Source organism: Nyctibius grandis, chromosome 13, assembly GCF_013368605.1.
Source record: "Nyctibius grandis isolate bNycGra1 chromosome 13, bNycGra1.pri, whole genome shotgun sequence".
Taxonomy (NCBI): Eukaryota; Metazoa; Chordata; class Aves; order Nyctibiiformes; family Nyctibiidae; genus Nyctibius; species Nyctibius grandis.
The window spans coordinates 12633576-12705664 of record NC_090670.1 but is presented as its reverse complement, the minus strand read 5'-3'; the positions used below and the strand labels follow the sequence as shown (position 1 = coordinate 12705664).

Below are 72089 nucleotides of genomic sequence, written 5' to 3'. Positions count from 1 at the left end.
TTGTGGCCTGATGGATGAGGAAGAAAGGCAAGCTTGCTGGAAATATTAATAAGTAACTAAATGGCAGAGCTGTTGATTCCCCTGCACAGCCACTGGTCATTCAAATTTGAAGGAACTTAGTATCTTTGAGACCTTTCCTCTTTCTGCCAATTTTCTTGAAATTAGCCACATTGGTGGAAGTTATCACCGACAGAAAGACAGACACAAAATAATACAATTGCATAAACCTCATTTTATTAGAAAAACAGCCTCATGATCTGAGTTTTTAGAAGGGACAGGTGCTTGATTCTTTTATAAAAAAACTTTTCTTTCATAGATTTTGTGCCTTCTGACTAGATAAAGCACATCAGAAAACTGATACTTATTTTAAAAAAACTGTTCTGGAGTGTTCAGGGCTAACCATTCCTAGTGGCTGTGAGCAGGTTATATAATCCAGGATATGTTAAGAAATGTAGATTGCTGACTCTAAACTCTGCTCTCCCACCGTAGACTTTTCATATGGTGTGTGGTTACTTTTTTCCAATTCTGTTGAATGTAGGCACTTGGAAACCCCAATTTTCTGTAGTGTTCTGTGCTGAAGCTCATTACTGGCACTGAGGTTAATGGAAGTTTGATGATACTGGTTTCTAATGGCTCTTGGATCAGGTCTGTGGCTGGGCCTTTAAAGACTGAAGTAGTGAAATGAAAGCTATTATTGGCTTTCTTGGGTCACAAAGAAGATATCTTTAGGTCCTCATCACAGCTCTGAGAAGGTTTTCTTTTTCTTTTAACTATTGAAATTTTATTGTGCCTACCTTTTGATATTGTGTTTTAGAAAACCATCTTTAGTATCTAAACCTGTAAACACACTAGTAAAGAAATGCAATTGTGAAGCAATCACAAAAACATTGAGAGTAAATTTGGTGGTACTTTGAGGAAGATTAGTTTCCTTGGTACATCCTCTGAATGTCAAATTCTTACTTCCAGGAAAAGTACTGACAGAGAAAGTGTAAAGACAATTTTTTTTCAGTGATACATCAACAACACAAAAATGCAGAAAGGAGGAGAAAATTCTAAGTTACAGTTATCGGTGGATTTCTCTCTTACCTGACAAACACCAGTTCTTTTTTTACTAGAAAAATATATAATGAAAAAATAGAAAATGAGCTATGGTTTGAAAAGTTCCTTATATTATTAAAAAGAAAGGACAATGATATTTATATGATCTTTAAAAACTAAGCAATAATGACACATGAAAGAGTCGAATGAATGGAGCAAGTGGTGATTTGCTGAAGTGTTTCATAGAAAGCTCTTCCCCTAGAAGCATCACTAAATAGATTAGCTTATTAGGCAAGCGTATATTTTCACTGAAGAAGAAGGCTTTTTATCCTTATTTCTGTCGTCTATGTGTTCTGGTTGATTTCAACATTTTTTAATCAAAAGAAATTGTTTAATAGCTTGACTACATAGAATAAAACATCTTGTTAAACTCCAGGTCAACTAAGAAATACAAATTGTGCTGGCCATCTTTAATTAGAATGTTGTGGGTTTTTTTTAATTTCTCCTGTCAGGCTCCAAGGAATCTGTCCTTATAATCAAAATGCTCTCAGGGAAAAAAAAGAGAAACCTGAACCACTGAAATTCAAATGAAAATGCAAGACGTGAAATGGAGTGAGCATTACCATTTGAGATAAAATGCTAATAAAACACTCAGGTTTTAGCTTCTGCAGGAGATTTTTATTTTCAGATGGTTAGAAATCCCTTGCAGCACTGGAAAGACTGGTATAATATTGTAATTGGCATCCCTGACCTGTTTTATGTATACTGCAAGAAGTTTTTTTCCTACTCCTTTGGGAATGTTAATTTATATCTTGTAGAAAGCTGTCTCTTGCTTGCAAAGTTCATGATAAAACAGAGCTCCCAGAATTCCCTGGTCTTTCACTTTGAAGGTCTAAAGTTATTAAAAATACTTATTTAGCCTTTTTATTAAAGTATCTGTGGAGATACTGTGGTGCTTACAGGGTTTTTTTTCATTATAACAGAGAAAAATGAACCGGTTTACCTGTGATACAGAGAGCATAATCATCAGGTCTTCTTCCCTGCACACTCTTAGATAATATTTTTTGCGATAGCTTTGAAGAGGATTCCACTTAGCAGACTGCAAAAGCATGACCTTCAAAGTTATGATATGTTATAATCATGTGTACAGTGCCCTGTAACCAAATTTAAAGCTCATGCATTGTGTGTTTGGGTGTCATTTTTCAAAACACTTTTATTGCTCATCTAGGCCTGGAAACTGTGTTAAAACCAAATCAAGCATTCATTCCTGCAAAAGAGGCAAAAGTACAGCCTTATTAGCTGTGACAAAATCAGCATCAGCTCTGGCATGAGGGGGTTACCAAAGGCAAAACAAATGAAGAAAAGTATTCAGGAGCTGCAATATTTGATTGAGATGTTGAAGGTGCATTACAAGTATGAGCAATTTTTTACAGGCAGGTATAATGCATCCTTCTCACATATACTAGTGTAATTACAGTGATGAGAAAAAGATTTGCAAATCAGTTCCTTAATATAGATAATTCCGCCTTAATATTCAAGGATAATGAACCAAAAGATTAACATTCTGAGTGCTGAAAAGATTTTTGTGCCTTGCAACATTTCACTGCAGCCAGCTTTGGTGTGAACATGTTTAATATCTAGTTTTATAAGATGGACTATGCACTGGGTAAAATCTGGCTGGATGGCCAGGCCCAAAGAGTTGTGGTGAATCAAGTTAAATCCAGTTGGCGAACAGTCACAAGTGGTGTTCCCCAGGGCTCGGTATTGGGTCCACTTCTCTTTAATATCTTTGTCAATGATCCCGACCAGGGGATCAAGTGCACCCTCAGTAAGTTTGCAGATGACACCAAGTTGGGTGAGAGCATTGATCTGCTTGAGGGTAGGAGGCTCTGCAGAGGGATCTGGACAGGCCAGATCGATGGGCCAAGGCCAACTGTATGAGGTTCAACAAGGCCAAGTGTCGGGTCCTGCACTTGGGTCACAACAACCCCATTCAATGCTACAGGCTTGGGGAAAAGTGGCTAGAAAGCTGCCTGGCGGAAAAGGACCTGGTGGTCAATGGCAGGCTGAATATGAGCCAGCAGTGTGCCCGGGTGGCCAAGAAGGTCAACAGCATCCTGGCTTGTATCAGAAATAGTGGGGCCAGCAGGACAAGGGAAGCGATTGTCCCCCTGTACTTGGCACTGGTGAGCCCGCACCTCGAATCGTGTGTTCAGTTTTGGGTCCCTCAATACAAGAAAGACATTGAGGTGCTGGAGCAAGTCCAAAGGACAACGAAGCTGGTGAAGGGTCTAGAGCACAAGTCTTATGAGGAGCGGCTGAGGGAAGTGGGGTTGTGTAGTCTAGACAGACTACATCCACAGCCCTACCCTCATCTACTAAGCGGGTCACTGTCATAGAAGGAGATCAGGTTGGTCAAGCAGGACCTGCCTTTCATGAATCCATGTTGGCTGGCCCCGATGCCCCGATTGTCCTTCATATGCTTTGTAATGGCACTCAGGATGATCTGTTCCATCACCTTGCCTGGCACCGAGGTCAGGCTGACAGGCCTATAGTTCCCTGGATCATCCTTCCGACCCTTCTTGTAGATGGGCATTACATTTGCTAATTTCCAGTCAGCTGGAACTTCTCCAGTTAACCAGGACTGCTGGTAGATAATCCAGAGTGGTTTAGCAAGTTCATTTGCCAGTTCCTTCATTACTCTGGGGTGAATCCCATCCGGGCCCATAGCCTTGTGGGTGTCCAATTGGCACAGCAGGCCACTAACCGTCTCCTCCTGGATTACGGGGGCTTCACAGAGCCCCCTGTCCCTAACTTCAGGCTCTGGGGGCTGAGTCTCCTGAGGACAAACAGTCCTGACATTAAAGACCGAGGCAAAGAAGGCATTGAGCAGCTCTGCCTTTTCCTCATCCCCTGACACTACACTGCCCTCCTCATTCAGCAAGTGGTGGAGGCTCTCCTTGACCCTCCTTTTGCTGTTAATGTATTTGTAGAAACTTTTTTTGTTATCTTTGACCGTAGCAGCCAAATCAAGCTCTAATTGAGCTTTGGCCCTTCTAATCTTCTCCCTACATGACCTGGCAACATCCCTATAGACGTTCCAAGTTACCTGACCCTTCTTCCAGAGCAAGTAGGCGCTCTTTTTTTCCTTAAGTTCTAGCCTAAGTTCTCTGTTTAACCAGGCTGGTCTTTTTCCCCGACGGCTTGTCTTCCTACACACCGGGACAGCCTGCTCCTGAATATTTAGCAGTTCCTTTTTAAAGCATGTCCAGCCTTCCTGGACTCCTTTGCCCTTCAGTCTCAAGGTGACAGCCTTTGTCAGCTGCAAAATCATTATTTCAGCACCCTATAGCGATGGGAGCTCACCAAAGGAGAGCAACAGTATGGGCACAGTGTTTCAGATATCTGCTTTCTCTGCTATGTAAGTCCTATGGAGCTGTAGCTGTGCACCCACCCATGTGCCACACTTGTATCTGAGGCCACGGTGTTGACATTGCAAGTCTTTCCCATTGCAGCAGAAAATACAATGACCAAAATGGTAACCATTGAGACATTCCCAATCTTAAAATGTACTTTCCTCTGTGTGAAATGTCTGTTATTGAACAGTAAAAGAATAGGCTTTGCTTTGCTTCTATTAATAAAAATCTCTTTTTCCCTTTTCCCAGAAATTTGCTCTGACTTGACAAAATATATGACAAACATAAAGGTTAATAGAATTTGAGCATCTTGAAATGTGATTTAATTTGGAAGACTGTCGTCTGTGAATATTAACTACTTACAAATTAAATTATTCAGTGACAAATCACATCAGGCACCTATGTAATATCAATAGGTATTGTCCTTATAATAGTTCTTCCAAACAGTAGGACATAGGCAAATTCTGCATTAGTATTTTGGCTCAAGGTGTTCATTTGCAAATGAACAATTCATCATGTGAGGAAAAGGGAAATAGCTCCAGGTTTGTGTCAGATTGCCCTGGTGTTAACTGCTGCTCTTTGATGTGACATTGTCTAGACCTAATGCCAGTGGGAGTAATAGAAGGGGAGGCCATTCCATTATTTTGGATTAAACTATTGGCTGCCCCTACCCAAGTATAATGCTTCTAGTGATCCATATCCATAACTTGCACTAATGAAAAATCTGATATGCTAGGTATTTGCTTCCAAACTTTAAAAATATATCCTCTATATGCATACACTGTTATAAAATAAGTACCTAGGCAGTATCTTACAGTTATTTCTTTTCTTCTGTTTAAAAAAAAAAAAAAAAAAAGAAATTACAGCTGGTCTGACCCAGGGCCGGGTGAAATTAACAGGACTCATTCTTTTGTTTTCTATTGACTTATGTTAGCTTTTATAGGAATGCATTACTGAACTGCCATTAGGGACATAATTTATTCTGGCAGCTATAGAAAAAATTAACAATTGGAGGGTTATTGCATAGTGCAGCATAAGGGAAAGAGGTGCATCCTTAGTCACATGTAACAGTATACCTTATTGCCAGGACTTATGCAGCCAGAATCTAGATAGTAACAAGCCACAAGTTTGTGCCCCAGGTCACCAAAAGTGAAGGGAACAGACTTTAAGTTTACTAATTCTGTTGTAAAGAACTAGATTTTAGGATATGTGACTGTTGGTTTGAAATCTTTTGTAATTGATTATTCAATAGAAGAAAACGTCTTATTATAAAATTTAGTTTCTTTATATATGGTAAGAGACTAGAGATATTAGAATTGTAAAGAACATTCTGTTTCTATCACAGAATGCACAGCATATGTAGAATATGATGGATTAACGTCTAACAAAGTCAAAGGTATATTTTGAATGTCTCTGAATTAAATCAATACTTTGGGTTTTTTTAAAGAATCCTGAGCATTTCTTAATATTATTAAATTCATGTCTATTGCAGGGCTACAGGCCAGGAATTAGATATAATTCATTGATCTTATTTTTAAAATAATGCTCTGTACTTTTGAAATAAGACACACAGCTTCTTTCTTTGACCTTTTTTAATAGGCATTCTCTTTTAATTCTCAGTCAGTCCCTTTTGAGATACTCTTTATCCTTTTTACAGATATCAACAGCCTCAATGTAAGAAAACTAAATCCAACCAGAAACCTCTCCAAGGCCCTGAAGGTTTATCTTCTCCATTGGATTTAATAAATTTAGAAATAGTTTGTCTCAGCTGAAAATCAACAATACAACCTCCTCCAATTACGAGGTGTCTTAGAGTAATATCTTCAGTAGTTTAACAGAATATTGATGTTACATGGAGAAGATATGCTAGGTTACCTTGACCTGCCAATATGGGATTACAGCTGTATTAGTATATTTGACTTTTTTGCCTACTCTCAAATGATCAAAGAGACTTTTGTTTCTTCTCCCAAGAGCTATTTGCACAGTACAATAGACTCAGGTTAGGCTTTCTTCCTCATTTATTGCTGAGTCTTTTGAGAATAGCAATTATTTGGTACAAAGAAGTCTTCTCCCTCCATTCATTGCCCTGTGATATGCCTCTCTTCTCTGCTTTGGATGGTTTAAACACATTTAGATGCTTTTCACAGTCTACCCATTCTAACCAGAACAATGTGGAAAGTCAGAGCAAAATTCAGCTCTTGCTTTCTCAGCTTTGTCAGTCTTGCTAGTACTCAGTCTACAACAGAGTTGTGTCAATGAGAAGCACTTCACATCACAACAGCATGACATAAACCTGGAGCTGTTTCCTTTCTATTTCACATGATGAATTGCTCATTTCTAAATGAGCACCTAAAGCCAAAATATAAAAGTCCTGACTTTGACTACATCATAGTGTTCAGAAAACTCTCCTAGTCTCCAATTCACTGCAAACTTGAAAAGTCATACAGTGTTTAGTGGCAGGTTAATAAAACCTTTCTAGTCAACAAGGACACAGTTTACAGAGTTGCACAGAATCACTGGAAAAATCGAAGCTGAGCCTAATGTTGAGACAAAGGCAAATGAAACTCAAGTAGTTCAACTACACTTTGTTTTAAGGTCTGGGATTTGATCTAGCACAAATGTGAGGCCACCTAGATCAAAGCTTTTTTTTTTGAAGTAAAAAGGCCCACTTCCATGATTGCAGAATTCATCTTTCCAGGACGTAAAGTCATTTTATCACTCTTTTTACATTTATATAAAGGACTTAATAACTTTTCAGTGTCCAGAACTGTATGTTGTATTATAGTTACTGAACCCCTGGTTTTAAATACCACCTAATTACTTTGCTAATTACTTTGATTTTCTTTTTAATTTTCAGACTTCTGACTGGTGATATTACATAAAGCATCAAAGCACTGTAGAATATTTTAGTTAATATCAAGCCATGAAAAACAAGAAGATAAGTTGTTTTATGCTAAGCCCTGGAAGTTTAAGACTTCATGTACAGGAGAAGCAGATTTGCTGATAGAACAGCCATGGATCAGTGTACTAATAATTGTTTCTCCTTGTTTTCATAAACAGGCAATATGTCTGTATGTATAAAACCTTCCTTGCTTAGAATTTTGTGAGTAGTATTTTTATGCTTCCAAAGTTACAGCCATTTCAAGATGCTCAACTCAGCTCCCATGGGAAGTCAGCATTGGAAAAACGGTAACAAAATAAATTTACAAAGATACCTAGCTTCTTAAAGATTGAGAGTTTTGTAAATGCAACCCTAATTATCTGTTAGCCTAACTGCCATTGTAACAATGATTAAATAACTAACATGCCTATGCTTAGCAATCCCACTAAGTATGTACTTCCAGATTTAGAATATAAACAGTTTTTTAGGCATCCTTTGTGCTACCATTCACAATCTCACAATTACGTTGGCTATGCTGTTAATTTTAGTACCCTCTATCCAATACCAGAATGGAGAGCTCTTCATGGCATTTGCCATCAAGCTTGCTAAAATTCTACACAACTAGGTTCAAGGTTTTTAAAATATCAGAGAGTTTAAAATAACTGGCAGTGATGATTGTTTCTTTACAACCCTTTCCCATTTCTGTTTCACTATCAAGTCAAAATCCTATCCTCATGAAGTTATTATGACAGAATCCCAAATTTGTCATGTTACGACTGCTTCCTGTACATATGACCATACAAAATAGCACCAAACCCTGTGTGCAGATAGCACAGTATCTGCAGTAGCCATACTTAAGCTAAGTAATTTAAGACAAACTTTCATTCCACTACATGCCTAAAAGACCTCAGCATCCTACATTTTACCCAACTTCAAGCTTTTGTGTTATCATTATTGATATGTTTCTGATATAAAACAGACCAACTCACAAATATTGGTAGGTAAGTAAGGAAAAAAATTTGGAACATGCTCACAAAGAGTATAAATTGTTCTCTCTTAATTAGTGTAGTTTAGTAGTGTCCTTCTGAACCATACTATGGCTGTGATTCTAGGTCAAGATAACTCCCAGCACTCTAAGAGAACTTATTTTCCTCACTTTTCTGAGATTTATCTTTCTCATTAATGAAATGTCAAAGTCATTTAGGAACCATATAAGTCAATGAACTCCTTGTGCATATGAAAACTGGGAAGTTAGTACAAAAAACTGTTTCATTTTTAATTTTTTGTATTAAAAGTTCTTGGGGTTTAGAAGAGAAATGGTTTAAATTATTTGGCTTTTCTGTCAATGGCATTATGAAATATTTTGGAATGTTCTCAATTCTCTTATTTTTACTTACAGCACAAGTAATATCTAGATTTTGTTATAAAAAGGAAAAGGAATCCAAGGTAACCTGGCATGGCTCCCCATAGAAAATCATTAGTTAAGCTGAAGGAGTTGTGTGTCAGTAAAAAATATCAAATTCCATCCCAAGGAATAAAGAAACATTAATGACTTATCTGACACCATACTGTGTACAGCTCTGGCCATCTCACTTCATGAAAGATGAACTCAGAACAGAACAGGCTCAGAGGATGATAACTAGGATGCTTAGAGGAACAAAGTACCTGTCTTAAGGGAAGACACTAGACAAGCCTGGCTTGTTGAGCCTTATAAAAAGAGGGCTGGGAGGAGAAGGGAGAAAAGCTGCAACCTATGAATATCTACAAAGGTAAAGGGAGGAGACGTGAAGAGTCTTATGAAACACCCTGGCAGAGATATAGCCAATTAAACACACATTGTGTCAAGAAAAAGTGGATATAAACTAGCCATTAATAAATTAGAAAAATGTTCTGAACTATAGGAGCAATCATATTCTGGAATAACCTTCCAGGGAAAGTTGTAGGGAAAAACACATAACCATATTCAAAACAGAGCTTGAGAAACTAATAAAAATGATGATATAAAAAAATGTTTGTCATAGCTGGGAATCTGAGTCAATAATCAACATCCCTCTGTCTCTTGTCTCCCCTAATAATATTTTCTGACTTCACTTAAGAGTCAGGGAGAGAAACTGAGGGGCAATCAGGTCCCCATGCCTATTGGGAAAAGAACAATTCTGCATTCAGGGCTTGTATTTGATGGCGTATAGTAAATGAACTGTATTGGCTGCTTGCTGAGTGGTGGGAATATAATGTAATATTGACTAGTTACTTCATCTGGGGAGTGTGATCCACCCCAAGCCTGAATGAGGCTAGAGGCATTTGGAAAAAGTAGTACAGAGTACAAGAGGGCAGAAATATGGTTATAAGGGCATCCTGAATGCTGCTCTTTCATAACTTTCAAGTGCTTGATTTTGCAATATTAATATGAGTCTTCTTTTAAAGATCTTTCAGAACTACAGTATCTAATAGTTCAATGGTCTATAGGGAGTATCAGTCAGGAGTGGATATATAGGGATGAGAGTAACATATGCAGAGTGATGCTTTCCTTCTTCCAGCAGTCAGAAGTTTAGAGTTCAGGAGCAGAAGAGGGCAGACCAGATGATTACAAACCTCTGAGTTTAATTTGTTCTTCAATACTGCTTAGAGACAGCTGTGTTTGTGGCCTCCACAATACTGTGTGGCACTCTGAAATTTTAAATTTATTTTAGATCAGCTGCCTGATCATTTATATGGGTAGGCACTACTTCATGCATCATGTAAACTAGAAAATCCCTGTTTTTCAAGATTTTATTGTGGCCTGTCATATCATCTCTTTTCAAACCTGAACTCATAGGCTCTTTATTCTCTCAAAGTGAAGTTTGTTCCATATTTCTGACCATCTTCCTAATTCTTTTTCTGTATCTTTTCTAATTCTGCTGTGTTCTTCTTTAAGTTGGTGTTATCAGAATTTCATTCAACATTCAAAATAGAGGGAACACCAGCGATGTACTATGTTTTCTTATTTGTTCTTGTTTTTTTTCTCTAGCATTTAACATTAGTTGCCTTTCTGGACCTGTAACAGATATTTTCAGAGAACTATCTGAAATGACTCTAATATTTTTTCTCCTGGTAAAAAACTTTGAATCTCATATTGTAAATGCTGGGGTTATTATTATTGATTGCAATAATCAACACTGCTCTTTTATCCTGAATAATTTATATCATCAGGAAAAGTTTTATCACACTGTTCACTCTCTTTTCCAATTTATTGGAATTGGAAATATGCTGAATAGCATGTGTTTACAAAACAAACCCCACTGGACTTCTGTGGCAACCGTCCTCCATTGCGAATACAGGCTATTTCTTTTTATCCTTAGTTTTTAATGTGTTACTGATCTGCAAGAGAACTGTTCTCTTTTATTCTGTGAAAGCTTTCCTTCTTCAAGAACTCTGTCGAAAGCTCTTTTAAAAATCCAAGGACAATGTATTGACCACACTACACCTATCCACATGCTTGTTGACTCCTTCAAAGAATTATAAGAGGCTTGAAGGACATACGTTCTGCCTACAGAAGCTGCATGATTTCTTCCCTTGTGGTTATCCAAGTATCTGCCAGTTCTAGTTTTCATTCTGATTTTTAGCTACTTGCCGGAAAGTCACAATTACTTATCTATAGTTTCTTCTACACCCAGTGGAGTCCCTCTCAAAGGCTAGTGTTACATTTGCTGCCTTCCATTCCTCAGGTGCTGATAAGGATTTAAGTGACAGATTGTATGACACCACACTTAGTATATATTTTGCTTCCTACTTATGTGTATTCAAGTTCTCTCTAAGGAGGCGAGTGCACAGGAGAGTACAAAACAGTTGTTTAAAAGCTGCATTTTATTCACCTACTTCACTGAGATGAGAGACACTAATTTTTCATTATGGTGTAAATCAAATTATTATTCAGCCAACATGACCTTGCTGGCAGATTCTGAATATCTTCCAGTCCTTGAGATTTTGTTTAGTACAAATGGATCTTATTCAGTATTAGCTGGAAGATCAAATGTAAATGCTGACTTACTGGTTATCAAAAAACATGAATGATTTATTAGGTATCAATAGGACATTTAGCATTTACCTATCACTGTGTTCACAACAGATAACTAAAAGCACACAATAATCAATACAAGGGGGAAGTCATACTTTATTCCTTATTTCCATCTGATGTAATCAAAAAAAGATAAGAGGGCTTTATACTTTCATTAACATATTTTTTTTCAGAGTAAGCAACTATCTACAGGGGCCTTCACTTTTATTTTTAACAGATATCTTGTCAGGAGAAGCAGGTGGCATCAATTTTACTAGAAGCACAATTCTCTTTATCAAAAGCTGCTTCTTTGTCTGGAAATAATTCTCAGTTCATTTTAGCCTGCTCTCACATAACCCATGTTGGCTCAGTGATTTGAAACCCAGAGGGTTTTCAGCCCTTTTTGTTTATTTCTTCTAAGTCACAACTGTCTACATTTTAGTTTTTATGTATATTGGCAATTGTTAGACAGTTTTATTGATGCTCACACTGTGCTAGCCAATCCGCTACAACTGAACTGCAAGAGATTTGTAGAATTCTTTTTTCTTTTTTTTCTTTTTTTCCAGCCAGGCCAAGGTACTGTTGAAATTACTCAACCATTTTCCTGAAGAGAAACATGGCTGTGCCAAGGTGAACTTGCTTTCTTCATTCAAAAAGAAAAATCGTTTATATAGCACATCAGTCTATTTTGCTCACTTTTTTTTCTCTTCCCTGTTGAATGCCCCATGTAGCCGGAACCATAGCATGAGTGGCAGCAGAAGAAATCAGCCTGAGTTTTCCTGCCTCTGTAGCTGGAGACTGACACTGACACTTTTCAGCAAGAACAGTTCCCACCACCAACTTTTTGACATCTTGCATGCTTTCTTTTACCAAGGGACTAGCTAAGCGCTGTACATTCATTTCCACCAAAACTCAGCTAGTCAGGAAACAGAACAAGTCCTTTACTGGTGTGACTAAGCTGTCTGTTGCTGGAAAGAAAATGCTATTTAAATACTATTAAATCACACTTCATTTAAGAGAAATCAGAATAACTTCCCTCTGAAACTGCTTGCTGCCAGGAAATACTTTTTCTTCAGTATTAAATATACACAATAGACAGTATTTTTAGAAAGTGTCTACCGTATTGTTTAGGCTCACAGTGAAGCTGCTAAATAGAAAAAGCTACAAATTGTGCTAGATTATATTCTCAGCTTTTGTAAAATACCTCTGACTTTACAATCCACATATTTCACTCCTTCAATATTCTAGAAATGGCTTTCAGTGCATTCCTGCAGTGCTAATCCACACTTTCTCCCAGTTACACGACCTTTGGTCATCAACAGCTTCAAATTGCATCTGTCTACCCTTTGTCCTTGGAGTCAGCACCCCAATAACCCAAGAGTTTTTCTAGTGTGGCAGCAAAATCCATGAGATTCTGCAAGAAAAGCTTCTTTTTCTTCATTACCTAGAAGATCAGGCTGTGTACCTAATTTCTACTCTTCTCAGCCAACTCCTCATCTCTGCTTATGCTGAAGGGTCCTTGCTAGCTGGAACTGTTGTTCCTCTCTTTATGTCCCAGTTTGCCCTTGTGAGCTTCCCTCCTTGAGCATGATCGGTTGCCCTCTGTAAAGGGACAATATCTCTGATTCTTCATTTAGCCCCCATGCCAGCTCTAGATCTTTCAAGGTAGCACTTATATCTACGAGTGTATTGTTTTAATAGAGTAATTAAAAAAATTCTGACTCTCCTTATCTCTGAATGGTAAGTGGGGTTAGAAGAAGAATGGAATGGATCATGCTTTAAAAACTCAGATCGATTATTAAGCAGCTGCTGTTAAAATGTCATGAAGAAAATGTATTTGCTACTGGATAATGCATTTTATTGTGAGGGATTTAGAAACACTAAATATAAATGGAATGTCATCCATAGAGTGTCTGGTAGCAAAATCCCTGTATTCCCAGAACATCACTGGTGTAAGCAGGAAGACCTGGATTTATAGTCAGCTTCAAATACATGCTCATAGGAAAATTTATTCTACATTCAGGAAAATCTAAGTAAAACCTCACCAGATATGGCAGTGTGACTGTCAGCTGTCTGGGGTAAATGTCTTCCTTAATATCTCTGGGAATGCTTACATGGGATCTCTGGTGTAACTAGGAAGACCTCTTCCTCAAATCTATGCTCTCTCTTTATCTGTTGTTCTTTATCTGACTATAGTTTCCATCCTCTGCAGTGTATCCACAGTCAGGTGAACTTTTTATTTTCTGGTAAGACTTCTGCTTTAAGCACTGGAAAAGTCTAACTGAGCTGTTTAGTGAATAGCCAGCAGAAATCCATGAGGACTAGGGTATAGTGATCCTTTGGAGGAGACCAGGAGAAGACTTCGAAGGAGAGATGTAATACGACAAAACATCTAGAGACTGTAACCAGAAACAATACAAGAATAATCCAGGAGGTCCCCTTTGCCTCACAGTCTATCCCATAGTGCATTTTGAAGTTCCTTTGCTGTTGCTTCCAGAGAAGTCAGTTGTTCTCTGCTGATTTATATTAGACCTATTTAAAAACTGAGTGAGGACAAGATCTTAGGAATGTATATTAAACATTTGACTTCTAGATTCCATAAAAAGTCAGTGTGAAGAGTTAGGAGCTCCCAAATGTTCTTCTTATTTCTGAATGCATAGACACCAGAATGATCCAAGAGGAAAAGCTAAATCTCCGCCTCATTTTGTAGTAAGCACAAATCTCTAGGCTGCAAAATCAAACTGGAGTACATATTCCTAGACTTCAGAACCTCTGTTGCAACAGGTCGGAGACACCTTACAAATGTGTTGCTGTATCATACTATACTGGACAAAACTCATCTAGCTAGAAACCTACCAAGAATTAACTTATATCTGCAACGACACCACTCATTCAAAGGCTAGAACAAAAGGCTGTGTTTCCAAGCAAATTAAAAGAATGAAACAGAACAAGAAAACAGAGCTAAGCTATTACAAAAGCTAACACAGGGATTTTATTTAAAAAGGGGGGGAAAAGGAAGTTCATTACAAGAAGCATCAAAGAAAGATTTATGATGATGAAAATACTGAGCTTTAAAAGCAAATCTAATCCAAAAATAAAATTACTTTTTCCTTTTGGTATGTGCCTCATGGAAATGCTGTTCTGAAATTGTTTTTCTAAGTGTAGAACAAAGACAATGCTTTATTGTTAAGCTTTTGATATTATATTAATAACCCATTTCCTTCCCATTCAAATTATATGTCCCACTGTGGATGATACTTTCTATGTTAATAATATTAAAATGAAAATAGCACAAACTAGTTATAACTCAGTAATGGCTGTTGTCCACTGTTGGAGTCTTCACTTCTACCCATTCCCTATGCCCTGCCTATCAAATCTGTTCACAGCAGCAAACATACTTTGTGCATTGCAGTGGAACTTATTTTTTTCAAACAACATGATTTTTTTAGCAATTTGTAATGTTACAATGTTGATAATATGTAGGCCTGTAGGAATATGGAACAGAAAGGAACTTCTCCAAATAAGAAGCAATCTTATACACTTTATGCATAAACCAGATGGCTCCACACAGACTATGAAAAGCAAGGAAGTAGACACCAGAGGAGCTGGGTATTATAGCTGGTTTCAGCACTGTAACACTTGATAAGTATCCTATAGCGCTTGAAGTATTTGTACTTATATGTAAGCCAAAGTCCAAACTTGAGTAGAAACAGTGAAGAAATTAGCTCTAGTCAATGGGGTGGAGTAGGAGGTTCTTTGGATTTTTCTCCCCTTTTTAGCTAAATTACTTTGCTGTGTAAAATAAAAATCTCAAATGGGTTTATATGCAAATAACAACAATCTGTCTGAATCGACAATCCAAATGCCCTGTAATGGTTTTTTTTTCAAATTTGGTTTGTAAGTAGAATCATACTAAGACTTTAATTCTCCACCTGCTTAGATATTCTACAACAGTGTAGAGAGGAAATGTAAACCTTTCACTTAGAAGCAAATGTAAATAAAGCCATTCCCTGGAAAAGCATCCCTGTGTAAGCACAGGAGAGAAAAGCTGCTACAATTCACTGGTGCAAATGTTCAGACAACACTGAGTCCAGCTGACAGCAACTGGGAGGAGCTGATCCTTGGTTTTAGAGACAATAATGAAACCAGAAATCACGTTCTTTATAGATGGTGTGAAATTGGAAGCTTTGAAAACTGATAGGGTCTTCGATGGATTCTTCTCTCTGACATTTTTGTTTGTTTCTCATGGTCTAAATAATAGAGAAAAACTTAAGGTGTGAAAATGAAAAATTCAGCAATAAGGTATTTTCCTAAAGAAACACATCAATTCAGTGACCGAGCTGGATGCATGACTATTGACAGGTCTTGCTCACATGAACAAAGGTTATAAAGCTGATGGGAAGATGCAGCACCTTTGGCCCTTTGCAGTGGTGTTTGAATACATGTTGGTTTACACACTTTGGACACTGTAATTAGTAGATAAGGTGAGTAGTTATTAATATTTATTTAGTGTAAACTTCATGGGCTTCTGCCCAATGTTAGTCCCCCCAACATATTCAGCCGCTGTTTCCAACCTGACTTATGCCATTTTTGCAGCATTGACACTGATTTTTCTGTTGTGCTTAAATAACATTGCTTGTTAGTCTGTGATTCCCTTTGCTCATCCCTGTTGACCTCAATGTTTCAGTTGGTATTACTGCCTGTAGCATTCTGGCACAACCTATTGGAGTCAGTGATTTTTGTTTCTATTTTCTACAACCGACTCAGTAACATACTTCACTGCCATTACATTTACATTAATGACCCTCTGTTAAATTAATGGGGAGTTTTGCCCTGCATTTCTTATCAGACCTAGTTCTGGAAGTCACCACCTTTCTGCATTTGTGGCTTAGGAAAGCTCTGAGATATAGATTTTTGGAGGCTGAGAAAATATACTGAGGAAGTATTGCAACACTGTTGACTTGTTCGTATAATCCTTTAGACATCTGTTCTTGGCTGTTTGAGAGAAAGGATGCAAGAAAATGGTGATCTTTGTTCTGATAGAAAAGATCTTTTTATATATTCAACCTGTTGTGCTTATTACTTTTAAGCAGATATCCATAGTCTTCAGGCTTACCAATGTTTTTCTCCTCTATGAATCTCTTCAATTCTGCTTAATAAAAGGATTTAGTCTGTAATTGTGCCATCCAGGAGGGACAGAAATATCCTGAGTTCCCCAGATTTGAAATGGTAGGATAGCTAAATCAACTAGCAGTGAGTGTGGTTGAGGTTTGCTGAACTAGTGACAGCTTAAGTGCTTCTTTTTAACTCATTTCTTTTTTTAACAGACCAGCTAGCATAAAAGGAAAATAACTGAATAATGCAGTTATTAACTGGCTGTAAATAGAAGGGAATATGTGTTAACATATGGTGACAGTTAACGGTGGTTTACTTCTTATAAAAGAGTTCTATCATCTGTGTGTCCAAAGGATCTCACCAGAGATGCACGGCAACATTTAGTGGGTGTCCTGGGTTTGTCTGGGATAGAGTTAATTTTCACAAGAAGCTGGGAGGAGACACAGCCAGGATAGCTGACCCAAACTACCCAAGGGGATATTCGATACCATATGATGTCGTGCTCAGTATATAAACTGGAGGATCTGGCTGGGGGAAGGAAGGATCACGGCTTGGGAATGGGCTGGGCATCGGGTTCTGGGTGGTGAGCAATTGCATTGTGCATCACTCGCTTCGTATATTCTTTTATTAGTATTATTGTTATTATTATTTCTTCTCTCCTTGTGTTGTCCTATTAAACTGTCCTTATCTCAACCCACAAGTTTTACCTTTTTCTTCCAATTCTCCCCCCATCCCATCAGTGGGGAGGAGTGAGCAAGCAGCTGCGTGGTGCTTAGTTGCCAGCTCAGCCTAAACCACGACAGTGGGATACATCTTTCTTTCATTTTTTTTTAAGTGATAGCTAGAGTTGAATGTTAACCAACTCTATTTTCTGTGGCTTAGCAGTAAATCTGATTTTTGGTCATATATCTCATTTGCACCACATTTTTTTTCTTTTAGTGATTTAGTGCAGTTTAGTTTAAATATGCAAAATAAACATGGTTTACTGGCTACCAAACCAAAACAAATGTCTTTTTCCCACCTACCAATCTTCACATTTGCAATTAGCATTGTGCATAGCAAAACAGAGGCTGTGGAGCATGTGTGAGGACTCAGCGTTACTGGCAGAAGGAAAGCTTTTTAAATGTGAAGCACACCCACTGGGCAGCTCAGAATCTAGGGCAAAAATTGCTATTTCACTCGCTCATTCCCTATATTTACAAATCTTTCATATAAAACTCAGTAGCACTTATTTGAAAGCAATTCTGTAGCTGGTTGTTTCTAGCAGGTAGGCAGAGCATTTTAAAATTTTAAAAAACAATTGATGCTTGATAATGGATAGTGGCAAACAATTCAGTATGAATAGGGAAAAGAATACACTGTGAATAGTCACTTGCCTCTGAAGGATGGCTTAGTTTACTTACAGGTGGTTTGTTTGCACTGTTCCTATCCATCACTCTGAATTTTGCAGACTGAAGCGAATCTTAACACCTCAACAAAACCAGGTATACACAAGTGGGGTTACCAGCAGTCTTATAGAGTTTAATTCGTCAACAAAGGCATTTCACTTTACAAATGTGCCATAAGTCTGCTTTGTCAACTTATATAAAGCTTATTTGAATTATCCTCTCAGTACAAATTAAGGAAGGTTATAGCCTATATATGGATTCTTTTGTCTGCAAACACCACAATAGTGCATTTTCCTTGGACTGTGTTACAACTACATGGAGGTCAGGGAAGAGTAAGTGCATTTTTAACTGCACACTGTGAAGGGTCATTTTAAAAAAATTCTAAAAAATTCATGTTCAGCTGTAAAATACCTGTCATTCTAGCAAGGCCTGGTGGTGCCCCCACCAATGACTCTGCATAGTACCTCTGTGAGCGGCCTGTTGAGTCCTGGGTGGCTGCTTCTCAAGCATGGCTCTGAACTGCAGGGTGTGAGGAGGCTTCTACTAAAACAACTGGGGCACAGTCTAGCCCTTTGGTCAATGGAAAGTATGGATTAATCATAAAAATGAATATTCCCAGAACTCTGCTAATTATTCACATCTCATGAACTCAAGAAGCTGCAAATAGCAGGCAATCATGCGTTATTTGTGAATGGTCTCCCTGCATTTTAACTTAGTCCTATAATACCAATAATCACAGTTAATACAGAAACCTGTGAATCATTCCCAGGTAAGCATTGTCATGCCCTATATACACCTGGATTAAACATTCCCTTACACATATTTACAGATGTATTCTTTACTTTTTTAATGGAAACCAGATAATAAATCTTCCTATAAATTTTTGATATCTCTGTAAATTAAATCCATTTGATTTCCTGGATTGTCAAGTACGGTAAGGGAAATCTTATCTTTCTTTTGATTAATATTTTACTATAACGTTGTTCTTCCTGTTCCAAATACCATCTCATCTCTGGGAACTGCACACACAAACTGTCTCGTAGTTTCCATATGCTTGTTTAGTGAGATGCTAGAGATTTGAAATATTCTGAAGGTGTTCAGACCTCTCACCAGATTTTAAACTCAATTTACAAAACCTTTTTATTACTGTTCTCATGTTTGATGCAGCCTGGCTGAGATTCCCTCTCCTCATTTGCATGATATATGTTGTCTTCTCCTCATAGCAATGTTGGACAAGGGATCTCGGAAGCTCTAAGGGACAGGAACAACCACTTGATTATCTTCTGCAATGCTGGCAGGGCCTAGAGATGTGTATGGTACGAAGTGTGGATGAGTTGAGTCTCCCTGTTTTCCTCGGCATATGCCAAAGTGCCAGAATCTCTTACAGACACAAGTCAAGTGAACAGGCTTCTAGGAAGGAAAGAAATGGTGAAGAGGTGCTGAAGCAGTACTACTTTTCTGTGGAAGATTCTCTGTTCTGCTCTTCTAGCTTCAGGTTATGATTGCTAAAGGGGCCTAAATTATTAAAGCTCATATCTGAAGATCAGATTCTTTTTTACCTCTAACTACAATTTAGTATTTTTTTTTCCTAAAGATGGAAAAAAGTAAAACCAGTGGAGAGTTAAAACAAATTCAGAGCACAATGAAACAATAAGTTCTCACCATCTTGATACTGCACTATAACCCACTGTTTTCTATTTCTGAAAGTATTTGAATTGTTCCATACCGCGTTTCAGTGCATTTTATAATACCTTAGTCTAAATTTATTCTTTACAGGAACATATTCTCTTACTGGGGAAAAAAAAAAAGAATTCATAAATTCCTCATGATCCTGACTCATATTTTATGAGAATCAAGTAAAAAAAGTATACAAAAATTCTAGAACATATTTTCCTTGACTTTCATAGGATTTATATTTTGATAAGGTGGCTTTCAGATTATGTAAACATTGAGCTTGGGTCTCCATATGCGAAGAGACAGGAAATTAAGAGTTTCTTTCTGACAAGTAAAATATAAAAACAATAATTTAACTTTCTGTATTGGGTGCAACATTGCTCAATATACTTAGTAATTCCTGCAAAAGATGATGAATATAGGAAGACAGCAAAATTTGCAGAGGGTACACGTGTATGGGTTAGCCATCACTGAGGAAGACTGATTTATGGTGTGTGGGAATGGAAAGAAGAAGTTCATACTGGTTTTTGCAGTTTAAACATCAATTATGTGGTGAAGTGCTTCCAGACGTAGTGGCCCCGTGTTCTTACTCAGTACTGTGTGCTGATGGATGAGCTTCACCGGGATCATGACAGCAAATGAGACTCACCATCAATACATGCAAAATATTAAAACATCTATGAAAGTGGAAAGGATTTGGAATTAATTATTCACTTCAGGAAAGAGATTTGGATGTTGTTACAGACAACTTAATGAAGACTTTAGCTATGGCCAGAAGTCCAAAAAGACATTAAGAAGCATAAGGAATAGGATGGAGAATAGCATGTAAAATATTGTAATTAGACCTGACTGGGAAATGTTCCCTCAGCAATGGGTCATTTTGATAACTCTGAACAAAACCTACACCTTCATTTGCAAAATCCCTCCAACCATTCAGACGAAATTCACAAGGAGTCTAGTCAATCAATAACAAGAATAAGAATAAAAGAATGTTCAAAATTATTTTTGAAAGAGGAAATAAAATGGATGTTTCATTTCCTTGCTTATCCCAGTAAGGAAATATTTAATGGGGAGGACAGATTATACCACAAATTGTAAAAAAGGTTGTGCTGGCCACTATTAGAGAAAGATATGATTATATGGCTAAGTGAACCACAGGATCAAGCTAAAGTACTGTTCCTATATTCTTACCCTTTGCCTGGGCTAGGTGAAAATTAAACCATTTATACATGGGGCAGTATTTAGACATGAGCTCTTTTGATGGAACTAGGGTCTGGGCAATGTGCATTAAAAGGCATCTCATGGATCAAAGCAAAATGCTACAAAAATGAAAAAGAAACTGAAGAAGAATATTATTAAACTAAAGGAAATTTGCTGTGTCCTCTTAAATGAAAGAGACAAACGTTTTTGAAATTGGGTGTAAAAAAAAAAAGTACACTGAAGTTAATAATTAGTGCAAAGCAATATAGGTCCTGGTTAATATAACTGCACTCTGTTGGCCTCAGTACAGTACAATATGCTCACTTCAATGAAATGATGTCACTTTTAATTCTAATAGTTTTATTAGGTATCTGCTTTAGGCTCTACTTGAACGGACACAGTTCAACTTCCCCGCTGGTGTAAATTAGTGTAGCTCCAAAGGGACCTTAATAATTTTAGCATTAATGATTTGATCCAGGCTAGCTTGAACACAGAATTTCCCTTTGACCTTCTGACTATTTTTTTTATTAATTTCATTAAAAAAAAAGCAAATACAACTAAGCAGAGAGCAGACCCTACTATGTTTGTAACAGTATTTTCCACAGGATGATGCAGAAACAGAAAGATCACATCCTCCATGAATGAGTAAAGGATACTGTAAAACACTTAGACAGAATGGAAATGATCAGTACTTAGCTCTGAGGCCAAAATAAATTCATTGGTGTTCGTCTTATCCCCTCAGCTAGAGACAATGAAATACTCAGTGTTTTGCCTTCCCTCTGTCAGTCTCAGTAAATTCTCATTTTCTTTTCTTGTTAATCAGGAACATTTGTTTTCCCCTCCCATCTTTTGGCATTACCCCCCCCCCCCTTTTTTTTTTTTAATCCTAGCAGTTCTGTATTCTTTACAGTTCCCATCTCTAGCTTCCTTTTATTTCCTTTGCCTTTCTTTTAGGCTTCTCTTCTCTTTTTTCTCCCTTATCTTTTTCTTCCCTCTGTCTCTGGAAAGTTCAGTGTGCAAGTTAATCTAACAGCGTGAAGCTAACTGATATGATCAAGACTTGTGAAACAGAAACTAAGCTCTCACTGACTTTTAGAGCCTACTGGTGGCAAATCTCACATGAACAAATTGGTTCTTGACATTTGGTCAGGTCTGCTTGCTTCTTACAATATGCTTTAAAAAAAAAACTTGTAAGCCTGATTCTCCTTTTATTCTGGAAATGCTGTAAATTTGTTTCACAAAACTTACTTCTCTGTAGAACAGTTCTTGATGTGATAAGTATAATCCAAATCAGTTGTAGGAAACTTACAGTTAGCTTGCTTCATTATAATCCTATATATTAATGAGAAGTTATAGTCTCCTTCTGTGTGCCTGTAAAGATTCAAGCTTTGTAAGAAAAAATAATAGCTTCCTTACATAGTTAATATATATGGGAAAAGCAGACAAACTTTTGGTCTTAGAAAAACCTGGAGGGCCCTAGGAAAGGAAGCTGGTCTGCTCAGCTCAATCATATTCCCTGGATTACTTTGCTTTTTCTATGTCTTTGAACTAAGACGACCCAACACTGCTGCCATTCTGATGACCCTGAATATACCTGCCAACCTGTTTGGACAGATTAAGTAACTGTTGCCCTTTTAAGGGCATAGAATAGGCCTTAACAAATACATCATAATAATTAGGTTCTTAATTAAAAGAACTAATTAGGTTCAAAATTATCCCATTGGGAAACAAGTATAAAAAGTCAGATCAGCATAAGCTAACCTTTGTAACCCATTGCAGGACACAGGATTGCAGCTTTTACATCCACTCCTGATCCTGACACATTCAGCATCCTGTTTAGTCCTGTGCTAGGCATGAGTGTGACATTAGAGAGTCTTTTCTTAGGCACAGCAACTCGGCTTTGCATTTCTAAGCTCTCTTTTGAGCAAAGAGGTTCAGGGACAGCAGCCAGGTCCAAAGTCCATTCAAATCAGTGTACAGGTGCTCAGGAAAGCCAGATAAGGCCCTAGGAGTATAGATGAGCAGAAACTTTCATATTGCTTCAAGGAGGCAGGAGGCTGGCATTAAGTTTCACGTGTAAGAAGTTCACAGAGTATGTTAAAGTGTGGGTCCAGTCATGCAGCTGTATGTATAATGTTCTGTATGAGGCACCAGGCAGGCACCCGGCACCGACAGTATGAAGGCAAGGTGGTGTGAAGGCTGGGTTTTCGCTGCAGCTGACTGGGATTCTGAATTGTACATCCAGTTTCCAGAGGGTCTCTCACTCCTGATTTTATCTTTAATGAACAAGTGGTTCCTGCTCTTTCCTCTCTTATTCAGAGGATGGTATTGACCATATGTATTTCAAGCAACTGCAGCAGTCCTACTAAATTTACCCACAGTTCCAAATATACATACAGTATCATAACCGTAATGCCCTCATTCTGTCATATTTGCTTGAAATGTGTGTATTTGTGTATTAGGTAGCTTTACTCTGACTAGAAGAATTATAAAAAGCAGAATTAACTGTTTCTCAGTGTTCAGACAGCTTCATTCTGTGAGTAGTATTAAAAAATAAAAATAATTGCATTGAGATCAGAGATAATTATCTCAGAGGCATGTTGATATTGTTTTCCTTATCATTTTGTTAAATGCAAGTTTTGTTGTATTGGCTCAGCAGTACTTTTTAAACCTCCTAGTCTAATGGAAATCTTGTAAGAAGAGCAAAGGCTTTAAAAGAAGACTAAATAAATGGGAAATAACTGAATGGACCTGCTGAATGGCAAGCTTCATATATCTCTCTTGCCACAATAAAGTCAGTCAGTGCCAAAAAGTTTTTGTATATTTCCCACAAGTACAGACACAAGATATTAAATTGGTGCCATAACCACCAAAATGTAGTTGACTGGGCATGGCATAAAATGGGATAGTAACAGCGTCCATTTCAGAGGGAAATTATTCAAGCTTCGTTGTGCAGTACAGTCTCTACTAATACAGATGTAGCTATATGTCATTTGAGCAATTTCCTCTGCAATAAAAGATACAATGGCTTTTATGTTGATCATCTTATGGAATAATCAATGGATATAAGCATTCGATAGCAAAAGGTTATTAAAGAGAGAGTCACTTGTTTTATGTAGCTAAAGCTCTTCTTCTCCCCAAGCCCCTAACAGAAGAGAGAAAGAGTGATTCCTCTGCTTGAAAGATGGCAGAAGGACAGAGGTACTGAGGGCTGTCATTCTGGTCTGTGTAATACGTGCATTAAAGTCCTGTGGAAATCTCTGGGAGCTATGTGTGTGGGGTTGATATCCATCCTGCTGTGTCCAATGGCAAAATTTCCACTTATTACATTGCTGTTAAATTAGGCTCTTATTAAGTAAATATTTTTTTTAAAATGTGTGTATCTCCTGAAACTGTCGTCTATTCACTTAATCTGGCTCTAAGATTTAAGTAGCTTCTTAAAAAGCAGTTGTGAACTCAACTGTCTTTAGGTTCCTGAACTCAACAGCAAAATCAGCAGCAGAGGTTTGCTGAGCAGTAGAGGAAGGTCTGCTGCTCTAAGGTGTCATATCTAGGACACTCATTAAGATTGCTAGATTTTGCAGGTGTGATGTGATCTCACTGTGAAGCTGTTCATAGCAAGAAAGAGAGGAAAGGCAGAGTTATTTCCAGGCTGTGAAATATGGCAGTGCTGAGCAGTCTTCCTCCATGGGAAAGATGCAGGACCAGAATGGTGCATGCTGCGTCGTTTAAAATTCTCTTTTCAGCCACAAACTGAGTGACTCCTTACAAATCACTTTGTTGCTGGGAGGATTTTCAGTTATATGAAAGCTTCCTATAATGCATCACTGCTGTTCCAGTAAAGTATTTAATCCTGCTTCTACTGAATTTACATGGACTTCAGTGATACAGGATTGCGTCAAAAGGGTGCATTGGCTTATAATATCTTTGATGGCTGTATTTCATCCTTTCTCAATAAGAAAGAAAAAAAAAGTAGATAATGGGCTGATATTTTTAGAAGAGTTGTTCCTATAGTCTGAATTTTCTTTTATACTTAGCATGCCTTAGAGTGGAAAGTGAAGGTTATCAAATAATAACAAGCAACAATAACAGTACATATTTTACACTTCAATAGCTCTTTCTACCTGGGACTCTCAGAACTCTAAATACTAACTGATGAATCTAATGAATTGTGAAAAAATGCACACGCTCTCTTTGCAAAGAAGGCAGTAATTCTGTAATTAATATGACTCATCTGTATGACTTTCAAAGAACTGTTTTAAGTTACTTGATTTCTCAGTTTGAGATTCTTGCTATAGAAGGAAATGAATGGTATGCATTTTTGTGCATTTACCAAATTTACATTCTACTTGTGTATAAATTTCCTATGGGGAAATCCTTATCTTCCTTATACTTCTTCCAGATAAGCCCACAATTATGCAGTTATTGCATGGATGAATTGCCCTATTTGATCAGTTGATACCTGAATATGTTATTTTAGTGGAGCCAAAAGTAAATGAATAAGAGAGGTAGTTATTGCTGTTTTATTTATTTTATAAAGGAGAGAAGTGGGGATATGTATAAACTGGGAGACAAGGGCTCACCTAAAGCAAGAGTACAGCCTGCATTGTCTTCCTGTCTCCTTAGTACACAACAGAAGAGTAAAATATGCATCTTTATTATTACAGAGAGCAAGTAATAAAAAAGAATGATTATTTGCTTGCTATAGAAAGTAATATCCATGGCTTTCCAAACAAAGATTAATGGTGTTGAATCTGTGAGTGAGATGCTAAAAAGCGCAGTCAGGAAATCTTTGTTTTATGCATTGCATTACACATTTTGTCAGTATGGCTCACAAGAGGTGGATGGAGGCAAGCCTGTTTGGGGAGGGGGGTGTAGACATCTCCAGCTACTTGATCATTTATCTTTCCTTGACTTCTGCAAAAGGGGTGACTAGAAGTCATACAGTAGAAACTGGGATGGCTGCAGGGGCACCTTTTTCCTTATGTGAGTATCTTGGAAAGGCTGCACCAGCTACTCAGACTTGGGTTTCACCTTGGAAGCTGAGACAGAGGCCTCAGGGAATCATGAGAATTGTGTGTCTTCCCAAACTGAGTGTTCCTTAATTGCCTGAGGCACAGTTTATCTGGACAAATGTGATGGGTGACAAAATACCAAGAAGTGAAAGAAGAGATAAATCACCAAATTTTATAAACTCACATGACTTGTCAGGGTAACAATTGTTCTTCATATTTGCACTGCTAGAGTAAAGTAGGCATTTAAGCATCTAGAACTGCTCAGAGCTTGAGAAACAAATGAGCATTAGCTGCTTAAAAATATTTTGTATTTCTTTTATGTCTGGCTGTTCAATTTATGGTTCGGCTCAACACTTAGACACCAGTAAGCCTTTGAAAATGCTACCTTTTCCTCACAAGCATTTTCATTTACAAAAGGGCAAGTAAAAAAGATGAAATGATTTGTCTCAGTGAGTAATAGCAAAGTGAGGTCACTCTCTATAAGCAGCAACTGTTATGATAGACAGCAGATCATAAAGCCATAGTTGGCTAAGCAGAATAATTTTAAATACTTAAATACTGTGAGTCAGATATTCACAGCAACTGTATATGGCTGGTACTGCCTCAGAGTGATCAACATGAAGATTCGTAGCACTTGATGGAATCTCTTGGTTGCTCAGTATTCAGTACAAAACCACTCCCAGTCCCCTCATGGTAGTAACTCCGACGCATCTTCCAAATGATGCGCTCTCTCTCCTGTACTTCTCTTAAATCTAGTTGAATACATGAGATGCACAAGTATCTTTGCCACTCTTAAGACTGTTGGATCTTTCTCCTTGTGTAAATATATCCAAATATGGCCTTTAATAGCTGGAGAGGATGTAATTTTCCTGCTGTTGTGACATGTCGTGCCACCAAAGGATTTATCTGCTAAGAAACCTCATTTGTGGTTAGGGCACCTGTGTTTTAAAAGGACTACAAATCTCAAGTCACATGTCTGAAAAAGCCCTATGGCCTGTAAGTAGGTAAGGAAGGAGATGAGGACCCATATCTTAGGTATATATGTGGGATTCCAGGATTAGCTACATGTTGCTAAAAAGATGGTTTTCACAGGAGGAATCTGGGCATAGGCAGAGAAAATTTGGTACAGCATTATCTGAGACGAGTATCTTCAAGAAGGGAGGTGGGTGGAAGAGATTGAAGGCTCAGGGAGCACTGAGAATTTGTGTCTGTGGGCATGAAGGAAAGAGGTATAGGGGGCTGCATACCACTAACTGCCCTGTTCAAAAAAATGATTTTATATAAGAGAACATTTCTTTCTTCTTTCCCTTGATTCTTTTTTTCTCTTGACAAGAGTTTCACCTTGCCCTTAAAGCATGGACAATTAATTTGTTTCTACAAGAAGCCTGAAGATTCATATGGATGTGACTTGAAAATAAAAATTCCTTTGGAGGTTTCATCTGTTTCCTATTCAATAAGACTTTCAGCTCTTAATTTAACTTGGGGAGAAGACTAGTCTAACTAACTCACAAAGGCATAAATAGTGTGCAGGCTGACAATTTGCTGAGGTGGGTGAGATGAATCAACTTGTGGTGGGGCTGATTTCTTCTGTTAACTATAAAAAGAACACTGATGATTAAACTAGACACGACACCTCATGCTTAGGTAGCTACTGTTAAATGACATGAATCCCACATGAATGACAAAATCAAACGGCAAAAAAAGCAACATTTATTATAGAGAACCATCTATGGAGGCAATAATGCTTACAGTTCATTTGTCAAAGGACCCTCTCCTATTATCACTGGAGTCTAAATTTCTTGGTGCACTGGATTAGAGAGTACAGTACTGCCCTGTTTGGTATAGAGATCATAATTTCTCTACATTAAAAGGGTAGATCAGTGCACAATTTTTAAGAACAAGTAAAGCACTAATTCCAAGGGAGCAGCTTTGCTTAAAAATTGATGGTGCTATATGACCCCCAAGGGCAGAGAGAGTCCAGTGTTCTTTCTGTCATCCATGCTATGACAAAGCACTTGGAGCCAGGGTCAGTTAATAAAGAAGACAGGACTCATCTTTCTTTCACTTTTGAGGTCATCAGGGAGTCCTGTCTCTCTAAGTCTCCTGTTCAGGATCGTCCTGTTCATATATTTGGAACAGATTAATATTTATCTCAGTCTATAAATGCAAGGCTGGTTCTGTGGCATTCCCCATCTTTTCTACACCACTACCCCTCCCCATTTAAAAACAGGTTGCTTTCTGAACATGATATTGTTCATCATAGAGGAGACAAAATCAATTGGAATACAATACCATGTGTTGGAGTATTAACAGAGGAGGAGAGCTAAATTATTTAAAGTAGTCATCCCCAATGTTTGCCATCCCATAAGAAACAATGCTTAGCTAATAACATGGTATTGGCAAAGTATTTTCCTCCACAGGGCTCGGGGACTGCATTCAGAATAATGTCTGTTCATCCAGTAGAACTTCACCCCATGCCTCCTCCCAGTATCTTCAAATTCAGTGGCAAAGTGGCTAAGTGGGAGTCTTATTTGTTTGGCCAGTCAGGTCCCTTAAAAAGAAGGCAGTGCCAGATTTTGCCTCCCATGTTTGTATGTACCCTATGCAGAGTGTGACTGATTTCAGTGCGTAAATTCGGGAGAACTCCAACTCAGCATGAGTAATGATGAAAAAAAAAAAACCTTTGGGAACTGTGGGAGACCTCTGATCTGTGCTTTCCTGGTGGCAGCAGTATCTGTTGTCACAGATAGAGCAGCAACACGTACATTCAAGGGACTGTACTCTGGGATGCCAGTTTGTATCTCAGCGGCTCCACCATTGGATTCCTGTTTGACCTCCAACACCAAGTCCTTCCTCTTATATAACCATTTTAATATTTATCTTCCTCTGTGCCCTTGTTAAGACATCTTATTTATTTTCTCTTTTCTTTAATAATAGTGACAGCTTATTCAGTGCAATGAGATTAGGCGGGTCAGGGCAGACTCCTAGGACTCTCTCGAGGGGAGTTGTGTGTGCTGTTCATACTTTTCCAGTCAGCTGAAACAGCACTTCCTTAGCCCTGGGATTTCTACCAGCCCATTGGATTTCTTACCAAATTAGCCAAATTTAAGAGAATGTAGATAGCTTTGGATGGGTAGACATCAACCCAGTGCAACTGGCTGAATGTGTATGCCCTGCAAGCAGTTCTTGGGGAAGCAAAAAGGCCAGGTGCCTACTGTCTAGTTTGGTTATGCCAAAGCCAACTAAAGCCTGACTGTGGAATGTAGGATGGCATGTCATGCTGGAGGAGCCTGTCTCTCTGTGTGAGTGAGGGGGTCCCTCCTAGGAGGGCAGTGCTCTCTTTGGTGGCCTCAACCTTCTCTTTGGGGCTGTGCTTTTGTGTCTCTGTTGCAGTTCCACTTCTGTCCTTTACTTCCCCTTTGCAGGAGCAGCCTGGCCCTTACTCAGCCTGACTGCTCAGCCCGGCAGCAGAAATTCAATTTATCAATTCAATTAATAAGCAAAATTCAACAGATCAGAGAACTAGCATTGCAATCAACATTGCAATCCATGTTGCTAAATGGAGTTACTTCAGCTAAGGGTATAGCCCCTGTTATTTCCACATTCATATTTTATTAATTTGGAAGAAACTGTTATGGGTATTATTAAATTGGAATCTCATATTATGGCAAGTGTTCTGGAAAGATGCTGGCAAGGCTTGCAAAGTTTTGTTGATTTTGCTCTAATCTTTCACAGCTTTCAGTGTGGCTTTTTCACAAAGCTAAACCTAGAGGATTAACACCACTCTCCTAGTGGTACTCTGTTTACCAAGGGAATGTTGGTCAAAGGGAGAAAAGTGGACAACTTCAGACTTTTCATGTCAATGCTACTTACAGAACAAATATCCATTGGCAGGGTAAGAGCCTGAAGAAGAAGAAAAGAAGCTTTCTACCTATTGTGCAATAAATCAAAAGGTTCCAGTGAATTTCTTTGAGTGTTAGCAAAACTGCTTAATCTAGGATTTCAAAGGGTGATCAAAACTATTTTCAATTATTCCTGACTTGCACTTGTATCATTCCAGACTGAGCTGAGTCTTTTTCCCTGGTACATTCCTTTATTTAAAGGCAATAGAAAGAAGAGAAAGCAGTGAATTTCAATGATCAGAATCCCAATGTGTGGGAAATATGACTTCAGTTCTTCCTCTGGAAAGTCTGAATAAGATCAAATAATTACAAGTTCTTCACTAATAAAAGCAGAGGAAAAAAGAAACAATAACAGAACATTTTCAGAAATTGGATTTTTGTTATCTGTAATAATACAGGAAGCTTATCTATTGTGAAAAGAGCAAGCCTGATTCTAATGTGGCATAAGTATTTGCATGATAATAAGGTTATGTATTTTAGATGAAGACAATGTATTGCTCACAAAGAAGAAACAGCTGTGGCCATCCTTGGGAAAACATTACTTTCTAAATGTGACTTTGTGCATGTCCCAAGACTCTACAGCTAGTTTTCTTTGAAAGTATATTTACAGTTAAGTGAAGTTGCCATTTATTACAGACTCGCATCCAAACTCTGAGGGTGGCAGAATGGGTATGCAACAGTTGTGAAGTAGCTTTGCTCTTTCAGAATCAGTAAAGAGTCCCAAATGGAGAACACAAAAATATGCCTTTCTGTCTCACTCCTTTGTATTGCTAACTGTAAGACTTAAGAATTAAAAGGGTTTGTAAAGCACCAAATGTATAAATGGATCAACCAAAGAGTTTTACTGCACAAATTATTCATTTGCATCCCAAAATGAACCAGGTGGTGAACTTTCAAAGATCTCTTTTTTTAAATGTGACTAAAAATTCCAAAACAGCTGCAAATTATATTGGATCTAAAGCAGTGAAATTAAAGTGAACAACATACTGCATTACTTATAGTGCTGATCCACTATCAGTATAAATGTTGATTGCTTAGGTTAAGAGGTCTACAAAGCAAAGTGGCTGCATCCTCAGCTACTATAAACCATTACAGGGATGGTTATGGAGCTAAACACTATTTACAGCAGCTGAGGATCTGGATACCCTGACTTAAATAATTAGCTCTGTCATTCTTAGGATAGAAAAGTTAACACTTAAAATCTCTAAGATGAACACATTAAAAGTATCATTGTTTACATTCCTTCATCTACATTTTTCCCAGAACTTACAGAGAACAAGTCTTTTGAAGGAGTATTTGAACTACTGCTTTTGATGTACTTCTGCTGCTCCAGGACAGATGGTTTACACTGCACTGCTAGAAATATTTTGTGGTGTACCATGTATCTTATGTTCTATATAAGTAGCCTCTAAACAACTGCCAATTATCTAGAAGTATAAAATTGTGCATGGGATCAAAGCACTTACCACATCCTAGAAACCAGGAATGATTTTCACATGTCCCATTTTATGAATCAGCAAGGAATGAGGGCATCAGTCTTAACAGTCTCAAAATGTAGATGGGCACAAAATCTAAACCTAAACCAGAATAACATGCCGACCCAGTGAATGAATTTTAGTTGGTTAATCAAAAGCCAATTTAAAAGTGGAGGTGAAATTGTGGCTCTGTTGCATTGAATGGATATGCTGCCACAGATTCTTGTAGCATTTAGTCCTACATTTACAAATCAGCTCTCTGTTGCATGGAAGCATCCTCAGATTGCTAGGCATGACTTGTCCACATACGTTCTGGAAGACTGTGGAAAATGGTGGGCTTTCCAACACAATAGTTGGATTTTACAGTATGTAGCTGGGCTATAATATGGAAAAAATACACCCACAATCTGCATTCAATGGGCAAGAGAATTATTAGAGTATCTATGGAGTAGAAAAAAAGGAGAGGTTACAGAGTACAGGGAAGAGGTAGAAAAGGGAAGTTAAATGAATTTCTTTCTCTCCCCAGTGCCAGGTTCTTATTTCAGCAGCTTTCTGCCACTCAGAGACTCTTTTGTCTCACCATCATAAAAGCTGTCTGCAATAGCCAAACTGACCTCATGCAGAAAAAAAGGTGAATAAAAAAATAACTGGTATGCTAAGAACTATTGCGGAAAGGATTCTATAGGGCAGAAACAGACAAGGTGATTCAAATCAGCCAGAGATGGAAAATTCAGGAGCTGGGATACCGTGCATTTTCAACAGTTTAAAAACAAACGGTAGCTTTTTTTTTTTTTTTTCCTTTTCATTCCATGTATCTCATCTCCTTTTACAAGGAGATAGTAAGTTTTCCCTGTACAAGGTAATCTTCATGGTCTGTTTTTAACTGTAAAAACAGAAAACCAAACTAAATGTGAAATGTACACACCACATTCTTAGTTCGGAGTAACATGCCAGGGAAAGAAGCAGTAGACTATTGCTGTATTTGGATGAGGCTATAAAGCCATAAGCACTGGCTTTGAAAAACAATTATGCTTAACATTTCTCATCAGTAAATCTCACTAGACTAAGGCAGAAAGTATCATCCTCCTCATTTAATGATGCAGAAATTAAAGCGTGGGGACACAGGTATGCCTTGTGCAAGGTCACTGGCAGAACTAAAAAGGGAACTAATTTCACAGTTCCCAGCAAATGAGCTCTTAACTAGGCCCACTGCCTCCCTATCTAGAGCAAATAAATAAATAGATACGGTAGTATAAACAAAGTCCTTGGTAGTTCAATTTTAGGCATTCACTATGAATTATCCATTAGGACTCTACAGCTAGGAATTATTCCCACACATTATTTGGAGAACAAGAAGCAGCCATGGAAAACATAAGCCACCAGCAAACAAATTTGTAAACGTTGCATTATGGAAAAGAAGGCCACATTAATAAATAAAAATTATCCACTCAGTTCTGGTAAGTAGCTTATGAGTTAGATGGGATGGTAAATACGGTCTCAGAAAACAGAAGCTAAAAACTACACCGCTAATTAGAGTGTGAACTGTAGCATTAAGCATTTTCCCCACTATCATTTTCTTTTCACATGAGCCGTGCTTATGTCTGAATTGCAGTACATCTGGTATAACTTTAAGGCTGGGATTTCTCAGCTGTCCAAGAGAATTGTCTGTCCAGTTCCCTTAGCCATTAGGAAAGCAGCCTGTGTACCATTTCGCTTCAGAAATTCCACAAAAAATAGGCATTTGTGTAAGCTCTTTGAATTATGAGCACTGAAGTCATTAGCCTTCTGGTAGCCTCCTTTTAACATCTTGACAGTTAAGGCAATTATAATCTACCTTTTTTTTGCCCTTTTTTTTCCCCACTATCTTGTATAAAAAGGTAAAAAACCCACACACAACAGTGTTGTTAGATTTCCTTTTGATTCACTAATAATCATAATAAGCCCCTCTGAAACCTTCAGAAAAAAAAAGCCCAGAACATTTGAAAAGCTTTTCCCAACCTCTAACTCCTTCTCTTTTTTCTATTGTAAGTAAGCATGCAAGCTGAATGTTATAAGGTTTTCCACAGATACTTATTAGTGTGTATGTGTTTCAAGTTGGAATACATCTGAATAGAAGCAACAGCTCAGCAGAACACAGCAGATGTGATGGGAGCAGTAAAGCTTTGGTAAAGCTTTGCTCACTTGAGTGGATCACTGAGTTTCTGAAACTCTTCTGAGCGGTTCAAGTCTCGGCTGCCCTGGTACTTGAGGAAATTGGCTACTTGTGAAAGAAGGTAAAGTAAAAATAAAGACTTAGCTGAACGTATTCCATTTGCCCTCCATAGCAAGAATACAGTCAGAAATAAATTAAAAGAATTAAAGTTTAGCAGAGATATAATAAACTTGAGATTCCAAGCAAAACCTCACCCTCCCAGGAGCAGGAGATGTGACAGTTAAGATTTTGGCCACACTTTAAGCCAAAAAGGTCATGTGATGGAGTACTCAGACATTACTGAAAATCTGATACTTAGACTCGGGTATAAACTTGGAGTATGCTGACTTCAGATTTACGTGAATGAGCGTTCAGTCTGGAAAACTCCCAAATGGCATTTTAAGTGATGGTAGGACGACATAACCATTTTTCTCTCTCCTCTGCCATTCACACTTTGGTGAGTTCAGTGACTAACCGTATTGGTGAGATTCTTGTCACTGGTGCCAAACCCAGGGGACTCCACTGGAGCCACTCAGGTGTGAAGCTAACAAAGGTACTCTGCATCTACACCTGAATCGCTCAGATTTTACTGTACCCTGAAATCCTTAAAAGCCTCTGTGACAGCTTTGCTTCAATATTATGTTGTTTATTCTTTTGTGATTAGAAGAGAATTCACGTAGTCATTACATTTTCACAGTGCTCTTAAAATTTTCTGTTCATTTTAGCTGTCCAGCTAAGATACTGGCATGTACCAAGTCCGTAACAAATCCCTGGGTAGAAGGGAAAAAGTTTATAGCATGGGAAAAAACTGCCTCAACTCCAGTTCCTCTGCCTCTCAGATGAGAGGCTCTCAGAACAAAAATCAAGATGCCTTAAAATAGACTCTGTCATATTATCAGTGATCTCAAGGGGATTTTTTTCCAGGCTTTTGTATGGAAATAGGTCTTATCTCAAGAGGAGATAACTGCAACAAGTCTATAGACATTAGCTGTGCCTTTTCCAATGCAGACAGCATTCTTAAAATGGCTGTACTGCCTCCTACTCAGAAGATAAGTGGTGCCTAACACTTCTGGCTCTAGGGAGCAATGCATGCGCAGGGCGAGAAAAGAAGATACAAGGAATCTGTGTTGCTAAGACGCAAATCTATACTTGTTCTGTCGCCATAAAGAATCCTGATGTCATATTACACTTTGTAATGTTGGTGTAATTTCTGTTATCCTGCAAATACGGATTTACATTATCTCGATTTCTAAATGGTAGTGCCACCTTTCTTTTTAAGATCAGCAACAATGTTTTGCGTTGCTCTTGTTTTGTAAAGAGCCGCATATATTGATCTGAACAGTTTGCTGAAAAGTTATTTTTACAAAGGACCTTAGAAGTAAAAAGACTATGGTGTTAATTACACAAATGGCTAATTCATTGTATTTTTAAAAATAGAGATAAAAAAGATTCAGAAATACTGCAGCGAGCTCTACTCTTCCAAACTTCACCTTGATTACTTTTTCGAGCATAGTGCATTACCAGTGGTAATATAGATGCATGCACAAATAGGGTAAAAATCAGAGATGAGAACCAAATTCTGAACACTTCAGTTACCTGAACATCCTTAAAGATAATGGAGGTGCACCTGGCCTCTAATTTCATCCTTCCAAATGTTTAACAGCATGTAACAAAAGCCGCTGCTGTACTCAAATGGGGTCCCTCTGTGTTTATGATCTCAGGAAGAAAACTAGTTTTATGATGTCTTGTTTTTCAAACTTCACTCATACTCTTGAGTCTATTTGGTCTTTAGAATGACTGCATCTCTGATTGCAGCTCCAACATTTCTTTCATTCAAAATGATCTATTCATCTGTATTCATAAACATGTCAATCTACTGGTTGAAAAAAATCCAACCAACCCTCCAATAACATAAAAATAACAAAAAACTTCTCATTAATCCACCTCCCTCATTAGCTAGGATTAAAAACCTTAGTCAAAATGATTGGCCTTGTGCCCAGAAAAGCTATGAGATCAATAATCCAAACAGACTTAATGATCCCCTTGCAAAAGAGTAACTTTTGTACTTCTCCTACAGAACACTTTGAAAAAGTGAAGGGAAAAATACAAGAAATGTCACATCATCTGCATAAGTGAATTTATCTGTTGGTTTGGAGTTGTACAGTTGGAGGAGGGACTTTAGGAAATAGGGGTTTTTTTCCTTCTCTCTTTGTTAAATGACATTTACTCTCTACAAAAACAGTAATATGAAAAATCACAAACTGTATCAGTGATTAGCCTGTAAGAGCCTAAGAAGTTTCATTAACATTTCCAGTATCTCATTTCACTCATGAGCAGTTTAAAATTATGGCATTTGTATTCCTATATAAGATCAGTATTGTTTAAGACTTTTATGTAGGAAATTTAACTTGTTGGTATCCTTATTTTGACACTACTAATTACAGCTTCTAACTTTAAAAAGTTTGATTTTTACTTTACAAACTCAAATGTTGATGGGAAGAAAAAGAAAACCAAACTAAACCCTACTGTATAGTTCTCTATCAGCACAAGAAGGTGTTATAAAAAGCCAGTGCCTTTGACCACAGCAGGCGATAAACTGCATGGGGAACATTTCTCTCATGGACAGAATGGAAATGTCTTGGGGTAGAGACGGGCAGATACTCAGCAGAGCATATATGTTGCATGTGGGTGTGCTAGAAAATGATGAGGCTGGGCTGACTGCAGCTATGTGGGAATGAGTTATCTAGTCAGTGCTCATCATCTATCCTCTCTACAGTTACTGGAAAAAAGCAAGCGTATCTGTAGCCCAATTCATGCCATATATTTTGGGAGGCAATAAATCACCATTGAATGGACTGTTTTTTCCTATTTACTCTAGAGACCCTACACAACCAGTCTGAGTCTTAAATTTTAGTAGCTAATTTTGGCAAGGTTAACCCATGCTGAAGACAACTCGCTGAAATTACAGCAAAGTGTGATATGGTGCCAGTAGTTTCAGACAGCTCATCCATTTGCTCTCACTCAGAAATGCTGCTTGCATAGCCAGGGTTGGCATATGGGAAATCCTGCATGGAGGCTGAAACGCTATTTGATCTTACGCTTCTCTTCTCTGCTCAATGAGTGGAAGAGGGAACAGCTATGCAGACCTTCCTCCAGCGTGGCCCTTGGGAATACCACTGGGATCAGGTGTCTCATTTCACATGGGGCTACTCAGCAATGTCACGGGAGGAGGTAAGGGCTGAGCTCTCAGTGAAGCAGGGACATCAGTTCCCTTCAAGGCTGAAATAGGTCCTACAGAGCTAGCTAGGGAAGAAAATGAGAGCCCGGGGGGGGACAGATATGAGGGGAAAGGTTTGGGCATTACATAGCGAGGGCTCGGGAAACAGATAATGGAGATGAGGTAGGAACTGAGAAAAAGCTGGAACCCAAAAGGATGGAATCTGATGGAAGAGAGAGACTGCAGAAAGGAGGACTATCAATGGGTGTTCATTTGGTGGGGCTCTGCAGCAGACTTGAGAAGCCAGATAGAAAGTACGGACCCTTTTGCAAAAAGCAGCATTTGCTTTGCGGAGAGAAAAAAAGGCAGGCAGTTAACCTGCATCCTCTGGGTGTGTTCTGTTGCTAGCAAAGCATCATCCCAGGAGATGGATGTCTGCCTAGGAACCATAGGGCAATCTAGGCACAGGAGTGTAAGCTTAGCATCTCTCTCCGTTTTGCCATTGAAGTTACTTCTTGAAATCCAGTTTCTAAGATCATTGATAAACTTTTACTTCATGCTTACACAGAAAGATCTCTTCAAAAATGTATTCATGCATTGGAAGTGTACTGCCCCTCATTTTCACTGGAGATAACTGCACAGTTTTAACAGTGCTTCAGTCTGCACCGTTACTGTTTCTGTAAAAGTCATTATGTGCACTTTAACAAAAGAAAACTTGTGATGAAAGAAAACTATTTGCATCCCATTTTCCCGATGAAAAAAATATTTTGCTAACCTGGTTACATAATTTTCACAGTTCAGCTTTTCAAACCACAAAGGAAAATTTTTTCAGACTCGTTATCAAGCCACTACTCAGGCAAGCGGCTCTCCCCTAACAAGCAGCAGCTTCCAGGGCTGCACAGCTAAAGAACTGTAGAGACCTTCTACACAGCAGCTGCCGACACACTTTCCCTGTTAAACAAATCTCCTTAAGTGTAACTGAAAAAAATCTTCTTCCTCACCTAGACACACTATGTGAAGAATTGCTTAATAGATGTCAGCCAAAGGGTATAAAAACAAACCTAAAAGATCTACAGCAATAATGATATTTAAGTTGGTACTGGTGCTGCAAAATAAAATCTAGTCACTAAAGAAATTCCACTAGGAAAGCTAAGGAAATGTAAAGCAACAGCAACCTCTGTAAAATATGGCTGTGCTACTAAAGCAAACATCATAAGACAGTCCAAGACTGAAACAGTAAAAATAAACACGATAAAGTTACTAAAAGAATCAATTCCCTATCTCTGTTGTTTGCAAACACTAGAAAATTGAAAACATTTTTTAGGAAAAATTAGCATTTTTCTGAGCAAAAAACTTGTAATTGGCTCACTTGGGAATAATAAATAATAGTATCCTAGCCGCTAGAGTGCCAGATATAACATGGTCCTTGTTTTGCAGCTAATGCTAAAATCATACCTGGAAAGAGTTAATAACATTATTTAAAATAATACTTAGGGTTTCAGTAATAAATGCTTTTAATTACCCAGGGAAAGGAGCCATAAGACAATCACTACTGGAAGCTTTCAAACAAGCACCTCATTCAAAGATGATGCTATTCCAGTCAAATGTCCCAAGTTCAACTAATGTGATACCATTTCACCTCCTTCTTGAAGCGAGACCATTTTGAGGACTGATTCTTCAGTAGTTCATTGTAGCACTTCAGTTTTAAACCTGATCTAATGAACAGCCGTAGATGCTATGGACTCTAAACATAAAGAATTGACATGTTAGCATATTAATGTACTCAGATGTCACATAAATCATTAGAAGACAGTTTACTGAATGACTCAGATATCTGGCAATATACATGCAAAGCCTCTTTAGCTCTTAAATATAAAGCAACTTCCTTTTGGCAAAGTCCTGATTGGAACAACATTGATTGTAGTTATTTATAGCTCAAGTGCTATTGCTGAAAATTTCTCAAAGTTGTAGATACTGTATTATTAACTATAGTGGAACTCTAAAAATCAGTCAGCAGAGGCCACTTCAATCTCTGCATGATAATAAAGGATTATTATGTGCAGTAACCTATTTATGAAAAGGAAACAGTGTGCTTCTTTCAGACTCCATCAATTGCTTTAATAAGGAATTGAAAAGCCTGGCCTACTTTATATGCAGATCACCATCCCAGTTGCATAAGGATTTACAATAGACAAAACAAAACTGTTTTTGTTGTAAATAAGGGCTGTTTGTTTAAATCGCACAATAATGTTTGCATCTAAAAATTATTTAGAAGCTAATAAGGCTTAATAAAGTTTGACTGTATACTTGTTAATAAAAATGGTTTCAATATTCTCCAGGAAAGAAATTTAAATTGAAGGTGATAACGTAAAGCTTGAAGTAAAACAGGCATGAGTTAATGGGAAAGGAAAAGCCTTATTGCATTTGTTCACTAATGGGCTTAAGAAAACCAATGTTGAGAATGGAATTCAGTTAACTTAAAACATTTTATAAAATTTAAGATAATGAACTTAATAGTAGTTTCCTCTGGTAGATTAGAATCATTGCAATATTACTTTTGCTTTAGAGACTGAAAACTTGACATAGTTCAGACTACTGAAAGTTAATGTGATGTACATATTGATCTCTGCTGCCTTGATTTGGAGGACTCCAGAGACCCAGGTTCAAATTTTACCTTTGGCATTGGTTTATTTGCCTATATGTTAATAAATTTAATGAGGTGTGGGTATGACCCCTGCTGGTGTCCCTGCTTTAAAAAAAAAAAAAATGTATCTGGCAGGAAAAGAACATGTTAATTTCAGTCAAAAAAAGTTACAAATATAAACTCTGTCATAAAATGTATAAAAATACCTAATTTAATGCATAAAATATTGTGAGTAATGTTCTCTTAAGTATGAAAATAATCTTAAACCGCTGAACATTACTGTGTTAGAGCTGTAACGCAATGTATTAAGAAGGACATTAATTGTTCAGTTCACTATGACATTGTGTTAAACGTCTTTTATTAATGAGCTGTTACTCCCAGCTGAGGCATTTGATAACCTCTAGTCCGTTGCTAAATCCTCTCAGTTGATTTGAGTGAATCACTCTAAACAAACCTAGAGGGGAAAAAATATCCCAATAATTTACATTTGAGTCTGTAAGGTCCTAGAACTAGATTCATTTAAGGAAGGGCAGCTTTCCTATAAATGAAACCTTCTGATTTAATGCAGCTGACATACAGATCTATTTTACAATTTTTTTTTTAATTTCAAAAATACAACACATTAAAATAGGTTCAATTTATCAAAGCTAAGAGCAACAATTAAGTAATAATGTACTTAAAGTGCAAAGGCACTTTAACACAAAAAAGTGACGCCCAGTGGCTATACTTGGTAATTGAAACAGCAGTACTGTATATTATTATTTACAAAAGAAAGTCATAGTCCAGGAAAAAAGATCTTTGGAGATCTTCTACGTAATACATTAAGTTTCCACTTTGAAATGAAAAGAACAGAACAACAGAAAACCGAAAGACCCCCTTCCTCATTTCCTTCCAAATCAAAAAGAATTATGCAAGATCTATTACAGAAACATACATTTGCAGTGACAGTTCCTACAGAAGGGTCAAAAGGAGAGAGATATAGAAATAACTTAAAGGGAACGTTGCAATAGCAACACCATATCCCTGCTATGCTGTAAGGGTTCCATTTCTCTCTTGTTCCCTGTCTAATTTAAAAAGTGGAAATATTGGGAATGCGACAGATGACATCAGCACTGAATTCAGACTTAATCAAATGTGATGCTGAGCTCATTTAAAAATTTTCCTTTGTCTCCTGCCTCCCCCCTCACAGCTGACTGATTGCAGTTTGTTTTTCCAGAACTTCGAGGTAGTCTGGTTCTGTTTGTAGCTTTCCTTGGAGTAAAGGATGCTCGGGTTTAGACTGTTCTGCAAAATATTTCCTGGGCGTTCCATATAAAACAGTTTTATTTATCCTGTCCTGGTTTTGGCGTCTTGATTCATATGAAGGGGCAAACTGCCTTTTGGGTAAGGTGCAAAAGTTATAATGAACTAACCCTCCGGTGGGCAGTTCCTTGACCCTTTCTGCAATATTTTGATACAGAAGCTCTGGTTCCCTTGGCGAGGATTGCTTTTCCAGTAATTCAGCTGCACTGATTGTAAATGCAAGACTGGTGGGATCTTCCTTTTTGTGGTCAAGACTGCTATAGCTAAACTCATGGAGATTCCGGTAATAGGCAACTGGATCCCCTTCCTTTTGCATGTAGATTGGGTTTTGGCACATCTGTCCAACAGGAGGGGGAATATAGTTATAAACATGTCCTTCAGTTTTATCATGGGTCTCAGTGTTGTAAGACCCATACTGGAGCTGAAATGAACTTATATCTAAGTTGTTTGCGCTGCTGGGCATGCTTTGCACCCCCTTCCGGCGCTTAAGGACAAAGACAAACAGGCCTGCCCCAAAACAGACTGACAAAATAAACACAACCAGCAAGCCTAAAATTAAGACAGACAGCGGAACTTCAGTGTGTATTTCTGGGTAGGAGCTGGGCAAGACACCAGGGAGATGGGGTGTATCTGTGTTCCGATTCATGGAGAAGAGAGAAGAATCTGACAAGTTGGGGTTCTCTGGGCAGATGGCTTCTTTGCTCAGGAATTTCAGATGCTCTCCAGAATGCCTGATGGGAGACTCGCATATGACTTCATTGATAACTACAGGGGGATTTGACTGCTGGTTGTTCTGGACAGTGACTTGCTCTATCCAGTTCCTCAGCCCCAGGATGTCACACGTGCAGTCCCAAGGGTTCTCCTGGAGGTCTATCTGAATTAGAGCTGAGAGCTGGTCCAAGACTCCTCTCACAGGCAAGTGTGAGAAATGGTTGTTTCTAAGGTTGAGTCTGGTGAGGGAAGTGCCGCCAAAGACGTTGTCAGGTAAGGATCTGAGCAGGTTGTTATTGAGAAATAACAGATGAAGATTACTCAGAGCATCAAAGGTGCGCGGCAGGATCTCCTTAATGACATTGTATTCTAGGTAGAGATATTGCAGGCTGTGCAGCCCGGCGAACATAGATGGGTACAGAATCTCAAGGTAGTTGCCATTAAGATAAAGTCTACGTAAACTTGTGAGGTTTGTAAAGGCACCTTCTTGTATCACTGCAATTCTGTTATTTCCTAGATGTAACAAATCCAGAGAGCTGTACTCTACAAGATCGGTTCTATAAATGACTTGCAGATAGTTACTGGTAAGGTAAAGTTTCTTTGGACTGGTCGGCCGAGGATGGAGATCAGAGATGTTACTTATCTTTTTCTCTTGGCAGTTCACATTTAAGCCATTGTCTGAGCTCTGCGAAGTACAGATGCAGCCAGCTGGGCAGGTGATGGGCACAGGAGACTTTGTCTGGTAAACCATGATAGGTCCAAATATTTGTCTGTCTTTCGACACAGTGACACGGGGTGTGGGGCGGTTCCTAGTTTTGGGTGGCCGGCTGGCTTTTGGGGCTCTGGTGGGATTGATGGCAGAGTTGGCTGTGGGCGATAGCCTCGAGATGTGTGGGTCTGAGAGGACAGGGTGTTTCTCCCTCTGGTTTGAATCACTGGAGCTTTTCCTAGGGCAGAGATCTTGCCTGGTGAGCTGGGTCACATCTTTCCCATGAAGTCTGAAGGGGGTTTCGCAGACTATCTCGCCCACGAACACAGTGATGGTGTCTAGCCAGGCCTTGAGTGGCAGCAAGTCGCAGGTGCAGTTCCAAGGGTTCTCCTCCAGCTGGATTTCCATGATGCCTCCAATGTGCTCCAGCACACCAGCAAAAGGCATCATCTTCAGCCGGTTCCCCCGCAGGTCCAGGTGAGTGAGGAGCACAAAGCGGAAGACATTGCTGGGCAGGGACAGTAGGAGGTTGTCATTGAGAATCAGCACCTTGAGCTTGTTTAGCTTGCTGAAGGCCCCTGCCTCAATGGCACTGATGTAATTGTAATCAGCCTGCAGGTACTCCAGACTCTCCAAGCCCAGGAACATGTCCTCCTTCAGCACCTCCAGCTTGTTGTTATTGAGGTGCAGCCTCTTGAGAGTGCGGAGGCCGCTGAAGGCCCCTGTGCGGATCTCTTGCATGTCGTTGTTGCCCAAGTGGAGGGTCACGGCGTTGGAGTAGTTGACAAACTCATTAGGGAACAGGCGGGTCAGCGCATTCCCGTTGAGAAATAGCTGGTAGATCTTGGACGGTGGTGGCAGGAGGAGGCTGACGGTTGTAAATCCTTTGTTTTCACAATTAATGTTCAGCACGTTCTCCTTCTCCTCACAAGGGCAGCGGCTCTTGCTGCAAATGTCTTTGGCAGGTTTGCGACTCTCTGTCCGCGAGATCCCAGCCACTGTTAACAAACTGAGCAACCAAACACCCTTCAGCATCTTTATGCGCCGTCGATCCCCGCTTCGGTACCTACAGTCAAACCTTTTGAGACAGGTAAGGAGAGAAAGAAGAAATCCCCAATGAAAACGGCCAGGAGCAGGGGCTGCGAGCGGAGGGCAAAGCAGGGTGCAAGGTTGGGGGGAGGAAGGGGGCGGAAGGGAGCGACTTATAAAACTCCTCTGAAATCCCCCCTCCTCCACCCCTCCTTTCCCTCTCGGAAAGCGCCCGCGGAGCTGCTGTGGGGGAAGCCCCGTCGCGGAGCTCTCCCAAAACCGGCGCTCCCAGCGCTGCCCCCTCCGCCCGCCCCGGGGCCGCCTCCACCCCGACGGCCGGCAGCAGAGCGGCTCCGTCCGCTGCCCGGCTCCCGCTCACTGTCAGCATTTTAAACTGGGGCGGGGGGGGGGGGAGGGGGGAGAATAAATGCTCGCAAACCCTCCCTGCCCCGCTCCCGGCAGCAGGGCGCTTCCGCACCGCGCTCCCCGCGCCTCCTCCCGCGCCCCTCGGCTCGTACCTGCTCTCGGGGCGCCCGAGGGGGCAGCAGGGGCCGCCGCCGAGTGCCGCCGCCGCCGCCGCGCCCCGGGAGCCAGGCGCCCGGCGGCGGGAGGCATCGCCCGCCTCGCGCCTCAGGAAGAGCCCGGCCAGGCGCCCCCGTCCCGTCCCGGCCGCGGCTCGGCGGGAAGTTGGGCCGGGCGGGGGGCGAGGAGCGGCGGCGGCGCCGCTGCGGGAGCGCGGGCGGCTCTGCGCGGGGCGCGGCGCGGCGCGGGGCTTTTGCCGGCTGCCCCGCACGGAGCCGCGCTGACGTCACGCCGGGGGCGGGGGGGACACGTTTTTCCCAGCCCCCCCCCCCCCGTCCCCTCCGTTCCCCCACCCCCCGGTGGCTCTGGCAGCCGGCTCCGCTCCCGGCTCGGCTGCGCATCGCGGGAGCGCTCTGACAGCACCGGCAGCCGCGCCGCGCCCAGGACAGCGCGGGGACTCGGAGCCGGGGAGTGGAATAAGGTAACGGGCGGATTTACCTGGGTCCGGAGAATTTTTGGCCCCGAGTCCCTAAATCCGTGCCCTCAAAATCTAAGAGCAAGTCAAGCAGCTTCTTCGGCACAAGGCAGCCCGCAAGCGCGCGCGCACCGCGCACACACACACGCACCGCACACGCACAATCTGGCTCTCGGAGCAGGGGTGCTGCAAAACCCGGATCTGGCATCAGCATCTCTCCCCCATTCTGGCTGCAGCAGCTCCCTCCCCCAAATTCCCATGCCGAGCTCTGTCCAGCGCGTTGGCGTTTTCCACACGTTCAGGGAAGTTCAACATCTTCCACCAAACTGGGCTGGCAGGTAACGGCAGTCGTGTGCCTGAGTCCCTACGCTCTCTGGCAAGCTCAGCTGAGTGCTGAGCAGCAAAGACCACATCTAACGTGATCATTCACACTGGCTAGACTAGTCCCACTGCCAAATGGCAATGTTATGGTATAGCGTCTGGCTGCCTTTAAAAAGAACAAGATGTTGGATGTGGGTTATTGTGACTTTGCTTAAGCACCATGCACTGAGCACAGATCTGTTTGATGAGAAAGGATGGCTGCTCTTGACCTCTATCTGGAAGGTAAAACTTTGCGTTCACACCGGGGGAAAAAAAAAAAAAAGACACTCCACAATGAATTTTTAAAACTCAGGTTGCATTATTGCCAGATTTTTATAAGGAACTCTATGGACTTCACTTAGTCTTTAGAACATAGAGGTTTGCTGCCAAAAGAGTGCTGGACTTGGCAAAAGTGGTACCGTCACCTTGTCTTATTCTTTAGCCGTTAAGTATCAGAGCCCACATTTTAGGAGCAGCAAAAATGTATTGTCTTATTCTTATGGGGGGCTTGAGATCGGAAACAGTAGCGTCCTGCAGCAGCCAGCACAGATGCCTTTGCAGTGCTGCTGGGCAGGAATAGTGCTGGAGTTTGCATTTGGATTGGAGCAGCTGCAACTTCCCCATCTAAAATTTGGAGAGGTTGTGGAAAAAGCAGGAGCATCCTGCACTGGAGCATGCTTTTGGTGTGGTGCTGTGTGAATTTCAACAAGACTGGGATTCTGAAATGCACTCAGAGCTGCTTCATTTCTAACTCTCTTTATCCAGCTGAATTCAGGACCAAAAAATGCAAAGATCAGGAAAGATGTGTGTAGCAGATCTGGGGTTTTACAACACTAATACACGAGCAGCCAGTTTGTTATTCTGTGAGATTTTTTTGCTTGTTTTCTGCTTCAAACATTAGAATATGGTGTTTGGGGAGCAAAATTGGACTAGTTACAAAACACAACAAATCTTATGTTCAGATCTTTCTAACATAGTCTAGAGGCATGAGCCTAAAAAGAGAAGGTAAAAGTAGACCCAGGCTGATTTTTTGTTTGTTTTTCTGAAGGGAGCATATTCATACGCACACCTGCCCACGCTGACACACGCACAGAGGCACACACACGTTCCTGTAACCTACCTTCAACGCGTCTCACCTGAGCAGCTCTGCGCAGCGTTGCCAGCACTCACAGGGCTCACTCCAACACACAACAAAAGCTGAAGGCAGAAGTAAGTCAGTGCAATTTTTCTCTCATCTCACAGCATATATTTGTTTCATGTCCATGAGTTTCAGTGACGTGCAGCTTTCTAGGGAGCAAGGATCGTGTTCTGGAATTGGCTCATGGGGCAACATATACTGTCCCACTTGCCTGTGTTTACTAGTACGTAGGAGATGTTTTTGTGGTAACCGCTGATGCTGCCTCGGAAGGGAAAGTGTACGCGTGGCATGCCTCAGCAGTAATTACCAGATTCACGTGGGATGGAAGGAACAGCATGTTAGGGGATTGCAACAGTAATAAGACACAGAGATGATACTGATTCTATTACACTGCAAATGCATGCATATAATAACCACTGTTGTAGGAGGAGGAACAAGGACTTAAAAAAAAAAATCGCTGCAGCTTTTTATTTAGGAACAAAGTCATGATTTCTCAGCATGCCCGAAGTGTTTTATAATCCCTTCAATTAAAAACATAGAGTATAAAAGAACAGCTTTTTTCCCCACCTGTTTTACTGCCTTTTTATTTTGCATGTTGAATGCAGGAACATTTTCAGGCTGTGACTATCTGGGAGCCTCCAGGAATGGAAGGCCAGGAGGCAGGTTGATACAGCAGCCTATGAGGGTTTGGGAAAACTCAGTGCTATGCCTGATTAGTAAGCATTGTGAAGGCTTATTTTTTTTCCCAAATACTTTGCTGTGTTCCCTCATCTTCCCTTTTTGGAGCAAAGTTATGAAGACTGAGTACAGATTCGTAAACTTACAGATTCATAGATTATAAGGCTTAATGGAACCATTGTGGCTTTCGGATCTTGCATAACCCAGGCCACCAGCTAAATTGGAATTAATTCCTGTTCAAACTAGATCATACTTCCTAGGAAAAAGAAAAACAAAAACCGGAAAAACCAATAACGTATCCAGGTGTATTTTAGCAATTGCCTAAGATGAAAATCTACCATAATGTTCGGTAAATTGTTCCAATATCTTTCATCTCCCACAGGTAAAATGTTATGCTTTCTCTACAAGTCTGCATCTGGCTACCTTCAGTTTGAAATTTTTATCCTTGTGATATCCTTGTCTGCTGGCTTAAGAGTCCCTAATTATCCCATACCTGTTTCCCATGGGGGCACTTCCAGACTGCTGCAGAGCAAGTATGAACTAAATACTTGCCTGATACCTGCCTTAACCAACTTGAAATAGTCTGTGTTAGTCCTTTGCTGGTATGTGCACCAGAGCAGCTCTTGGCTCCTGCATGGTCCTAAAGCCACCACTTTAGCTATCTGCTAGCAGGGGAAAAAAAAAGCCAGACCACGGCATGAAGCATAAGCACATAAAATTTGGCACAGATCATTACCCTTCCTGCCTAGTGCACATCATGCTGTTGTCCTTCTGTGCGAGTAAATATCAGGGAGCAGAATAAGTCTGGAAATGTGGAGATCATCTGCAGATGAATGCTAAACACTACTCACACATCTTTACCTGTCAGTTTATCTGTTTCTGTTTCTCTGTATATAAATGAAGAAGGAACAAACATATCCACCAAGTCTCATGGAATAAAGAAAAGAATCAGCACGGAACTAAGCAAAAATCTCTGCAAATTGGATGGAGAGCAGGATTTAAGTTTTACTGATCATTAGAAACTCTCAAGGTAGCCTGAGTGCTGGTAGTGAGTAAGTAGAGTAAATGTAGTATAAATAGATGACAGTGTTGATTTTTGTGAACAAAACATGATGACTGACTTGGTGGAACAGTGGGAATTCGTAAATTTACGTATTTAGTGATCTCATGTGTTCCCCATCCTGTGATCCTGAACCGCATAATACGAGATGTTTACTCCATGTCAGCTTTTAGAGTTCTGAGATAATCATCATTACTATTCAACAAGTACACTATATTCTTGCTTTCCAAGAGGATATTTCTCTATATGCCCGTGTGCGTGTATGTTTGCCTATTTGTAGCTGGAGACATTCTTTCTCCGGGAGTACGTACATTTTTGGAATCTTTCCCGTACTGTAAGTGGGATATTTTTGTGCCTTGCTTAAAAGTAATTATTAAGGAAATAAACAGTTTCCAGATTTAGCAGTGAGCAGTATGCAAAATAATTGTTACTTGTAATGCAAGGTTTTATCTCATCCAGCAGCACCGGAAAGTATGCTGTAGAAGAGAGGGCAAAAGAGGAGGCTCTGGCTTTCACTTGCTTTCTTTGGGCAAGGGACAGGCAAGGGATGAATGAAGGAGAGGGAGCATGAAGACAGGGAGGAAGGATCTGGCAGGCTCTGCCCTGCATGGCCCTGGCATCCATCCCCACTCACCCATGCTGCCGAGAAACAGCAAACCAGTGCAATGCATGCCCAAGAGAGGCAGAGGAGAGAGATGTCTGTGATGAAGTCTCCATGGAAGGAGAGATGGTGGGTGTGCCAGTCTCTGGGCAGAGGGGCACTCCTGAGTGACAGTGGCTTCTGAGTGTGTGATATCTACTGAGTTGCTTTTTGCTGGCAGTCAGTAATTGCCTTTGCTATTACCTGTAACGAATTTCATTGGTTTCGAATGCATTTTTTAGCTCCATTTCCCCCAACCATTCAAGCATATGGAGATCCACGGGCTACTTCAAAATATCATTTACTGACACTTCATGACTACCTACTGTATAAATAAAATAATTCAATGAACTATGACTTAAAATGAACATGCTTTGTAATTCTTCCCTCATTTGCTTCTTCCTTCAAGGATTCAGACCCTGGCCAAGGATACACATTTTTGAGATCCATTGTCTAATTCCGGGATAATTTTTTGCAAAAAGTCTTCACCATGATCTGTTCCAGTATATCTGGGGTACTCTGTTTTGTAACAGAACAGCACGATTTAACACTGGTGGTGCAAAAAGCAGCAGTAAAACTATCAGTTTCTGATGTTTTGTATCATTAATGTGGAATACTAACTTTCTTAAAAACAAGAAGTGAATTTTGTGCGTTATAATACCAGTAACAGTGGTTTCAGCAGGAAATGTGATAGAGAATAGAGTCATAGAATCATAGAATTGTTTTGCTTGGAAAGGATGTTTAGGATCATCCAGTCCAACCATTAACCCAGCACTGCCAAGTCCACCACTAAACCATGTCCCTAAGCACCACATCTACTCATCTTTTAAATACCTCCAGGGATGGTGACTCAACCACTGCCCTGGGCAGCTTGTTCCAGTGCTTGACAACCCTTTCTGTGAAGAAATTTTTCCTAATATCCAATCTAAACCTCCCCTGGAGCAACCTGAGGTCATTTCCTCTTGTTCTATCACTTGTTACCCGGGAGAAGAGACTAACACCTACCTCACTACAACCTCCTTTCAGGTAGTTGTAGAGAGCGATAAGGTCTCCCCTCAGCCTCCTTTTCTCCAGACTAAACAACCCCAGTTCCCTCAGCCGCTCCTCATAAGACTTGTGCTCTAGACCCTTCACCAGCTTCGTTGCCCTTCTCTGGACTCTCTCCAGCACCTCAATGTCTTTCTTGTAGTGAGGGACCCAAAACCGGACACAGTATTTGAGGTGCGGCCTCACCAGTGCCAAGTACAGGGGGACGATCACTTCCCTAGTCCTGCTGGCCACACTATTTCTGATACAAGCCAGGATGCTATTGGCCTTCTTGGCCACCTGGGCACACTGCTGGCTCATATTCAGCTGGCTGTTGACCAATACCCCCAGGTCCTTTTCCACCAGGCGGCTTTCCAGCCACTCTTCCCCAAGCCTGTAGCATTGCATGGGGTTATTGTGCCCCAAGTGCAGGACCTGACACAGAGAAGCTGTCTGTCAGAAAGCATCCCAGGTAGCTTGTGCACTGGGTATACTGACAGACTCATCACTATGTAATTAAGACCGCACTTCATTTTAGCTTTAACCCAATTTTTTTCTTTCTTGCATAGAAAAACAAATCTCCCCTCGCCTTGTACACACACACCTTTTAGCATAGACCCAGCAAAGTACTGTAAGACAGTTGATATTTATGGATGTGTTCATCCTATTCAGCGAAGTAGTATGTCTGATCCAAAGCCCATTGGTGTCAGTGGAAGGACTCCTACTTATTTCAGTGGGATTTGGATCAGATCTTTGAACAAATGTTTAACTTGAAAGCATGCACTTAGGTCTTACTGAGTGGGTTAAATATTTTTGGAAGTGCTTTGTTTCATCATGTCAATGGGTCTTTTTGTCTGACAGGAATAGCAAGATGAATCTTCCTGATGATAGATACTATCTGATGACATTGCTGAGCATCAAGAATAAAAAAAAATGTTTTTTTTCCATCCTTAAACAACAATGGATTTATCGTTCCTTTCATTTCGAGTGGGTGAATGTCTACAGTAATATTTACCACTACCATTTATAAGTGCAATTTTTCAGATTTCCTCCCAGTCATAATCTATGTGTTATATACTGTGTTTTTAACTGGAAATGTCCCGTCGTACAAGCACAAGTGCACACAAGTGGTTTTTGTCATTCAGAGAGCCTTGTTGAAATTATCAGGTCTTCTTGCTTTACTGAATGGACTTGCCTTTTTCGTATTTTCGTAATGCAGTTGATATATGGGTATGATGAATGTTCACTGTTGAAAGTCTGGTGGGTTGATGTGAGAGATTTCTTGCCTTTATTTATTATTAGTAAAAGAAACATAACGAAATCTTTCCATATCATTATTTTTATGGCAGTAAAGTTGAAAGAATCCAAATCCTACTGTGCTAATGGCATATCTAGCAATATGTGAGGAGCAGGAGCAATGGTTGAAATTCAGTCCTGGGCAGAGGGCCAGCCCAGAGTGATTCTTCATAAAAGCCCCCAATTAAGACCTCAAAACAGGGCTTAAGTGGGACTCCAGTGCCCTATGCCTTGAGCTGGATTTCTGCAACGGTGTGGGGGAAAAAGTTCCTCCAAATTAATTATGCATCATAAATAATGTATTCTATTAGTTTAGCCTCTTTTTCTTGATTCCTTGAATTTGTTTAATTGAAATTACTCACCAAATAATTTCTATGAATAATCATGGCCTGAGGATTATTTTTGAGCAGTTCACGGTGAGCATTTCATATTCCACATTCAGAATGAGAGCCGTGTCATTGAGTTGTCATTATGCACGGAGGTCACATATTTCTGGTTTTGCTCCAGAAAAAAAATGAGATGAGTAGAAAAAAACCCATATTTTTTCAGACTCCACGTGTTCCCAAAAATTCCTTCCATTAAGTTAATTCAATAAGATGTTTGTGAACAGTTGTAGACTGAAGAAATATTTGGGCAGTCATTGCCTTTTGTCTTTTTCACCTGGTTTCTTACAGAAATGTGATTGTGCTTTATGTATGTGCACAGTATGTGCACTGTCTGGCTGTCAGTTATGTTCCCCTCCCTTCTCAAATATTTTGAACCAGATTTGATGAAAGGCGGCAGCCATTAAAGATTTTAGTTTCCCACTTGTTCAGCAGAAGTAAGTGACTGAGAATTGTCCCAACCAGAAGAAAGGTTGTAGCCTGGCCTCATTGCATTGAGTCTGGTGAGATGGAGTTAATTTTCCCTATAGCAGCCCTCACAGTGCTGGGCTTTTAGTGGTACGTAGAAAGGTGCTGATAATACATCAGTGATTTGGCTGCTGCTGAGCAGTGCTCCCACAGCATCAAGGTTGTCTCGCCAACATGCTCCCCCTTCACCAGTAGGCTGGGGATGGGCAAGATCTTGGGAGGGGACACAGCCAGGACAGCTGACCCAAACTGACCAAAGGGAGATTCCATACCATGTGACATCTGCTCAGCAATAAAAGCTGAGGAGAAAGGAGGAGGGGAGGCATTTGTTATTACGACGTTTGTCTTCCGGAGCAACCACTACATGTACTGAAGCCCTCATTCCTGGGAAGTGGCTGGACATCACCTGCTGATGTGAAGAAGAGAATAAATCTTTTGTTTTCCTTTGCTTCCATGCGCAGCCTTTGTTTTTGTTTTATTAAACTGCCTTCATCTTGACCCACGAGGTTTTTTTACATCTTTTCTCCCCCACTCCCATCCTGCTGAGGAGGGGAGTGATAGAGCGGCTTGGTGGGCACCTGGCATCCAGACAAGATCAACCCCCACACTCATCCGCTGTTATCTATCAGAAAAATCCACATCAGAGTTTGGCTCAAAACTGGAAATTTGTGTTTTGCCTGCTCACCCAGCTGCCTGTGGGGAGCAGGGAGGAGAATGTGTTCTTAAGCATTTGCCTTGTTGTTTGCAGGCTCCTGCAATATGAAGTAATAATGGATTGGAATAGCCCTGTGGTTTGAAAACAGTTTCACTTCAGATCAGACACTCAGCATTATTTGCAGGACTGTTTCAAGGTCTTGTTTCTGCATATTCTCAATGTGACTACTTCACTGTGTAAAGTTACATAAGTGCAAAAGAGGTTGCGGGGACTGAGATGTGGTTTCTGGTGTCAGAGGTAAAGCTAGTTTATGGCTAGTCACTCAGCACAGTGCAGGACAAGAAGCCACCTTGAGTCAATAGGAAAGAAGAAATTACACTGAAAAAGCAAGCAGTTTATCTATGAAAAGGGAGTATAATAAGTCAGAACAACAACCAAAAAAAAAAAGAGAACATGATGTAGCTTTTAGGAAGAGAGAGTTTCTGTCTGGTTTACCAACGATAGAAAAGTTAAGTCTCTGAGAACTAAGGACTTCTTTTTTTGACTAAAGAAAAATATTCCCTGCTTTCTTGCAGTGTTTTCCACATACTTTAGCCAGAAACTTTGCTGTCTCTGAGCAGTAATCATTTACCTGAAAAATACCCTATATATTTCTCTTTGTGGAGGCCGATTGGTTACAAATAATGACTTTGAAGCATGATCTATAACTCAAAGTGGCATGAAAAGAAATTGATAAGACAATCAGAACTTATGAGAATGGTGGTTGCATTACTATGTTGGGGAGAATCACTTAGAATAAAGAATTCCAGACTCCAGGGAAACCTTAAAATTTATTTGGCATCTGAAGTAGCTCCCTGAGTTGTCATTGCACAAAGCACAATACAAACATACATAACAACCTGACTTGGAGTTCAGCCACTGACAAATCTCCCTTTGACTTCATGGGGCCAGGATTTCATCTGACTTCTACTCTGGGGAGTTACACACAAACACACACAAATCTCGAGTATCTAATATGACATTTTATGGTGAGATTTAGGTGCTCAGGTATAAAATAGGCATACTCAGAATCTCCTCCCCTATGGACAGTGATCAAATTCTGATGGTGCTTAAAATCGCTTGATATCTCAATTTTTAACGTTACAGTTTTCCTGGGCATCCTCAGAGACATCTCTGTCCTTATAGACTCATTTCAAAGCAAAGCAGGCATGCACCAAACATGGCGCATTAACTGAAAGGACAACAGGAAGGGAAGAATTTACAATAATACTTCTGCTCTATATTGTAGTCATTGTGGTCCAGGATGCTGAAGATATTTAGTTGTCTGCCTTCTAGCCAGAGGACACCTGAATCTGTTGAATAGTCAGCAGATAAGTATGTGTCTGAACTGCCACATGTAGGGGATCTTGTTCCTTGTGTGGTATCTTTCTAGTCCATTAGATTCCATGTGGAGTGGAACAGCTTTGACAAGAGGGAGTGACCATTTGGCCTCGATCTAAAACATGTGTATGTATTCCATAACACTTGTGGCATTTCTTTCCATTACAAAGAATATAATGAATAAAAGTCCATCTTTTGTATGGTATCATTTTTACCGTTTATCATTCTTTTTCCTGTAAAGCAATAAAATCCTTTACACAGCAGGAGATTTTAATGTCCACTTCATGACTGAGCAGCAAGTGAAGCTGGTAGGAGAAAAGGACAGCTCAGTCAGCTTTGGTAATCTATTCTGGCTTGAAAACTACAGGCAAAACCAGTTATTTGTGCACATATTTGTTCCAAAGTATTTTTGCTTTGCAACCACTACACTGGTTAGCATTTGAGCTTTCTGACTAGAAATCTTGTTGTTGCTTTTGCAGATAGAAGTGTTTGGCTTTAGTATTTCTAGCTGGTGATAGTGATGCACTTGGAATTATACAGGGATGAGATCATTCCTTTATAGCTATTTGGCTATGAACTGGTCAGTGGTCCTGATCATCCCAAGTATAAGCATTGCAATACTTTCTTTTTTAGAGCTGTTGTGGCTTTCTGAAGCCTCTCTTTCCTTATGACAAATGCTTGTTTACTTCTGATAATTTTTTTTACTAATGCAAATATTTCTTCTTTTAACAGAATAACATTGACAGCTAAGGGGTCTCATTTTACAAATCACAACTTATGCTGTATCTGTAGCAGAATTGGGCTCAAAGGCAGATACATTGCACCTACAGATTTCTCCCCCAAAAAACATTTCTAATTGTTATTTTTTACCCTTTTTGTACTCAGTATCATTAGTATTTTGATACTGCAGGAACATCTGATAACATGAGTCATGGACCAAGCCCTCATTGTTGTATTGTTAGCTATAGTTTTGCTTCTTTCTTTCTTTCTTTTCTTTCTTTCTTTCTTTCTTTCTTTCTTTCTTTCTTTCTTTCTTTCTTTCTTCTGTAGAATGCAAGTATACTTGTGGGAAAGTAGTCATATCATTTTTGTTCCATACTTTAAAAGCTTTTGTAATATGAAGGTTTACATCTGGAATTGTAATTGTGCAGGATGCTGTATGCACAAGCAGAATGATAGCACTTGCCAGGTAGTTTACAATGATGTACTGAGAATTTCACTATTTTTTAAACTGAATCTGGAGGTGAAAGATTGACAGCTTGTATGTCAGACTTCTTGCTGGTGTCATTTGAAATAGCTGAAATACAGTGTTACCACTCCCTCCCTCCATCCCCTGAAATGAGGCTTATACGGGAAATGCTGACAAGACCCTTATCGTTTGAGATGGCACCATGCACAGCTTTAAATACTAGTTATAAATGTTAATGTGTTATCTGAAAGATATTTTTTCGACATGTAGGCAGCTCAGGATAGAGTCTCAGTAATAAATTTAACGAGTTCAGGGGGAAGACACAGTATGCTTATGTGAGTATTATAATGATTGACATTTTTGCAAACAGCGTATGATAAGTGGTGCAATTTTATTTTCAAGGTTTAATCAATAGAGAGCTCTTTGATATTGCTGTGTACTTTGCAAATAGATGCTTCCTTGGGATGACAGCAAAACAACTTCTCTATCGTGGTGTGTTTATGCTTAGGGTTTAATCAATGTGCTTTAGTGATTGTCATAAATTTTGATATTCAAAAAAATAAATAGAAGCTATAAAATAATTGCGCTTCAGGGTGGCAACCTGCTGCTGCTAGCCTGGATAATCTGTCTTTACAAAGGGTTAAAAGGGTGCGAAGTCCATCACTGTGCTGAGTACAAGAGCATGGGCTATGTACCAGTTTATCCCCATGTATTGTAAACCCATGCCAGCTGTTGCATAGGAAATTGAGGTGCATCTTTGAGGGCTTAAGAAGGACTTTATCAGTGTCTTGTGTTAGCTTTTGGGAGTGGATTTCCTCTCAAATTAGAGGAGTCAGAAGTGACCTTCACCCCCACTACTGGGAGGCCACAGCGTTACACTGCAGCCCCCCCAGTAATTTTGATCCACGTGGGTAGACAAGAAGTGATTGAAGCTTCTTCTGTGTGAGTATGAACATCCACCTAGTCTGAAACCCCTGGGATAGTTCCTTCAGTGGGCCCCAGCACCAGTACTGGTGCTCTTCAGGGAGGCCGAGAGGAGCAGGGCATCCCTCGCCCTTCTCTGGAGCATTTCAAGCCAGCACAGAGGACTTTGGGGAGGTGCCCACTGCTCTGGGTGAGCTTTGTTCTTACTGAGCAGACTCCGATTGCCTGTGTCTCTTTTGTTCTTGAAAACAACAGTAACAGTTGCAAGCTGAACTTTGAAAGATCATTTCACAAACATCTGAAGGCTGGCCATGTCCACAAAGAGCTGTGGTGCCAGCCCAGCTTGTCCTCCATATTGCAGCAGCCTGCACAAATTCATGCTGGCCCCACAAAACCAGTCCCAGGGAAGCCTGCTTGGAACAGATGGCGTTAACGATTTATTGGATGTGGCAGCGTAAGGACACACAGTATGAACTTGGAGATAACCTTTGGCAGGGAACTCTCTCTGTCTCTCTCATTCTTTCTGATAAAAATATAGTAACTGGTAGGCATTTGGGAAGCAAGGAAGCTGGAGCATTTCAGGTGACTTGACCTGAATTTAACGGACTGCCACTGTCACCGATGCAAAACCTCCAGAGCTGTCAGTAGGAGATCTGTGCCTGGCACCATTGCAGGGTATGACCCTGTTGGCATCGGGCTGGATCCTGATCTCAGCACAGAAATTCCTCTAGAGGCATGAGGCGTTACGGCAGGCTGACAGCAGCGTAAGATCAGGGTTTATGTGTGCCGTGCATACTAGATGAGTTGTTATAGACACCCATGAAAAAAATGGTCTGAAAATTTATTTATTTTTAACACTTTTTTACTTGCAGCAAGAAGATACTGTTTAAACAACCAGATACTGAAGCTTCAGCTGTAGTTCCACTTACTTTCATACAGACAAAACATTCAAGAGAATGACCTAAAGAGAGCAAAGGGGTTTTTCCTCCTTTTTATATAATTTTATGATCTGATATATGTGTGTGTGGGAGCTCTATATGTGTAAATGTATACATATATGTATGTACATCTGTTTGTTTAAATGACATGTTTTCCTTTTCCGTCCCTAGCCAACATCAATTTCTGTGCTGCCTTTGTAAATATGCCGTAATGGCTGATTCTTTTGCTTTCTTTGTGCTATCTTTGCTTATGCTGAATAGCAGCCGACACTTTAATTGGGATGACTGAGCTGAGTGCATTCGCCTTTGGAATTGGACACTTTTCAGTGTGAAGAGAGGGTACCACAGACTGACTCTTCTGTCTTTATCCTCAATCAAAACTCCATTAAATCAGACCTGTAGTTTGTAGCGAGGGACATTCTCCATTGCATTGAAATGCATGGGAAAGGCTGGAGACTCACAGTTTTTCAGGTTAATTAGATCCTGAAAAGGAGAATTAACTGAAGTTGTTTTCCCTATCTTTTTTCCTATTTTTAAGAGGCTTTTTAATTACCTTCATCTCTGTTGGTGTATTCATATACACTTCTCCCTGTATAGGAAAAATACTGTGTACTTTCGAATTTATTAAAAACCTTTTTGATAGACAGATTCTACTAATTCTTATTTTAAACAAAAATGAACACAGTGCTGGTACATTGTGTTAAAATTTATGCATCAGATCTTCCTATATATTAATATGAGCCATGCAGTTAATCTTTTTATTTATGTTTAACTGAGTGCTAACATTATTCACTGCTTAGGCACTAAATGAGAATTTGGTTTTCATTTGGCTGCATTGTGTTTGGAAAATAAAGGAAGGAATAATTTAGAGCATGACCATTCAAAAATTCTTTGGTGGGGGTGGTGGTTTCAGCAACCATGGGGTTTTTTTCAGGCTCCCATTAATGTACCTGCTGTGGACCCTACTGTTGATCCAGAAAGGTAAGTAATCTTCTTTTCAACTCTGTTTGGAAGGTTGCCTTTGGCTCCATGAAAACATGCTTTTTGTATTGATATACAAAAGTTAGTGACCTGCCCATGTGCCAGTAGAAAAATCACTTCTATGCCCCTAAAGAGGGCTCTCAAAGCCTGTATACCACTGCCAGCAGAGCCAGTCCCCTTGTAGGAGACCATGCAAGCTTTGAGGCAGGAGAAAACTGTTGGCTGGAGTCAGTTTTATAACTTATTTTGCATATATCTCCAAACTTCTTTCATCTTTGTGTGGCTGAAAATAGAGCTATTTTTCATGCTTACCCTTCTTATATCAGTATACATGAAGAATGGAATGTAATGTAGGAGGGAGACATCATCTTGTTCTTTTACTCAATTTTAGTTGAATTGATTTTGCAGATGAGGAAAGTTGCACTCGTAGTCACAGAATCACAGAATCACAGAATGTTAGGGATTGGAAGGGACCTCGAAAGATCATCTAGTCCAATCCCCCTGCCGGAGCAGGATTACCTAGACCATATCACACAGGAACGCGTCCAGGCGGGTTTTGAATGTCTCCAGAGAAGGAGACTCCACAACCTCTCTGGGCAGCCTGTTCCAGTGTTCAGTTACCCTCACTGTAAACAAGTTTTTCCTCATATTTATGTGGAATCTCCTGTGTTCCAGCTTGCACCTGTTGCCCCTTGTCCTGTCAGTGGATGTCACTGAGAAGAGCCTGGCTCCATCCTCATGACACTTGCCCTTTACATATTTATAAACATTAACGAGGTCACCCCTCAGTCTCCTCTTCTCCAAGCTAAAGAGACCCAACTCCCTCAGCCTCTCCTCCCCATTCCAGGTTTCCTTGTGTTACACTCGCTTCCAGCCCTTTTCCCCACATCCCTTTTAAGACTACTGTGTATTCAGTTCTCTAAGCCCTTAGCAATAATCCAGGCATGAGGTGTCTTGAGCAAATTCAAGAAAGCACTGTAATTTCAGCAATCATATGGCTCTTCTCATTCTAATGATGTTCCTTGCTCCATGTTAGATTAAAGCAGTTTTCTGTGGCTTCGTTACTGTTGCTATACAACACACTTCAGTCATGAAAGAGCAATGTTCTCGATGGATTGCAGGATTTTCTTCTTGATCCTTTTTTTCTGTTCCTACAATCTCTTTCTTCTCATCTCAGCTCTGAGATGTTGTACTGAATGTAAAATGCATGGCAAGAGCAGGACTGAACAGAGACCGACATGATAGACTTTTGATCAATCATGTTACAAAAAAAAAAAGTAGTCAAACTGGAAGAGGCACAGAGGAGGGACTGCTGTGGGAATGCAAAAGAAAAACGGAGTGAACTCCATTTTAAGAGCCCAGTTTGGAGGTCCCGGGGTTATCGGAAATAATCAATCAAACACTGGAACTGGAAGCCATGTCAGTGTAAAAACTGACATTTTCAGTCAGTTCAGTGCTGAAACTAATTGTCCTGGTGTGATGCTGAGGTGAGATGATATCTCCATGGTGTTTATGAACTAGTGCATGCTGCACTTTGCTTTGTTTCTTGGAATAGCTTGAGGATCTCTGCAGCATATGGCAGAAGGGCAGTCACAACATTGTTCTCTCTTTTGTATATATTGGGCTATTGAAAACCAGGAGATACCAATGCTTCTTTTGTTCTAATCCTCTGGCCCTAGTGGCAGTGTGACCCAGTCTTCTGCCATGACTAAGCCCCATATATTCTTCTGTTAAGGACCCTCAAAGCCACAATGTGGTGATTCCCAACTGGGCAAAGGCAAGTGAGAAGAAGCTAATGTAAGAACACAGGTTGCTACATTTTTCTTGATGTTCTTGATCACATGATCACCCGTGAGTTTCAGAGCTAGTGATCTACTTGAGATGCTGAATGAATGCAGTCATACAGTCAGTCAGGTTTAGCTTCAGAAATTATCTTGACCACTACTAGAGCTGGGAGTTTCACTTTTCCATTCTAGCCTATGTTTTGCAAGCACAGATTTGGTGTGCCAAAGAGGCAGACTGAAAGGCTCTTCTGAGCATGTAAGACTTCAGTCCCCTATACTGTGTTGTGATCAGCTTTGCTTTGTATTCTTAGAGTCAAATGCCAAGTAGCTACAAAGAGCTTGCAAATAGGGTCAATGTGTGGTTCTGCTGCAGTGTTTCCTTCACACTTAGGCATTTCACACCTGATGTCATCTAAGAGTTCTTCAACACAGCCTCATTTGACACATCCTCAAGCATCCAGGAACGTCTGGAAAGTTATTGATTTCAGCGACTTACTCAAATCTTGGCATTCTTGTTTGCATAGCTTTGGGGTTCTGCCATGTCAAAGCAAACAGGCATCAGTTGACACAAACAGATAGAGATTAACTGGAGGTACAAAGCAGTGAGGTAGGAGTGTTCACAAATAACTAGCGGCTTTTAATGGAAGCTGAGTCATGGATTCCTCCTGTGGCTTTGAAACTGCCAACAAAACAAAGTGCTGGGCTTATTTGGCATTTAATGCAGTACTCAGTCAGTATCAGTGCAGTCCCCAGGAACCTTGACTATGGCTCAGATGCCCCTTGCTGTAGACATGAGAAAGCACAGAATTAAGATAGTCATTGCCCCAAGTGTAACTAACTATCAAGTGAAACAGATTCCTTGATGTCATCAATGTCAGAACAGCCTCCAAAGAGAACAAAAACAATCTCCTTTGAAATATATGCTTGGTTTTGCTGATGTTGGAAAACAAGTTGTTTGGATTCCATGATAATGAGTCACTTTTATACAGAGAAAGTCAAGATGCTTTATGTAACTGCTCAGTGTCAGAAGAAAGCTATTTTAACAGAGCTTAGCAAGTTATGGATCTAAACCCATCCTTTACTGGCATCTCCTGAAAGTAGTATATTACCTTGCTAACAGGCAAAATGCTATCCAAGCAGATGAGCAGCAGTAGGCAGCCAAAATACCATGGCCAGGTTCATCAAGTGTGTTTGTTGAGGTCAAAGCTCCTGGAAGGCAGAATAGCAGAGGTGCTGTGTCCCGAGCTTCTGAGGCTGCCACCTGCTAATTGGATAGACTGTTTCTGCCTTAGCGCTGATCAGAGTTAATGCCTGAGATCAAAAGTTAGCTCAATGAAGATAAATTTGCAGCATGAGAGAATTCATCATGTAATTAAGTTACTGAAATACGGAATAAGCAAAGCATTGATATTATGTTGGTGTGCATAAGTGTAGTGAGGCAAGATCCTGAGGCACTCACTGAATCTGAACAGTTTGCCATACAGTTTAAAGAAAATTAAGGGTCCTAATTTCTGTTTGAAGTTATAGGCTATAAAGAGAAGAGGAGGGAAGACTTCTGCAGGTAAACTGCATCATTGCTAGCTATTCCTAACATATTAAAATTCCTCCCTAAAATTCTCTAGGAATGGTCCCACATCCCTAGAACATATCACGGGACTTCCTGATTGCTGCGTGATCTTTTCAGAGATCCTGAGGGAATTAGCACATCACCATAAGAGCGTATAAAGACTGTTCCTATACTGAAGCAAAACTGTCTCTGCCTGCCATCTTCTGTGATATAGAGGACTCTGGCTGTAACAAAATCAGAGAAATTCCTGTCACAGAGTTAGGAATGGGGAAGCACAGTGTTGGGGATACTACTCTTCCCCATTAAGCTTCAGTTTTGTCTTTCATCACCAGTGAAACTTTATTGTCTTAAGCTAAGTACCACGTCCCTCTATCCTGCAGGCCTCCTTCACTCAATAAGGGTGAGAACTTATGAATCATGTAAGCTGCTAAAACACCTGTGTTACCATAATTTTTCCTTTTGCAGTAGTCAACAAAGTGTTTCCAATCCCCTTTCTATTCAGACACTTTGGGATATATGGCAGGTGAAGGCTTTTGAAACAGAGTGCAATCTAACCTGGAAACATGGTGGGGCTTTATTTAAAGCAGGTGTATGCACACACACCTCCTACGTATACAACCTCCTTTTTGCCCGTATGAAAAGAAATGCTTTCCCAGAATTTGCAGCCAGTGTGTCCTGTTTGCATGCGTTACACATTCAGGGCATCAAACTGTGATCAGCAGGGTAAGGCCAGAGAGGCCAGAAACTTGCTTTCTGCTGCAGAACATCCTGGAGGGATGTAAGACAACAAAGAAACCTTCTTGGAGACTGCTGAGGAGGTCTATGCTATACAAGTAGCACACACCATCCTCTGAAGGGCAGCAGAATGCTTATGCAGAGGATGAGAGCCATCTTTTAAAGTAGATAGAGCCAAGCTAGGATCTACCAGGAGCGTTTTTGGGGGGGGGGAGGGGGGGGGTGTGTTCTCCTACCTCATTAGCAGTATTCAGTGTAGCTTCAGTGCTCTGACCCTTGATGACCTGTGAGCATGAGGCTTCTTCCAGTTTTTTGCCTCATCTACTTTGTCCTGATCAGGTGGCCTGTAGCAGACACCTACCACAGTGTCATCCACCATGAGCTGCCCTCTAATCCTGACCCATAAGCTGTCAGCTGGCTTGTCATCTGTCCCAAGGCACAGCTCCATGCATCCCAGTTGCTCTCTCTCATCAAGGGCAGCTCTCCCTCTTTGCTGTCCTGTCCTGTCCTTCCTGAAGAGCTGGGTTCATCCATGGCAGCCCTGCATGGCAGCTGACCAACCCACTCACCAGAGCTAGTACACCACATTGCTGTGATCCCAGCAAGATCACAGCCCAGTCCAGGACCTCTAATGCCTCCTGATTGTCCCCATGGTGTGTGCTGTAGTACAGGCACTTACTGGGAACCATTATAAACCACTATGAACCAGCACTAAGGCGTTGCACACCCCCCCAGAGACCCCTGCCCCAGCGGCACAGCAGGTGGAACGGAGGCTACCAGCCCCACAAAGACTATTTTACTTGAGCAGCGCTTTCTAGTCCTAACAAACCACTTGACACCAAGGGGCAGATATCTGACCGATGTCTCAGAGACACCTGCCCCGGCACCTTGGTTGCAACGTGCTGCACTCAGACAGCTATGTGAGCCGAACTGCGTTTTGGTGTTGTCTTTCACAGGTGTACCAAGCACACAGAATTTAGCAAAACCATGACCTGAGCCCTTTCCATAGCACTCATTAGCAGCGGCTCAGCCTTCGGCGCTGCGCAGTGCATACTAACGACTTGTTTTCATCGTTCCAGGGCATGGGAACTGCCTTCACACACACTGGTGTCCTCGGCCGTTCCTCACGTGGCTTTTGGAGCCCGCACCACAGCAGCTTCACTGGCATGCTGGCTGCCAGCGCGCGGGGCTCTGGGCCAGCCCTCAAGGGACCTGTGGAGGTTTTGGTAGGTTACAGGTGATCGAGTTTACAGGGGAAAAAAAAGAAAACTATCACTTGTTCAGAAGACTGTGTACAGGATTGGTGATAAGTCACATTTTGCTTTTTTTTTTCTTAGTGTGCAGACACCTTTTTCATAACTTCTCTTTTGCCTTGAGGTGAGACAGGCTGCCCACTGAGCTGGCAATGCTATGGAACTGGCAGCCTTTCTTTTTCACAGCCCCACACTAAATGCAGGACAAAGAGGCAGGGAAAAAAATCTGAGAAGAAAGTTGTGCCATTCTGTTTTCCCTTCTCCCATCTTCTGCCTGCTCTTTTCCTCAGGTCTTTTGCCCTAATACAAATGCAGGTAAAACCCTCCGAGTCTCAACCAGCAAAATCAAGAGAGTCACAGGCTCAGTCAGTATGTATCAGCTCTAATTTCTCTTTTCTCTCTCCTCATAATCCAGACAAGTCTTGCATGTTTTCTGCTCCATTCTTTGGGTCGAGAACACACTGATTAATAGCCAATTATTTCATACCCTAAGGAAATTTTGGGAAAGAAGTTTCTGGGAAGAGTCAACTTGTTTCAGGAAATGAGACTAATATTCATTAGGTGAGATGTTTCCCTTTCCTCTCCTTTTTAATACCATCCCATCCCAGCATAAGGCTGAACTTATTGCTGTAATAGGTATGGTTCAGATAGAGCATAATAGTTTCCCTGAGTTGGTTTGGTTTTTTTTCCTTCACAAAAAGTGAAGGTTTAGCCAGGGCATCATGGCAAATTTCCAGTTAGGTAATTAAATTCTGCTTACTGAAAATTCCCCTTTTAAAATCTGTCCCAGAATACAGTCTGCTTTTCCTGTGAGTACTTTGAAAGGACTGATTCATTTTAACTTCACAGCTGTCAAAATTCTGAAGCCTGCTGAAATTATCCTTGACTGCCTAAACCAGAACGTGCAGTTCCACCTGAGGTGTTGTTGTCTGAATTCTTGTTTAGGTACAATTCACGTAGGCTCAACCTGTGTACCAAATAGGTCCGATTCTGCTGACTCGCGGAAGTAAACAAAATTATTTGCACGGGAAAAGCAAGAACTATTTAAAACTATATTTTTATTAACATGTAGAGTAGGCCATGAATAAATTCAATTCGTGCATCAAGGGCCATTTTGCATGTGCAAAAATACAATCGTGAAAAAAAAGGCTGAAAGATAGTCTGAGGTGTGCAGTCTGGAAAAGCAATCCAGAACAGATGATCCACACTATAAATTACCACAATTTATTTTTTTAATTTACTTGTGCTACTTTAATTTATTATTGTTTATTCATGTGATAGATGGCATTTAATTTCAGTATGAGAGCTTCAGAATGAGTGTTTGATGCTAATGGTTGGAATTTATTCCTGGGCAGAAAGCCAATGTGCCACAGCCGTGTTCCACTTATGCCCTCCAAGCTGTATTTAAGTGGCCTTCTGCTGCCCTTGGGTTAGGTATTACACAGGAAACTTGCAGCCTAATGCAGGCCTGCAGCTCACTCGCTGGAGTGAGGGAAAGATGGCTTTTCATCTCTTCTCTTCAGCAAGAAAATCAAATAACTGGATTATTGGCCCTTCGATTGTGCTCAGCACAAATGGTTCAAAATCATGTTGTATGGGACTTCTGAGATGAAATGTAAATTGATAAAGAAAACAAATGTATTGAATTGGTCTAATATGTCAATAGTATGCTATTACCTGATTAAGTGGAATGGCTATGACTGGTCTTCTAAACAGCTACATATACGTCAGACATCTGCTGCTAGACTGGCCACATGAAAAAAAAACAATAAAACAAAAAAGGCCCACCCATAGGAGCCTACTAAAGGCATAAATTAATGCAGGTTTTCCTTCCTTGCTATTTTTATCTCTGGAATAGAAAATCAAAGCAAATAGATCATTCCACTGCAGGGTTAAAATTAAAATTACCCAAGGATCTATGCAGCACATGAAATACTGGGGCTGATAGAGTAGAACCTGACTGCTTTGTTCTACTTATACCTTCGTATGCATTGACTTGAACTTTGAATTTCCTACTCTCTGTCCTTTTTTGTTACGTGCATGTATGTTTTACGTATTTATTTAGGGCTAAATTCTATTTATTACATTGTGTTTTTAAGACATAATATCAGCTAAAGCTGGGAGAAGCATCCTAACATATTCTAGACTACTTTATTATTGTCATTATTCTGCATATTCACACATGCATATCATGATCCAAAATATTTTGAGGCAAATCATTCAACTGTGTAAAATAAGTAGGTCCACATGGAAGTGTAGCTGAGGTGAATCCCTACACTTTATACAGTGGAGAAAATGTCTTTAACAGCCAAGGATTTGATTCTTATGTTTTGTTAGACTGGTTTCTCTACATGTTTCTTGTTAAAGTCATTATCTTACTGTCCTTTTGTACTTATGTGTCTACAGAGCAATAAATAGCTATTGAAATGAGGCTGTCATCATGACTGTGTGTGCATGTTTCACTCCACAATTCTGATGAATACAGTCTGTACAGGGAGCAGAGGGCTGTAACCTTAGCTGATGTAAGTTGGTAGCTCCTGTGTTCAAGTGAATTTTTTGCTGGCCAAATATCTGAGTAGGAGTTCTAATGACTGGGGTTTAGAATAGAGCCTCCAAAACTGACTAATAAAATATACATTAAATTAGAAGCTGAGATATATTTTTGTAGCTTGTTGAGATTCTAGCATGTATTTGTATTAATAAGTTAATAAATGCGTAATGGATGCGACACTTACCCAGCTGAACATTTCAAGTTAAAAAAAAAGATTGATAGACAACGCATTCCATTAGTTCTCTCTTTTACAACTAATAAACTTCCAGTTCATTAAGTTATTACATGCCATTCCTCATCTCACAAATAGAACCCATAATTCAGTTTTTCCCAGAGTTGCACATTCTTTAAGTGTACAGACTAAATTACCAGAGCACATTCTGTCAATAAAGCTTCTGTTTGGTGGTGGAAGGAGGAGGCAGTTAAGTAAAGTAATATGAAATGAGAGCCATTTTTTGTGTCAGAGGTCGTTTATTTGCTTCAATATTTCTTTTATTCTATTTATACGTTTGCTAAATGATGATTATTATGGAAAGCCCATGGTTAATCACTGCATTACATTTAAAATGTTTTACATTTTGTTGCAGACTCTTACACTTGCAAATCTTTAGAGTTATCTTCAACAGCAAACTGTCCTTTTGCAATGAATGCCTGACAATCTATTAGTTCAGCTGTGCATTTACTGAAAGATAAAGGCTTTCTTCTGTGAGCAGTGGGAAAGCCACAGAGGCAAAAATAATCCATATTCTGCAGTCCTAAACCAAAAGACTTGTCGTTTCCTGAGCCTGAATTGCCCAGCGCAGATGCAGGCACCCAGTGAAACCTTCTGCATAGAAAGTTATATGGGACTAATTTGTATCCTATACCAAGTTTCCAACACTGCTCTTCTCACCAGGGCTTGAAGTGGGATTACTGTGCTCTGTGTTGAGTATAATATATAGTATCTACTTGTAAAAAATACAACCTAGTGATAAAATGCTTGCCTAGGGAGTAGGATGGAGTGGTCCGGGCTCTTCATAGCTTGCAGTGATTTAAAACCATTTCTGCTGTCCAGAAAAACAAGCAATCATGATGGGGAAAAAAAATGCAGTCTACCCTTTGGTCTCCCAGCCCCAGCATTTAGGTGGATGCTTAGATAAGGGTCCCAATAGGTTGAAACTAACCCCCACCATGAGACAGCACTCTGTGAGAAAGGAGTACGGGTGAGAGCTGGGAGGGGGAGCAGGGCAAAGGGGCCATGCTGCAGCATGTTTAGCTCTATTTTGGGGTTGGGGAGGCAGGTCCAGGAAAGCATTGCACCGCCTTCTTTGTGGAGTAGTTGCTATAACCCTGGGGAGGCTCAGAGCCTGCCTTCTTCTCTCGTCTCCCCCTCTTCTGATTAAAACCTGCCTACTGTTTTCCTTTCAGTGGAAATTAGCAGCTGTGAGCAGTCATAATTTTCACCAGAGGGAGAAACAGTCGTTCCCCACCCCAAACTGTCCCAGGGGACTATATGGCTCAATTTGCTGCAAGCATGCTAGCAATTAGCATCACCTATATAGGGAAATAGGCGCTAAGTCAGTGTTAGTCTGAGTAAAGAGAGGAGTGAAAAAGATTAGCACTGAACAGGAATGTTCAAGCCTGGACAGTACTAGGGGGTGTGTGAATAAAATTTTAACTGCTGGATATTATGATTGAAAAACCCCCAACCTCAATACCACCAAACCCCACCCCAGACTTTACCGTGTTTCTACTAGTGAGTAGTATGCTTTATAATTTTGTGTGACGAACTGTTTTCTTGTATTTAAATGCAATGTCTGTCTAGGTACTGATTTTATTTTCCTGTTTTATTTATTCTCCAGATTCTCTGGCCTTCAATCAATGCACTGGCTGATTAAATTATTAACCCAATAATGAGATTTGACACAATCTATGCCAGTTACCTATGTGACCATCTAAGTAGGTTAATTGGCAACCCTGAATAATTATCAGCCACCTCATCCTGCTGACTGAGAGTTTGACAATAAATTAAACATAAAGGTGCTGAAAAAATTTTTCATTTCAACTTCTGATTTGTTTCAAAGAAGCCTTTTAACTTGTAGCTTATTAATAAAATTCAGCAATTAAAAAATATCTTGTGAACATTTTGGTTGTATAAAAATATAGATGTTTGCTCTTGTGCATCATTGTGGCTTCCTAGGAAAAAATATGTCTGTGGCATATTAGATAAACAGGTCCTCTATTCTGCAAATTGCTTGTATAAGTGAATTGTTGCATCCTCAGAGAACCAGCTCAGAAGCAAGGAAAATTCAAAAAGTCCAAGTGATATTTGTGGTGACATTGCAAGAATTCTGTTTTAATGCTTTTCTGTGAAACCTTGAGAACTAGAAATTAACTTTATTGTTCAATGAAATCTGTGATTCTTCTATTCCCATTTTTCAAGAAACAGAGTTAAGAAAAATAAAAATTATGGTACCTGCTGACACTGACATGTATTGTATGTCTATCTTTTCTACCTTGTTCATTTCTGAAACGCCAGAAAGATATTTCTTTCTGCCCTAGAAAATAGAAGATTAGAACTTAGAGAGGAAGCAGAATGGACTCCTAGGGATGAGAAGATGGGGAAAAAAATGTAAGATTTAAACTTGTGGTCTTTCCACAAGTTAATCAGCCCAAATCAGTGGTTCAGAACCACGGACTTAGTCAGACTTCTCCCAGAGTCATTCATCTGCTCTGGCCAGAAATCTCACCAAAACTTGGGGTAGAAAGAACAATCAAAAAATCCATTTCTTCTTATATCAGCAGTTAATGACTGCAACATAAAGTGTCTTCACAGAGACACTTTGAAGAGCCCTACTTGTGCTCCTGGGGTGAGAGGAGGAGGTGCTCTGCCTCATCCTTGGTCATGTTGTGGCACAGCTGTCTGCCCTGAGCCAGTCCTTCTCCCCTGTGGCCCTGCAGCCTGCAAACACAGGCACCACTATCTGAACCACATAAAAAAGTACTAAGTCCACAGTAATTTTGGCCAAATTAAATCTGCTTGTCATGTGCCACCTCTAACAAAATATTAACACGGTTTTCCAGAAATTAAAAGTTTGCATGAAAAGATGAAGAAGGTGCTGAAGATACACATCAGGTGAAACTACTGTCTACAAATGGCAAAAATAAAATCTTTCAGCTCTCTGCCTATCGATGTGTTTTGCCGGTATGTGGTCCTGATGTCTAAAATTAAGCCATTTAGATGTCAGGTAGCAGGAGAGAAAAAAAAATTTTTAAAAAAGAGGTATTATAGTAAAATAGCAAAGACCTGATGTCTTGGTGATAGTTATAAGGTCTTTTATTCCTTAAAAATAGCACAGCTTTATAAATTTTTTATCATACTTGATGATAGAAAATTAAGGGCTGATGATATTTTGCAACTCATTGCTCGTTGCTTGTTGATTACATAAGTGTTTTTGAATGAAAGAGCACTGTAAGGTCTTGTCAGAAGCTAAGCTGACATGACTTCTGTCTTTCCTTTTTATTACGATAGTCAATGGCTCAGTTGTAAGGAATATAATTGCTCTTTGTGACTGTATTAGGCATTCTTTTTGGAGAGCTAGCTAAAATTTGAGAGCAGACAAGCATTTCTGGAAAAAAAAAAAAAAACCAAAAAACAACCCAGCATGCCAGACAAATCAATAATAAATGGACGGAGCAGAAACTGAGACTTTTGAGTTGGGTTAGAACCTAAATCAAGACAGTATTGACTCTGTAAAGCCTGTATTTTTAGGGCTGGCTATATCAAAATCAATATTGCCTTCTTGCTCTATTTGAAATCTTCCATGCATTTGTGTAAGCAAATCCATTCTACAATTATATTTATTTTCTTAAGCTAAAGTATTCTATTTGGTATGTGTGACCTGTGTACTGTGGCTCTATGTAAATTAACAAAAGGTGGATTGTATGTGATATCTCTCACTAGTGTTCTCTACCAATGACATTTACGGAGGAAATAAAATATCTATGCAGATTCTTCAATGCATAAGTTATGTACAACTGCCACAAAAATGAGTGGAATGCACCTCACTCAAAGAGAGGAGCAGCAATATGTTTTATTGAGGTATAATAATACTTTGACAGAGTTGGTGATTTAGATTGCTTAAAGAACCACTGTCAAAGGTGTTAGCGAAAGTGGTTTTAATATGATGTTATAAAAGCGCGACTTAACAAAGTTTGATGGCAAGGTTCACTCTATTACTACATGAGAGAAACATATGCAAAACATATGTTCAAAACATATGTTCAAAACAAAGCTCATACGCATCGATGCTCACTGAGTCACTGCTCCTTTGTAGATTTTCAGAGAACAGATTGAAACCAGGGGAGTTCACGGCCCAGCCACAGGTCAGGCCTTTTCCTCCTTTGACATTTGTACCAAACTACCAGTAGTTTGGTTAAGGGGTCAAGTGCATCCATCACACTCCACCCCGTGACTACAGTCAATCCAATTTATCAACTCATAGAGTGGTAGTATGGTTACCTCTTGCCTCTATGTCATAAATATGTGACAAATTGCAGATCAGTGGTAGGAGTCTAATTATTTGATAAGCTGTTTAGTTTTAAATGTTGTAATTAATGTTAGTTATATACCATTTCACATACAGAATCAGTTGATTGTATACATTTTACATGTAATTTGTTTTATCTTTTGCCAAACTTTGATATACAGAATGATTATAAACAATAAATGTGATAAGGTCAAAACTAACAAAACTACAATTGGATGCAGCATCAAATTCAAAATTCCAGTTGCTGTTGATGACCATCCAAAAAGCGTTTCCCACCAGTGATGTTCTCCATCTTTCTTCACTCTTTGTAGGACATGGTGTATCTTCTCTGCGCCATGATGGACAGTAATCAGGGTTCTTTGTCCATTCAGAATTCATTTTAGCAATTGATTTAGGTCATCATGTTGCAACAGTTTTCTTATCAATGTGAGATTCATTCCAATTGGGGCACACAATAAATACTGATACAATGTATAGTTAGATTGTAGCAATTGGTGGGATGTGACAGGAGCTGAACAGTTAAAGGCGCATCCCATAATTTTGCTGAAATTACAAATACAGATATTTGAGTGATTATATGTCTCTACAGTGGTGTTGTGTATAAATATAGAATCACAAAGGGTTCTCATACTAGCTCATCCATTTCCAACATTAACAAGTACAGTTTCAGGGGTTTCATCAGGATATATTTCAAAATGACAAACATTTTGCTCCGTATCAAGACAAATGTCTTTGGCCTTAATGGTATTACTTCCACAAATAAATCCTTGTTCCTGTACAACACATGTATCAACATCAACAGTTTGCCATTTGTTCCCATTTTGTTGGGCCCATACTCTATGTTCTAGTGAATAGAGTACAGTTCCATGGGGATTTAAGCCCAGTGCAATGATTGGGTATATGGTGTATATCAAAGCATTGCGTACACTTAAAACAAAAGCTCTGTTCTTCACCATTGGTGGGGTCATAAGTGAAATTAACTAGATGCCACCAAGATTGGAAATCCCTTTCGAATTGAGTCATGTTATCCCAAATTACCTTTAGAATCTCAGTGGACAATGTACCCTCATTGCCTTCCCTTATAATTGCTGTTACAGTGGATTGAACCCACAACTGAGAAACATGTATGGTGCAGAATGTACGGTGGTTGCTGTATTGATTAGCATAAATAAAAGAAGTGAGGGTCTCCACCCTGTGGGTCAGGCTTGTCGATGTGTGAACTGAATTTGCTTCATGCTGGCGATGATTGCTCCTGCAAGAAGGATAAGCAATCATCTGATGGTTAACCCAGTCTCCAGTGGAGGTGTGCTGGTATCATGTATTGTTCCTGGAAAGGAAAACAATACAAGTCTCAGCAGGATTTTTCCAGATGAGTGACCCCCCTTAGTGGTTCAACTTGTTTAACTGCTCAGAGGAAAGACAAAAGTTCCTTTTCCCACTCAGAATATCTCTGTTCTGTGTCTTTAAATGTGGTTAAACTAAACGTTAAAGGCCTTTTTGGCCTGTTGCAAAAATGAGTGGAATGCACCTCACTCAAAGAGAGGAGGAGCAATGTTTTATTGAGGTAGAATAATAATTTGACAGAGCTGGTAGTTTAGATTGCTTAAAGAACCACTGTCAAAGGTGCTAGCAGAAGTGGGTTTAATGTGATATTACAAAAGTGCGACTTAATGACGTTTGATAGTGCAATTCACTGTATTGATTACTACATGGAAGAAACATACAAGGCAAATTGAGTTACACTCAAGTTAGAATGATTCATGGAGAGAGACAGGAAATTAAAAGGGTAAGGAAGACCCTCGCGTTGAGTCATGACGTTCAGAATGGACCCCCCCTTGCTTTCTAAACTCCTTTTCAGAGAGGAGTCTAAGTACGGCTGGATCCAGACTTAGTCCCAGTCTTGGTCAACGGTTTATGTCTAAGGATCATATATGCAAAGTTGATGTTATGTTTCATTAGCATCAGTTCAGCATGCAAAGTTACCAAGGCAAAAATCAAAGTTATCATACTACAGGGTTACGCACAATATTGGTTGCTTACCAAAGATCTGCCATTGGTAAAAGGTGTCTCTGCCTCGAGAGAGCAACCTTGAGAGGTGTCCCAGCTCAAGAGGAGATCGCCACCATGCAGCCACACTGTCTAGCAGGGAGAGCTCTAAAAAGGCTCACTTAAGCTATCATATTTATGGGATAAAGTGGTTGGCTTGTAGTCATAAATTACATGTGATGGAAAAGGTATGCATTAAGCTACCTACAACTTCCTTTGATCCTTGATAAATGAGTCTTGGAAAAGCCACCTGCTCTTCATGTATTGATGCATGATCAGTGATCCAGGCTCATATGCATTGATGCTTACTGTGTCACTCTGCTCCTTTGGGGGTTTTTCAAAGAACAGACTGAAAACAGGGGAGTTCATGGCCTGGCCATGGCTCAGGCCTTTCCCTCCTTTGGACCCTATATCAAACTACTGCTAGTTTGGTTAAGGGGTCAAGTGCATCCATCACAACAATTCATATATGTTTGTTTTCTACAAGCTGTTCAGCATTACCTCAGAAATAATTCTTTTATCTTCTGGAAAAAAAGGATACAAGCATAAACTGTGGAAATCAATGATCTAA

The 72089-nt window shown here is 40.0% G+C and overlaps 1 protein-coding gene across 1 annotated transcript; it reads right to left on the bottom strand.

The window, feature by feature from the left end:
* Positions 1-40372: 40372 nt before the first annotated feature.
* SLITRK2 (SLIT and NTRK like family member 2) lies at positions 40373-42946 on the bottom strand. Its single transcript, XM_068412010.1, has one exon. The coding sequence runs from the start codon at positions 42944-42946 to the stop codon at positions 40373-40375; it is 2574 nt and encodes an 857-aa protein (XP_068268111.1).
* Between the last annotated feature and the right edge of the window lie 29143 nt (positions 42947-72089).

What these genes read in the sequence shown, in the direction of transcription:
- SLITRK2 (XM_068412010.1), bottom strand. Translation starts at nt 42,946, where the DNA reads ATGCTGAAGGGTGTTTGGTTGCTCAGTTTGTTAACAGTGGCTGGGATC.